The sequence below is a fragment of the Arachis ipaensis genome, chromosome B6 (genome assembly GCF_059453495.1).
Source record: "Arachis ipaensis isolate K30076 ecotype BB chromosome B6, ASM5945349v1, whole genome shotgun sequence".
NCBI lineage: Eukaryota > Viridiplantae > Streptophyta > Magnoliopsida > Fabales > Fabaceae > Arachis > Arachis ipaensis.
Window position 1 is genome coordinate 146,554,199 of NC_142441.1, and position 72,089 is coordinate 146,626,287.

General features: G+C 32.0%; 5 protein-coding genes and 3 pseudogenes across 6 annotated transcripts in view; 4 read left to right on the forward strand and 4 right to left on the reverse strand.

The window, feature by feature from the left end:
* Positions 1 to 5,650: 5,650 nt before the first annotated feature.
* LOC107647651 (subtilisin-like protease SBT4.4 pseudogene) lies at positions 5,651 to 7,718 on the forward strand (annotated as a pseudogene).
* A 2,312-nt stretch (positions 7,719 to 10,030) lies between these two features.
* LOC148563074 (protein FAR1-RELATED SEQUENCE 5-like) lies at positions 10,031 to 11,949 on the forward strand (annotated as a pseudogene).
* Positions 11,950 to 18,339: 6,390 nt separating this feature from the next.
* On the forward strand, positions 18,340 to 20,762 carry LOC107648510 (uncharacterized). The gene is made up of 4 exons (XM_088489910.1): positions 18,340 to 18,537; positions 20,434 to 20,494; positions 20,586 to 20,649; positions 20,744 to 20,762. Exons 1-4 carry the CDS (start codon positions 18,340 to 18,342, stop codon positions 20,760 to 20,762), a joined length of 342 nt encoding a protein of 113 aa, XP_088346036.1.
* A 1,479-nt stretch (positions 20,763 to 22,241) lies between these two features.
* On the reverse strand, positions 22,242 to 22,907 carry LOC148563075 (uncharacterized). The gene is made up of 2 exons (XM_088491147.1): positions 22,794 to 22,907; positions 22,242 to 22,703 (listed from the first exon to the last, which is right to left on the reverse strand). The coding sequence occupies exons 1-2, from the start codon at positions 22,905 to 22,907 to the stop codon at positions 22,242 to 22,244; spliced, it is 576 nt and encodes a 191-aa protein (XP_088347273.1).
* Positions 22,908 to 39,028: 16,121 nt separating this feature from the next.
* Positions 39,029 to 40,009, reverse strand: LOC148563076 (uncharacterized). Its single transcript, XM_088489978.1, has 2 exons — positions 39,788 to 40,009; positions 39,029 to 39,301 (listed from the first exon to the last, which is right to left on the reverse strand). The coding sequence occupies exons 1-2, from the start codon at positions 40,007 to 40,009 to the stop codon at positions 39,029 to 39,031; spliced, it is 495 nt and encodes a 164-aa protein (XP_088346104.1).
* Positions 40,010 to 49,995: 9,986 nt separating this feature from the next.
* LOC107605380 (subtilisin-like protease SBT4.8 pseudogene) lies at positions 49,996 to 52,182 on the forward strand (annotated as a pseudogene).
* An 11,480-nt stretch (positions 52,183 to 63,662) lies between these two features.
* LOC107648511 (uncharacterized) lies at positions 63,663 to 66,128 on the reverse strand. Of its 2 annotated transcripts, XR_015886187.1 has the most exons (4): positions 65,452 to 66,128; positions 64,264 to 65,279; positions 63,924 to 64,174; positions 63,663 to 63,710 (listed from the first exon to the last, which is right to left on the reverse strand). XR_015886187.1 is itself a non-coding variant. In XM_021105186.2 (3 exons), exons 1-3 carry the CDS (start codon positions 66,103 to 66,105, stop codon positions 64,126 to 64,128), a joined length of 1,719 nt encoding a protein of 572 aa, XP_020960845.2. In that variant the 5' UTR covers positions 66,106 to 66,128; the 3' UTR covers positions 63,663 to 64,125. The 2 variants fall into 2 exon arrangements, 1 of the variants encoding a protein (XP_020960845.2); XM_021105186.2 differs by having other exon boundaries at positions 63,663 to 64,174.
* Positions 66,129 to 66,668: 540 nt separating this feature from the next.
* Positions 66,669 to 72,089, reverse strand: part of LOC110263608 (uncharacterized) — a 9,847-nt gene continuing 4,426 nt past the window's right edge. Inside the window, exon 4 of the mRNA XM_021105185.2 lies at positions 66,669 to 66,980. The gene's annotated coding sequence lies outside the window, so the exon portion shown is untranslated. The remainder of the gene's footprint in view (positions 66,981 to 72,089) is intronic.

Here is a 72,089-nt window from a genome sequence, read left to right on the forward strand (position 1 = left end):
TTGGCACCACATTGTGGCCTTTACCCACTTTTTCCTTGCCTTTTCTACTAACTGTAACCCATTCACCCTCTTTTGCACGAGTATCCCTTTCCATACGTGAGTCTTGCAAATTATCATGCACAAGATCTGCTGCACCATGCTTCTCCTTAATTGGAATTGATTTGGCATTAATTCCAAATTCAAAAGATAAATTTTGATTTTTTACTGGGATTTGACTACCTTCCACTATTTTCTCGTTGTTATCTACAGAAAAAAGTGACGGCAAATTTCTCCTTCACCGTGCTTTCCTTCCCAATGCCATTGTTGTTCTCTTTCACACATTCTCTTGTGACATGCCCAAAGCAGCTACATTTTTCACAAATTAAATTCAATTGCTCATATTCATTGAATTTTTTTATAACTGAAAGTCCCAAGTTAATTTGCACACATGCTCTTGCATACTTTCTCCTCTCTGCAGACTTGGTGGCTAAATCGATGCGGATCGGTTTGCCAACAGCTGACGCAATCATTTTCATGGCTCTCTCTTGATAATAGTTAATGTTTAAACCTGTGATTCTTATCCAAACCATGGTAGACCCAAAAGTGTTTTCAGAAGGTCTGAATGAAGAACTCCAAGGTTTAACCGCAACATAGCTTCCAGTAATCATCCACGGTCCTCAAAGGAGAACTTTCTCTCTATCCTCTAAGAGATCAAATTTGACTAAGAAATAGCCAAAACCGACATCTAGTACCTCATATCCTCCTTTGGTTCTCCAGACGCCTTTAAGCCTGTGCGTGATCGCTGTATAGCTAAAATTTTTTCCAAGAACTTTAATCACGATGGCATCTTTGTAGGGCTCTGCCAATATCTCTTTTGCTTCCTCAGTGAACGTCACAGTTGGTATCTCCGAATCACCTTACTTACCAACTACGGTAGCCATCTTATCCCCATCAAGAGAATCAGCAACCTCCAAAGCTCTCCTTGCTGAGGCACCAACAACTTTATCTCTGAACGATATCCGCTGACTTTGAGTCTTGTTATCATCTCCTTTAATCCCCTCCTTTTGATGCATGCCCCCTCCGCTCTCCCCCTTATTGCTTCCGCCGACATGGCCGGCTGCCTCGCTATGTGCCACCCTCGAAGACTCTCCCCCGCTCTCCCCACTTTCCATTTCACGTTTTTCATATATATATATATATATATATATAATATTTTATTTGTTAAAAAAGTAACTTGTATTTATAGAAGAATAATATTGTTAGCGGATAATTCCAACGGTAACGCTTTGCGAATGACTAAAGCACAATATTCTACTAATTCGAATTATCAGTGGATAAATTTGTTGATAAATTCGACGGTAATAATTGCGCCAATTTTTTTTTCCAATTATTACTGGCAAATTTATTGTCGGAAAATCAAATTCGACGGTAATTTTTTTTTAAATCCACTGCTAATATTCGACGGTATTCAACATTTTTTTTAATGATTGACAAGGCCAAAAGTAAAGGCGAAGGAGTTGAGGGCACGTGTGAGGTTGAGGCGGTTGAAGATCTTGTTGAAGAGCTTGCGGTGGCAAAATAGAACTCAACTATTCTCACTAACCCTACCACCAAACACTCTTCTTTCATCTTCATTTTTTTTTGTCTTCTTCAGACACACTGCTCTCCCTCTCAGAATTGTAATGGAGCTCCATTCACAAGGCACCTCCTTATCTATTATCGTAGAACTTCTTCACTTTTTTTTTTCTTCCAATTCGTTGGGAATGATCTCCGAGTCTCTACTAAGCAACAAGAACAAGAAGAAAATTAAAAGAAGAAGAGAAGATGAACCAACACTTGAGAACTTCTAATACGTTAACCAAATTAAAAGCATACATTTCTCTGGTTTGGGGATATGGTCGAATGAAGGGAGTAATCTGTTGGGGAAGGAATTCGAATGCTAATGGATTTTTTTTTAATAAATACAAAACAACGTCGTTTTAGTAGAAATTGGTTTATCTGAATTTTCTGATAATAGAAAGTGTCTTAGAGACTACTATAAATTTTGGAGTGTAAATTTGAATAATTATTAACTTCAAGAACCACTTTAAAATTCGAGTATAACTTCATAAACTACTTTAAAATTTAATTCTTTCTAAATATGTCACCCTTGATATGAGGAGATTATTTACTATTTAAAGACATTATTTAATGGGGACTAATATTTTTCATTTTTTTTAAAAATGAGTTATAGTAATGTCTATATCTTAGCCATTCAAATTTTCTGTTGCGAAGTGGTTAAATGCAATTTAATATAACAAAATTCATTTATGATGGAAGGATAAAAAAGTTAAAATAAGATTTTATTTGATCACATATTAATAGGAGTGGCAAAATAGGTCGAATTCGTCGGACCAGCCTGCTAAACTCGCTAAAAAAGATGGGTCGCACTAAGATTTGGAACCCGCCAAATAAAAAATCCACCAAATTCGCACCGCCTGTCAGGCCAAAAATTTTTATTTTATTTTTTTATTAAATAAAAAAGTGATTAGTGTTACAAAATTAATAATTATATAATTTTTAAATATTTTTTTTATTTTTTATTTTTATTTTTTTTAGTTATTAATTTTATTTATTTTATTTTACAATTTCGTATATATATTCAAATTATGTGACTTAAATTTTAAAATAAATATAGTTCTATTGATAAATATTATTTTAAATAATTTTATTAAAATTAAAAATAAAAAAATATTATAAAAAATTATATTATAATTTAATTATTTTTTATTTATATTTAATTTTTTAATTATTATTTTTTTTTAATTTTAATAAATTTTATTTTTTTTAATCCACCATAAAATGAGATCGGCTAACATTTTAAACCCACTTTTAATTGGTAAAACGGATCAACCCGTCTTATTTTATGGCGCTGGCCTAAATAGAGTGGGCATATTAGAACAGGCAAAACCACTTTGTCACCCCAATATATCAATATAATAATTCTGTATTGACCACTCTTAAAAAAACGTGATTAATAATATATATATATATATATATATATCTTCTCGAATGAAATTTTTAGTTTCTCTAGTGTATGAGGAGAATGTTTAGGCACACCATTTAACAGGGATTAATATTTTCCCTTTTTTTTCTTTTCTGAAAAAAAAAAGGTTATAGTAATGACTATATCTTAGCGATTCAAATTGTGTCGAATAATAATTTAATAATCAAATGCAACTTAATGTAAATGGAGAAAAGAGTCAAAATTAGATTTTATCTCATCACATTTCAATAAAAATACTATTTATATATTAAAATCAAACACTAATTATTATATATTTGTATTTAAATATATATTATTTAATTTATTTTTAATGTATATTTTATAATCTGATATATATTTCATACTAATAACTAATTTAGTGACTGATTTTGATATATATGTAGTATGATTGTTATATTATATATTTCTTCAACGTCATGCATACAAACAAGAATGTTCATGGATCATATCCGATCCGTATATCCATGATATTTATCCGAATTTGATCCGAAGATTGCTTATTAATCTGATCCACAAAGATATCGCATCCGATTCACACACTAATAGCATCAAATTGCAGATTTCAGATAGGTATCCGCACATTTGCGGATCCGTAAAAAATAAATAAATAAATAAATAAATAAATATTTTTTTATGTTTTATTTCAACTAATAATTATCATATATGTTGTATTTTTTTTATTATTTAAGAAAAGTATGTTTAATAATATTTTAGGATTAAACATGTTTAAAAAAGTGAAAAAAGGATTTTATTAATATTTTTAATAAAAATATACTTTTTAAAATATTTTTATATTTTGTGCTGATATATTTGATATCTAATTGCAGATCAGATCCAAGCTAAAAAGTGTGGATATTGAATTCGATCCAGATGATTTTAGTGTAGATCTGATTAAGATTTTGATCATATTCGATCGGCGTCAACTCTTACTCACAAATGAGGAAAATATTTAGACACAATTTTATATTCACACATTTTTTTTTTATAATTTGTATGATATTTTTTAATTTAATTGATCAAAGACTAATTTATTGTTAATCGAAGTTCTATTTAAAAATTTATTATATGTATAAAACAAAAATTAAACTCGTAGTATTTATTTAAGTGAAGTAATAAATTAACCAATAATAAACTAACCCAACTTAGTTTATATATTCACACCATTTAATAGGGTCTGATATTTTTCCGGAAAAAAATAGCACAGCAACGACAATTAATGAGTATATGTTAGCAACTTAATTTTCTATCCTCCTATGCTGCTACGTTTATATTCTTTATAATAAATAATATTTTGATATTAGTATTTTTTCAATAATCAATCACATGTATTATCTTTTTTTTATTAATTAAAAATAATTAAAATATATAATTAATTAATAACAACTGTATTTTTATACATGTATTAAGAGTATTTAGTGAATGAATAATATTTTTCTTTAATTTTTATGTTGTATAATAATAAAAAATAATTATATATAAAAAAAGTTCATTTATGAAAGAAAGAGAAAAAGGGTCAAAATCTCATTTTATTTTGATCTTATCAATAAATTTGGGGTAACTCTTAAGACTTATATTATATTGAGAAAATTACAATCCCTTCTCCTGCGAGATGCTAAAATGACACTCTCCTCCCCTCTATTTTATAAATGTACATTCCCCTCCCTTCTAACTTTTAAAAAACCTCCTCTTTAATCCATTTTAAATTTTTTGTATTAACTAATGTTAATTTTATCTATTTTTTAAAAAAAAATATTTTTTTAAAAAATACCTATTAAAAAAATTTTATTTTTTATCATTAAATTTTGCTTACTAAAATATCTTTTAAATTGTATTTTTTTAAAAATTTAATAATTACATAATTCTTTTTTAAAATACCCTTCAATAATTTTTAATTATTAAATTATAATTTTACCAAATTTTTCGTTAACAATTTTTTTATATTTTACTATTAGTTTTTCAATATCTATATATATTATTTTAACATTAAATAAAAATTTTAGTAAGATTATTTTTCAATATCAATATATATTAATTGTTATATATATTAACAGTGGTAAAATTTTTTTATTTAATGTTAAAATAATATATATTAATATCAAAAAATTAATAGTAAAATATAAAAATAATTGTTAACAAAAATTTTGGTAAAATCACAATTTAATAATTAAAAAATTATTGAAGGGTATGTATCTTAGAAAAATAATTTAATTATTAATTTTTTAAAAAATATTTTAATAAAAATATAATTTAATCAATAAAAAATAATTTATTAAAAGGGTATTTTGGTAAGCAAAATTTTATGATAAAAAATAAAATTTTTGTTAATAGATATTTTTTCAAAAAATAATTTATTTTTTCTTAAAAAATAGATAAAGTTAATATTATTTAACACAAAAAATTTTAAATGGATTAAAGAGGAGATTTTTTAAAAGTTAGAAGGGAGGAGAATGTACATTTATAAAATAGAGGGGAGGAGAGTGTCATTTTAACACCTCATAGGAAAGGGGAGTGAAATTTTCTCTATTATATTATATAATGTAATCAAGCCATTTGATACATCATACATGTATCTAACATACTTGAATAATAGTCAACTATGATTTTCTTCTTTTCTTATATGCCTATTTCATCATGAAATTTTTAGTAACTAGTGCTAATGATGCTAATAGAAATCTTCACATTGTATACATGGGATCACTCCCAAAGGCCAAAGCATAATTATTCTCAATATTCCACCATCTTAGTATGCTGCAACAAACTACTAATCATAATGATGCAACAATTCACATGGTTAGAAGTTATTATAAGAGTTTTAATGGTTTTGCTGCAATGATTACTAACCAAAAAAGAGAAAAGCTACAAAAAATGGAAGGAGTGGTTTCTGTTTTTTCAAGTAGAACACTGAAACTTCACACTACAAGGTCTTGGGACTTCATGGGGTTCAAAGAATCGATACATAGAAACAAAACTGGTGAGAGTGATGTTATAATCGGAGTTATAGACACCGGAATCTGGCCGGAGTCAGAGAACTTCAACGATCATGGTTTCGGTCCAATTCCCAAAAAGTGGGAAGGTGCATGACACTATCTAAAAGATCAACCTTCAGCAAGAGACATTGTTGGGCATGGAAGCCACACAGCATCAATTGCAGCATGGAATAAAGTAGTGGGAGCAAGCTTCTATGGAATCGTCGAAGGAGTTGCAAGAGGAGGTGTCCCATCAGCAAGAATTGCTGCTTATAGTGTGTATAGTGAACGAGAGTGCAAAGATGATGCCATATTGGCTGCTTTTGATGATGCCATTTCCGATGGTGTGGATCTGATCACAATTTCAATTAGGGCAGATGAGCAAATGACCTTTGATAAAGACATCATAGCAATTGGATCTTTTCATGCAATGGAAAAAGGGATCCTCACTATAAACTCTGTAGATAACAATGGTCCTAACATTGTAACATTTAGTGTATCACCTTGGTTGTTCACTGTCGCAGCTACTACTATGGATCGTAGAATCATTGATAAGGTTTTGTTAGGCAATGGATTAATGCTTTCGGGGAAGTCAATAAATGGGTTTGCATCAAATGGGACAGAGCTTCCATTGATCCGTGGAAAGTTTGCTTCAAATCTAACATGTTCAGACAAAGATGCTGAATCTTGTTATTGTTTGGACCCCAAACGCATAAAAGGAAAAATCGTCTTGTGTCAAACTTCATTTGGTTATTCAAAGGCCCTTGAATCAGGTGCATTTGGCTCAATTTTTGTCTCTTACGAATATGAAGCTCAAGATGTTTCTTATCTTTCATTAAGCATAGATCCAAAGGCTTATGATGTTGCTTTGTCTTATGCAAATTCCACTACCAGTCCTTATGCTGAAATATTGAGCAGTGCAAGCTTCATAAGCAAAAGTGCTCCAACTATTGCTGAATTCTCTTCTGTAGGACCCAATAAGCAAATCATAGAAATTATGAAGCTAAACATAAGTGCTCCTGGTATTGAAGACGATACAAAAGATAAAAGATCTGTAAAGTACAACATACTCTCTGGAACCTCGATGGCATGTCCCCATGTTGCTGGAATAGTTGCATATGTTAAGACATTTCATCCTGATTGGTCTCCAGCAGCTATAAAGTCTTCTATTATGATGACTGCAAAACCAATGAATGGAAGTGAACTCGCAGAATTCTCCTATGGATAAGGATTTGTGGACCCAGTTAGAGCCATAAATCCTGGTATATTTTTTGATGTTTCCAAAGATGACTATGTGAATTTGCTTTGCAGAATTGGGTTTGATACAATGAAAGTTCGACAAATCTCCAGGAGACAAAAGTGTTTGTCCTTCATCATCGTCTCATCATCATCTGCCAATGGCAAAAGATTTTAATTATCCTGCAATTGCAGCTGAGATTGAACCAATGAAACCATTTAAGATTAATTTCACAAGAATAGTTACAAATGTTGGATTTGCTAACTCTACCTATAAGGCTTGCTTCCAACAACATTCTGGCATCAACATCACTATCGTGCCTAACATACATAAGTTTAAATGTCTGAAGGAGAAACAAGCTTTTGTTGTTAATGTTGTTGGAGGGAAATTTAGTGAGTACAGTGTAGTTTCATGGTCACTATTGTGGAGCGATGGAACACATAGTGTGAGATGTCCAATTATTGTACGTTTTCTAAAAGATGGAGCATGATTATCTTTTTCATAAAGTTAAATAAAAAATGAAAATTTGAACTAGCATCTAACCTTTGTTTATTGATTTTCTTATACTCTCATCCTTGGAGACTTGAGTTTTGACCATGCCTCGTGCTGCTGTTGCCTCAATCAAATGCAACTTAATATAACAAAATTCATTTATGACAGAAGGATAAAAGAGTCAAAATGAAAGGAAAAGGGGTGAAATGGTGTTTTAAGAGTGAAGATGAGAGTGATGACTGTACTGTTGTTGAAGGAGATGAGAAGATGAAGGAAGAAGAAGGAGATGAAAGTAGATGGTCTTTAAATGCTGTGTTTTGTCCTTGAGAGAAACGATCTCATTTTTCTTTTCTAACACATGGATTGATTTGTCCTGCTGCCTTCTCCCAACACGTGAACAAGTAACGGGTAAGTGTGTCCGTTAACATTTTATATCTGCATTTTTTGTTAGTAACTAATAGAATAATTTAGTTAGCAACTAATTTGACCGACAGAATTAAATTTTGAATTTTTTTTGTATATTTTAAAATTTTAAAAAATTAATGTGTCTGATTTTAAAAATCTTAAGAACTGTTTCAGGTTATTCTTTAAAATAAATTATATTTTGTTTTTATTTTATCTTTTCCAATGAAATTTCTAGTTTTACTGGTATGTGAGGATGATTTTTAGATGAACTATTTAACAGGAATTAATATTTTTCTAATTTTTTCCTTTTTTGAGAAAAAAGGGTTATAATAATGACTATACCTTAGCGATTCAAATTTATTTTGTGTTGAATAATAATCAAATGCATCTTAATATAATAAAATTCATTTATGATGGAAGGATAAAAAAAAAGTTAAAATTAGACTTTATCTAATAACATATCAAAAAATTTGGGTGATTTCTTTCAAATCCATGTCAATTTTGTGGGTAAATTATCTTGCATATGTGTCAGCATCTCAGTCATTGATCAAAAAAATTTTCAACCTTTCATTAATTCATTCATTGGTTATAGCAAAAGCCTTTAATGAACATATACCATAGCAGATACTACATTAATTAGTGTATATACATACTGTATAGTGTATTGGGGAACATTTGCAATTATAATTTATAATCTCTAACTTGTTTTTCATTTTAAAAAATACCCTCCATCTCTTTCTGAAATTCAACATGCATCTCTCAGAACTTGGAAAACACATAGCCTCTAGCACTGAAATTTGTTGTCCTAGTACCCACTACCCAACCCTGTTTGGTTTTTTCGCCTTCGTTCTATACCCAGCGTCCATTTAGCAAGAATGATCTCCTTCGAGTAACAGGTTCCGGAACTGGTGCTCTGGTTCCGTCGGCTAGGCATCGACGTCAACTGAGGAGAGGGCAAATGCTAAACTGATGTGGCTCCGGTAGAGAAATTTGTAGCTGAACTTCTGCTTGATCCGAAACTGTGGCTGGTGGAAGCTGGTTTACCAACATTCATTTTTCAGCTGCCTTCGAATTAGGTGCGTCGGATTAGGTAAGGTCACCTCCCTCCGGGAGTGCATTTTTTATCCGTTCAAGCTCAACCTTTGGTTGTCATCAAGGTATGTCCGATTAAGTTTTTTTGTTAATCAGATTAGTTTAATTTGGATGATAGTCTATGCCTTTTAAACGGTTCTCTGTTTAGGGTGTTGGGTTGCTATTCTGGAATTTGGAAATTAAGTAACATTATCCAGTTCTATGCTGTGGCTAGGTTTAGGGAATTGAAATTAAAACCTTATACTGGGGTCGAAAATAATTGGGTTAGTTTAATTGATTTTGGTTCATTTAATTTTACATGCAGCTTAGTTTAGCTTCCTGTAGTTGCTTCCATTGGCTCTTTTTATTGACATTTTTGGGTAAAATTATGTCCATAAACGAGGATGATGTGAAGAATGATTCTGATAATGATTTGGGTAATAATTTCGATTATCAACCGAATGCAGAAGATGATGCTGAAGACGACGATGTGGATTCGCTGGATTCTACTAGCAAGAGTGAAGAAGTTTGTGGTGTAAAAAGAATAGCGGATTTAATGGTGGAGGATATTTGGAACCTGGAGTTTAGGACAGAGGACGAGGCTTGCCAATTTTATAACGCTTATTCTTGTTGGCATGGATTTGTAATGAGGAAGGACGACGTGGTTAGGAATAATCAAGGTAGAATCATTAGCAGGCAACTTGTTTGCAATAAAGAGGGCTGGAGGAATATGAGGTATCTTAATCTGGATGATTGATCAAGGGAGGCAAGGTCACTAACGCGAACCAAGTGTCCAGCTCGGCTTAGGGTAAAGCTTGACTACGGTTGCGGTAGATGGAAGGTATCATGTTTTATAGAATCTCACAACCACGATCTGACACCACCCCAATTTGCGCATCTGGTTCCGGCCAATCGTCGTCTCACTGTCACTGATAAAGTCCAAGTGAAAAATCTTCATAATTTTGGTGTCAAAGACCTGCCATATTATAGGGTATATTGCATTCCAGAAGGATGGATATCGTCATGCTGGCTTCATACGCAAAGATTTGTACAACCACATTGATCGTTATCGTCAGTCAAAAGTTAAAAACAGGGATGCCAATGCGGCAATAAACTATTTGATTGACAAGTCAAATAACGATCCGCTGTTCTTTGGGAAGTATACGTTCACTAGTGACGAAAGGCTCGAGCATATTTTTTGGGCAGATGGGCAGTCAATTATCGACTATCACTGCTTTGGATATATTGTTGCCTTTGATTCAACCTACAAGAAGAATAAATACAACAAGCCTTTGGTCATTTTCTCCGGATGCAATCATCACGGGCAGACTGTTATCTTCGGCTCCGGCCTACTATCCGACAAAACCACAGAGACGTATAAGTGGTTGTTGGGAACCTTTGTTGAAGCGATGGGTGGGAAAAGTCCTAAAGCAGTAATAACTGATGGAGACCTTGCCATGTGAGATGCAATCAAGAATGTTCTTCCTGATGCTACCCATTGGTTATGCGGATGGCATCTTCAGAGAAATTCATGTGAAAATATAAAGAATCCTAATTTCCTGCACAATTTTAAGTGTCTTATATACGACAACAACGACCACAGAGACTTTGATCGGAGATGGGCAGCCATTTTGGATAAGTACAACCTTGTTGGGAGTACCTGGATGGAAAAGACGTACGAAACTCGTGCGATGTGGTCCCATTGTTTCCTCCGGGATAAGTTTTTTGGTTACATAAGGACGACATCACAGTGTGAAAGTATAAATTCTCTCATCAGATTTTATGTTAATCGCAAGAACACCCTCATTGACTTCATGCATAACCTGGATAGGGCCTTAAAGGAGTATAGAAACAACGAATTAATAGCTGACTTTAAGTCTCGGTGCTCAGAACCAGTGATGATTACCTCGTTGGAGGTATATGAAAGATCTGCATCATGTTATTTAACTCGAAACATTTTTAAGGAAATTTGTAATGAGATTCAGAGGGCAGGGGCTTTGAATATCAAGGTACTAAGCACAACCTTGGGCAAGGTTGAGTTCAATGTGACTGCTCTCGGAGACCCGGCCAAAGATCGACGGGTGGAAGTCGATAGAAGTAAGAATCTGTTCTCGTGCTCGTGCAAGCTGTTTGAATCACGTGGTATTCCCTGTAGTCATGTTTTATGTGCCATGAAGTTCGAAAACATACTTGAGTTTTCAGATTCGTTGATCTATAAAAGGTGGACAAAGAATGCAAAGAACGAATTTTTTAGCATAGAAATGCCTGTGCATGATGACGTCGAAAGGGTCTTAAAGTTTCGAGTTGGTGCATTGGCATCGAATTGCAACAAGCTGTGTGATATTGCTTGCAAGGATCTTGCAGACTTTGATGAAGTCCAGTTTGAACTTCTCAATTTAGTTATCCGCCTGCAGTCACGCAAACAAGGCAAGTCAACTCCTAATGTTAACGTGGAAGGCATCAACGATCCCTTTGTTGTCAAAAGCAAAGGAGCCCCTTCCAAGAGGTCTTCTTGGAGGAAGAAGAGAGCATGCTTTAATTGCCACAAGTACGGTCATTACTACAAGCGCTGTCCAGATCTGATGCAGCATAGTGTGCAAGGTAACCCTCGCAATCGATCAGACGGCAATGCATCAGCCAAGGACTCAGGTTTTAGTCCAGAAAGGTTTGCTAATTCTTCAAGGTCGTTCTCAGTTAAGTCTGAACACCACTCGGGCCCTAAGACCAAGGTACGATTTGTGTATTCTAACTAAGCTCATGCTGTGAAAATCTTCTTGGGTAGGTGTCCTTTTAAAAACCATTAAACTATGTGAATGTAATGTATTCCTCTGTTTGCGCAGCCTTTTAAAAAGGGTGGAACAAGGAAGTTTACGGCGAAGGGTATGAGGAACCAGAAGGGTAAAGACAACACGTTTGATGAGGTAATTTTTGTGAATATAAACCTCTAATTTCCGTCACATGAACTGGGTAAATTAATGAAGATCTCCTTCTTCTTGTTTAAAAAAAAATTATAAAATAGCGGAGCCTCCATGAAAGCAGTGAATCCATTGACATCGCGTCCATGAATGGATTTTTCAACAAAAATCTCTACTCGTTAACACAGGTGCGATGTGTAAAACTCCTCTTAACCACTTTGCGATGAATGACCATTATGCTTTTATGCATGATTATGGTTTCTGATTGGCGATTATCATGTCATAACTAGGTGAAGGAGTCACAGTAAGACAAGGGACATTCATTCACAAACTATGAGTGCTTTAATGATGTCATGGATGAAAAATGTGACACACCACATGTGCAGAATGATGTCCAAGATTCATTACCATCGTCAATTCCTTGTGGCAACAAACAAGGATCGTACATGGCATTGTTCGCGTCGATGCATAGGACACTTTGACTAATTGGAAGAATTAGTCTTCTGAATTTAGTGCAATGCAAATATTTGGTTCTATAAGCATGGTTTATCCTGATTTACTGACCGCAATGTATTTGCCATTGCTTGGTATTGAGGAGTTTTAATTTGTAGTTATTTATGTTAACTGTGAATATGTCCATTAGGATGATAATTATGTTCAATAATATGTATGTGTTTTGCTTACATTGTTGTGTTCTAGTTGCAGTTAATTGTGGTTGCATTTGGGGTAAGGAGTTCCTACCATTGTGATTTTGCAATACAGTTGATCAATTAGAGTTGTGTTAATGGATTTTTTCCCTACTTAGTGCATTAGGATGATAATTATGTTCAATAATATGTATGTGTTTTGCTTACATTGCTGTATTTTAGTTGCAGTTAATTGTGGTTGCATTTGGGGTAAGGAGTTCCTACCATTGTGATTTTGCAATACAGTTGATCAATTAGAGTTGTGTTAATGAATTTTTTTCCCTACTTAGTGCATTTGATTTACCAACCAAATTATTAGATTGAATGGGTCGTAGTCTCCAGGGTTGAATTGTTCCTCGATGGTTGTAAATCTCTTTTGTTACTTTCAGGTTGTGAATCTCTTTTGTTATTATGAATTTCCTATCTTCATCGGAAATTTTTTTAGGAGAAATGGCCCCCTGTGTATGAAAGTAGTTTCAAATATAGCGAGTGTTCCTTGTACCATTTTAGGAGATTTGTTATGTGTCATGAATCTGTTATATATAAAGCGAAAAACGTAAACATAAACACATTTATATTTGAGCATATCATACTTTTGATTATTAGGAACAATAACATTTTGAAGATGTTGATCTTAGAAACTGACAGAATTTAACATTAGGAACAATAACAGTTTGAAACCCAACGGACATTTCCTTTAACATTAGCGAATCTTTCTCTGTTTTCAGCTATTTGACTACAGCATGACTTTGATAGGCAGGATTTTGCTTCCTGGGATTTCTGCCTGAACATTTCCAAAATGTGTTCATCTGGCATCCGTAACATTGTAGAGTATTATTACCTGATATTAAAAATTAATAAACAATCACTGTAACAAAAGTATATGTGAAGACAGTTCAAGAAAGCAAAGACTGCAAGATTATAATTACTTGATTCATCCAGCCATTTGAACATGAAACTCCACCATGTAGTCACCCAAAATCCACAGTCGCCTCTTGCAAAAAAATATTAAAGTTGTGATCAATTTATATTAAGCATACGAATCTCATTAAGCAGTTATAGAAGCATCAGATATAGTGAATTAACAAGGACAGTACAACAACAACTAAGTGTTATAATTTATATTAAGCATATGAAGCTCATTAAGGAATTATAGAAGCAATATATATAGTTAATTCACAGGGACACTACAACAACAAGCTAGTGTTATTAATTGTTTCAGGTCGGTTTTGCCCACTTCAATTTTTTTTATTGTATTGTCTTAAATAGAAACTGGAAAGGGCTATCAAAACTGATGGGCTTGGAAGTTCCAGCGGGGATAGAATGAATGTATGGGATGGAAGGAATGTAAAATGTAGCAAGAAAGAAGATGATAGTATCTGGTTGAATGCACTCCGAAACGGACTTGTAGAGTTATTCGAATAAAAGCATGTGTACTTTGTGATTCTTTAATACAAAGGAGGAGCTAGATTTAAGTTCGTGGTGATCCGTTTGAGTGCCTCGGAGATTGAATACTCAAGTTTGAGAAGTTTCCATAATGGTCACCCTCATATGAATCAGAAAATTATTTTCCACATGGTAATGATCGTCACCATGGAAATTGGTCAAACTCGAATATTCAATCTCCGATTCACTCGAACGCCTCACTAGGATCCTAAACCTAGATTCTCCTTCATATTCAAAAACCACGAAATACCCAAGCTTTAATTCCAATAACTACACAACTCTGTACCAGCATTCACAAAACCAATCACTACCATCTCCCTCCTTCCCCCATGTTACGTTTATCCCATACAATACGATTGAAAATTCATTTTTCTAACAAGTTTTTTTTATCGATTTTGAAAACCCAAAAATTATTCATTTGGATATGAACTATATACATAAAATTTATCTATTCCGATACTAACCGATTTGTGAGACGGCATCGCCGAATCAATTTGACATACAGAACGCATACCTCCACTCCGGCTCCTCCTCATGAATGTAGTTGAGAATTTGTTAGAATAATTTCCAATAAGACATTTTGTGTTAATTAATATTAAGCTACTAGCAGTATAACAAAATCAGTTGGTAGTTTGTAATTCATAACAAAGGTCAAAGACAACCGTTAAATCTGATATCGTTGAAACTACCAACCGAATATGAAATAAAAGGAAAATGGAGCATGAAAGAAGATATCAATGTTTGGCTGAATGAAGGTTGGCATAGAATTGATGAGTTGCTAGGATTAAAGCATGGATATTTTGTTGTTTTTAAGCGTAACAGTTAATCCAAATTCAAATTCATGGTGATTCGTTCGAGTACCTCATAGATTGATTATTCAAGTTTGAGAAATTTTCATAACGATCGCTACCGTCCAAATCGGAAAATCATTTCCCACATAGCAGTGATCGTCATGAAAAGTTCTCAAACTCGAATAATCAACCTCCGAGTCACCCTAATGGATCACAGCGAATTTAAACTAGGATTTACCGTAACACGTACATACCACAAAATACACAGACTTTAATCCCTGTAACTCGAGAACTCTATACCAAACCTTCATTCAACCAAATGCTAACCTCTTCTTTCTTACTCTCTTTTGCATTTATTTCATTTTCGGTTGGTAATTCCAACGAATTCGAATTTAAGAGTATGCTCCACTATCTAGATAATGCTTATTGTTATAGAGGACAACACCCAATACATTAATCTTCGAAATGACCCACAAGAAAATAAAACAAAACCCCTTTTATTCGGTTTTCTCCGGACAAAATTTGAACAACTTATTTTCTAACGGCATACACAAAGCTAAGTACAATAGTACGTACCAATTCATCAGGAGTGGGCAGAAGGAAAATGGCTCCGGGCACTGTTTACAGATAGCTAATTCATCCAATTCAAAGCAAGGAAGATGGTCATTTAGCATCATTTTTTACTGCTCCAGTGATCCCGTACAATCGAACATCAGCCTGTACCAACAGAACATACGTAGAAACGCGATTATAGTCAGAATTCGACCCTTCAACAAACAAGTTCATCAACAAAGTTAATACATCACACTGTAGAATAACTGGATGTTAAGCTTACATGTGTTCCAGTATGGGTATATGGCGCCTTCATACATCCTTCGTGCAGCAGCAAAGGTTATTCACCATCATCGTCACTATTGTTCGTATGCACCTCATTCGTTAGTGTTTCCAGATAGACGGTGGTCTGATATTTGACCTAAGTACCAACCTGGTTGCACAAACAACGAAGTGAAAAATGACATCGACAGAAATTCACAATCAATGAAGCAAATAAATCATATATTCACATACCCGAAAAAAAGGGATCCACCAAACTGCTACTAATCCTGTTGCGTTTGGGTATTAGGATTTTCATCAATTTCCTTTCCAGGTGGCCGCAACCTACTCCGTGGTGTTACCCATGTTTCAACCACTGTCCATCTGATTTCAATTCGAAAAAAAAAACAAGTGAGAAACACACATTTCCTTATAATCAATAATGTAAAAAGTCAGTCATCTTAATCCAAGAGAAAACGAATGAGTACTTACGATGAAGAGATGCATTTGAACGCCCGAAAGGTACTCACCACCACTAACATGATAGGGCAGACGACTAAGGAAGATTATATAAGAGTATGAGGCGACCGACTTTGTTGATGAATATGGATCTGCCTCTGATGACATATGCTTAAGGTTTCCTTCGAATATAGCTGGTGTCTGCCTCTGATGACATATGGCTTCCTTCAAATATTGCTGGTGTGTGCATCCTTCTTGAGTCACCATTTTTTCTTTAGCATTTCATGGGCTAAGAAAACCAAAAAAAAAAAAAAAAACCCACACCACACCGGACTAGGGGTGAGCACGGGTAGCGGGTACCCGATTACCCGTCCAAACCCGAACCGAACCAATTAAATTGGTTCTGGAACCAACGGGTAATCGGGTCCAACCCGATCCAAACCGATTGTATTTGTAAGTGATTGGTTCGGGTATCGGTTTTGGTGGTGCGGAACCCGAACCAACCCGCGAACCCGAACATATATTAATTAAATAAAAAAAATAAAAATATATATATAGCTTTTAGACTTTTAGTGAGTTTTGAAACCTGTAACCCTAACACTATGTCATCAGCGGCGCCCTCCCTCTTACACTCTCAATGACTCAGTCTCTCACCTCAAACAAACCCAAAAATCCCACAAGCTGCAGAGGCAGGCGCATCGTCTTCCTGGTAGCAGGACGCAGCAACCACCAACCAACTTCGTCTGCGGTTCCCTCTCTAGCAGCCAACTACTTCTTCGGTTAGCCGTTCCCTCTCTAGCAGCCAACTTCTTCCAGGCTCCAGCGTCGTCTTCTCGGGTTAGTCAGTCAGGTTAGTCTAATTTTTGGGGAATGTTATATGTTAGTGTTAATAGTTTTATTGAGTGTTCAATTTTTGAATTTATACATTCTTAGTTCTTTGTGTGCGTGCATTTTCAAGCAATGTTAGGGTTTCGTACTTTGCTTTTGGTAATTCATTTGCTTTGGTTTTAGTTTGTGATTGTCACTGTTAAAAGTGCTTCTGAATTTGAGTGGTTGGTAATTTTTTGAACTCTGTCATTTGTTCAGAGAAACGAGATTGGGTTGGTTGGAGGCAAATATAGTGAATCTACACCAGTCTATCAGCTACTTCACAGATTCGTAAGTGTTCAGATCTGAATCACAATACATTATTCCTAATATATATATATATATATAAACTTATTCTTCTCCCTAAGTTCCTTGCTTCTAAATTTGATTGGTGAATTTTGAGTTGAAATACCTTTTTTTCTGATTTTTTAGAACAGTAGATACTATATTTCTTTACCTTGTGTATTCAGTATCATAATGTTTCTGATTTTTTCATTTTTTTGGTTCACAGCACTTACTTTAAGTGCCACAAACATACAATGTAGAACTTTCAATTTATTATATTGATTATGTTTATATTGATTATATTGATTATGTTTATATTGTGAAACCAATGAACTAAATTTGTAAGTGGTGTCACTGTCACATTCAATTCCCACATATAATATAACACAAATTAAATCACTTATCACGTTTATAATAGTTGCACACTTGCACTAATGGTTCCTTGCTTCTAAATTTGGTTGGTGAATTTTGAGTTGAAATACCTTTTTTTCTGATTTTTTAGAACAGTAGATACTATATTTCTTTACCTTGTGTATTCAGTATCATAATGTTTCTGATTTTTTCATTTTTTTGGTTCACAGCACTTACTTTAAGTGCCACAAACATACAATGTAGAACTTTCAATTTATTATATTGATTATGTTTATATTGATTATATTGATTATGTTTATATTGTGAAACCAATGAACTAAATTTGTAAGTGGTGTCACTGTCACATTCAATTCCCACATATAATATAACACAAATTAAATCACTTATCACGTTCATAATAGTTGTACACTTGCACTAATATACAGTATACTGGATTTTGACTTTTTTTTCCTTTTATTCAAATCAAGTACTAATTAATGAATTAATTTATGTATTTTGCAGATTTAAAAATGGGAAAAACTGACCCAAAAAGTGATACGGTTGTTGGAAGTACTTCTTCTCCAAGTGCAGCCATTCCCGCTGCTATTGACGATGGTCTTTCTGGTGGAACATCACAAAGTCCAGCTCCTCCACCGTTGCCTGCCTCAAATCCTTCATCGGAAACACAGACCGAAGCTGCTGGAACTACTGGCGAGCCTCCAAAAGAGGTAAAACGTAAACCCAGTAGGGCACCTAGTAGTGTTTGGGCTCACTTTTCTAAAACTTCTCCTAATGAAGCCTGCTGTAACTATTGTAAAAAAAAATATGCATGCAATAGTTCTAGTCATGGTACAACAAACTTGCATAAACATTTAAGGATTTGTACTAAAAATCCTCAAAAGCAAGTTGAAAAGGGGCAGAAAACTATTGCACTTGGGAGCCAATTTGAGGATGACCCTAATGCAGTTACTATGAAGCTTGTTGATTTTAATCAAGAGGAAACTCGTCTTGCTCTTGCAAATATGATAATTGTTGATGAACTTCCTTTTAAATTTGTTGAGGCTCAAGGCTTTAGACACTTTATGAGTAAAGCACAACCTAGGTTTAAGGTTCCCTCCCGTTGGACAATTGCTAGAGACTGTATGGCTTTGTTTAGATATGAGAAAGAGAAGTTGAGAAATTTGTTATCTGAAAATCGCCAAATGATTTCCCTAACTACTGATACTTGGACCTCAATTCAGAATTTGAATTATATGTGTGTGACTGCGCATTATATTGATGAGTCTTGGACATTGCACAAAAAAATTTTGAATTTTGGTCTTATTACTGATCATAAGGGTGAGACTATAGGGAGAGCCTTAGAACAGTGCTTGCAAGAGTGGGGTATTAGAAGAATATGTTGTGTAACTGTTGACAATGCTAGTGCTAATGGTGTTGCAATTTCATATTTACTTAGAGGCATGGGAGATTGGAATGGGTCAACATTGTTAAATGGGGAGTTCATGCATATGAGATGTTGTGCTCACATTTTAAATCTAATTGTCGGTGATGGTATGAAAGAGATTGATAGCTCAATAACTAAAATCAGAATTGCATGCAAGTTTGTTAGGTCATCTCCTGCTAGGATGCAAGCTTTTAAAAGGTGTGTTCAAGAGGCTAATATAACTTGTAAGGCTAGTGTAGTGTTAGATGTGCCTACTAGGTGGAACTCTACCTATTTGATGCTAGAGGCTGCTGAGAAATTTGAATCGGCTTTTAGTCGGCTTAGTTATCAAGACTCATTTTATTTGTTGGCGCTTGAGTCTGAAGGCGGACCACCTGATGCTAATGATTGGAAAAGGGCACGTGTGTTTGTGAAATTCTTGAAAATATTTTATGATGCAACTCTTACTTTTTCTGGTTCTTTGAATGTTACATGTAATAATTTTTTCAATAAGCTGTGTGACATTCAAAAAACTTTGAATAAGTGGAGAAAGAGTAATGATGTTGGTTTGCAAAAGATGGCGACACAAATGAAAGTGAAACTAGACAAATATTGGGAGGGTGATGGCATAAATTACTTTCTCTTTGTGGCTGTTTTTCTTGATCCTCGTTACAAGTATGAGTATGTTGAATTTTGTCTTAATCGGGTGTATGGGTTGAATCAAGCCAAAGATATGTTGAAAAAATTGAAGGATATCATTCATAAGTTGTTTGAGTATTACTCCATGATGTATCCCCTTCCGGATGGTAGTTCTTCTGGTAGTTTTAATTCTAGCATTGCCTCTCATGATCATGGGGTTGGTGGTGAAAATGCAAATGAGGAGGAAGATGGCTTTGAAGATGAGTTTAGATTGAGGGTTAAAAAAAAGCAAGGTGAGGTCAAAAGGAATGAATTGGAAAGATACATGGAAGATGATGTGGAGGATAACATTCCCGGTTTTGATATTTTGCGTTGGTGGAAATTGAAATCAATGAAGTATTATGCTCTTGCTCACATGGCTAGGGATTTGTTGGCTATTCCCGTCTCTACTGTGTCTTCTGAGTCGGCATTTAGTACAAGTGGTCGTGTGCTTGACCAATTTAGAAGCTCATTAAGTCCTTCTACTGTTGAGTCTCTAATTTGCTCACAAAATTGGTTGAAGACTCAAGAGAAGATGTACGACTTAAAGCAAGAACTTGAGGACCAAGAAAAACTTGAATTAGGTAACTATTTTTAAATTGTATTTCTTTAAATTATTATGTAATTGTTGTTATTGTTGAGTCTCTAATAATAATTTAATTACTATTAATGTAGAGCTCTCAGCTTTAACAATATCTAATCAAGCCATTGGAGTTGATGTTGTTTACAACAATTTGAGGTTAACATTTTTATTTACTGTTATTTGTTGAATTTCTTTTAATTAATCAATTTTATATGTTGACATTAGCTAATTATATGCTGATTTTTTGAAGGTCACAACTTCTCTCTTGAATATGCTTGGTTGATGGAGTGAAGAATTATGGAGTGAAGACTTTGAAAAACAAATATTTCTATTGCACTTTTGTATTGAGCTTCTAATGTTTAGATTTTATTGTGTTTCGGTTTTAGCTTTTTTTAAAGATTATTCACTAGACTTTTGTATTTAACTTCTAATATTTTTATTGCACTTTTATATTTTCATTAGACAAGATTATTCACTATTAATATGTTTGGATTTTGATGAGTTTAGTTTTTAATGTCTTTGGTGTTTAATATGTTTGCATTATTTTTGTTGATGTTACATGTTTATTGTATTTGTTGAATTTTTAATTTTTAACATAAAAATTTGCCAATTTTTTTTTAATTTCAAAGTTATCGGGTACCCGCTACCCGAACCGAACCAACCCACTCTTAATCGGTTTGGTTTGGTTCGGGTACAAGCATTAAAAAACGCAAATTCGAACCAAACCGAACCAATTACTTTTTGATCGGTTCGGTTCTAATTTTACCTTGAACCCGAACCAAACCGACCCGTGCTCACCCCTACACCGGACATTCAACCCAGAGTAGATCTAAGCCTAATTACAATAAATTACCCAACATTGAGTCATTAATAAAAAAGATACATTAACAAAAACATGCGGTTCTGTTGTCTTTCTCATTGATTGGGCCAGATTTTTTTTAAAAGTATGTGCAATTACCAAAAAGAAAATTCTCATGTAACCAAATTCCAAAAAAAAAAAAAAAACAATTAGTTCTCCAACGAAGAATGGTTTATCAATTTTAGAAAAAAAAATATGGTTGATTGGATATTAAAGGCCAACAAAAAAAAATTTTCTTCCCCAAAGGAATAAATCCATTCTGGCATTTTTTCCAAAAAAAAGGCTATTCTGCCATTTGATCTTAATAACAAAAAAATTCCCTGCTAGTTAAAATGACAACGCCAATTATAACATTACGAAAACCTACATCATTGGCGAATGCGAATCTGATTGAGTTAATATCCAAATTTGTTTTCAAATACATGACATACCAAAAAGCAAATATAATTCTTCAACAACCAACTAACAGATAATTGAGTTTCATAATTCCTAAAACTATGGGAAAAGTTTTATCATCATAGATGGACAAACATGTCAAACACAGGCGCATAACGCCTTCTGTTCCTCATCCTAAGGCATCCTATCTGCATTGAACCTGGATGATCGTGATTGGCTCAGTGGATATCACCTCGAAGATCCCCACACCACCTGGCTTGAAGTTGCACAATGAAGCAAAATTTTCCTATCCTCCAGAAATAACGCCGAAGCTATCGTCCCTTTTTCCACTGTACCTTGTGTATGTAGCTTCGACCTCTATGTGGCCGTGTGTAAGGATGATAGGGTGCCTCTGAGCAGTGAAGTGACTAAGATGAGGGACATTGGGTTGATTTTAACACAAGATATTTCAGTAAGTATCAGCTAATTTAATGCTTCTTCAGTAAAAAATATTTTAAACAACAGGTTGCAACAAGTAGACACTTACCAACAATCGAGACGACATGATGCGAGCAGTTAGGTCCATCACAAAAAAGGGCCACTTGGTAGATACCTTTGCGGCAACGGCTTTAGCCCTGGTTGAAGGAGAGATGTTGATACACTTTGCAGTTTGAAAGTTACCAGTCCTTACATATGGTGGTTCTTCCGGATCACGGAGTTGGTATGAATTCTCAATGCCACCAAAATCAAATATCTGAACTTGGAAATTAGAGTTTCCTTTGTGTTTGAAATAGAGCATGGAGTCCAAATTGATTTTGTATGTCTGGTAGAACTCCTGCCAGCCACGCGTCAAGGCAATTTTGCCATTTTGAACTGGCGACCAAAAGCACCAAAAGGGGTTGTTCCTTCCGTCAGGCACAACCAGGTCCAGGAAAGGGATACGGTTTAGGAGCTCATCTGGAGTTATCGGTAATGACTGTTACACAGAAGTCAAGTTTAGTTAAAACATCGATATAGCTGGATAATGTTTGAATTCAAAGGTTTGTAGTCAAGGGAGCTGATTTACCAGTTTAAACATTGATGACCTTATTACTGGCTTCAGAAACCTCAACTTGTAGTTCTTCGTACTATCCTGATCGATATGTAGCTTTCTCTTACCCTTGTCCCTGGAAGACGTCATCTATGGCAACTGCAAAACAGAGTTCATGGCCACAATCGAATCAAATCAGAGTTCATGAGAAAAACCTCATACAAGTGAAACTTACGGTTCAAAATCTACAGACATGCATATTTTTGTTATTGGAAAGAAAGTGGTTCAATTTTTCCACAAACAGTGCAACTTTCGTTGCATGAAACAGATGAATGTCATGAACTTTTGAATCGTTAACAGAACAATCTTAAGCAAACCTAAATACAAAAAATTCTTCCTCGGATGAACAAATGCGAAATCCAAATCTTTCACTGATTCCTTTCAAAAATCTTAAGTTGTTTTTATTGATTTTACTACCATTAAATTTTTATTAAATGGACATTGCGTGAAGATGGTGATAATTACTGATTGCTATCAGGAGAAGAGTTAGTATAGAGGTTTACCTTGGTCGGCATTTTCACGGGGTTGAAGATCTTGGAGTCGAAAGCTTCAGCAGCAATGTGTGTTCCTTGGGGTTACAAGGAGGAGTGTTATATGAAAGAACATGGATACTGAAAAGGGTACTTAAGTTGCACGCTTTTGAGATATAAAAAAAATTTAAATTTTAAATTAAGTATTAAAACGTTGCCTTTTTAATACTCTTGAACACATATTCCCTTATATCCCAATCCTAACTCCCCGTAAATCCTCCTTCATCAATGCCTGCAGTTTATAAAAACGTTAAAGAATTTAATTTTCGTTCAAAAACATTTAATTTTCTTGGAAAATTAAATTCTTCAATGTTTGTTATTAACCAAATTAATGCTAGAAAAAAATATTACTTGTTGAAACACAGTTTATGACTTAAATTAAAATTTTGAATTCCTTTGATTACTGGGTTTATAGATAACTACTAGTATTTCCTTGGAAAATTAAATTCTTCAATGTTTGTTATTAACGAAATTAATGCTAGAAGAAAATATTACTGGTTGAAACACACTATATGAGTTAAATTAAAATTTTGAATTCACTGGATTACTGGGTATCATTTTTTTTTTGTGACTATTACTGGGTATCTTGATAACTAATAGTGTTACCTTGGAAAATTAAATTCCTCAATGTTTGTTATTAACCAAATTAATAATAGAACAAAAAATTACTGGTTGAAACAAACTTTATTAGTTAAATTAAAATTTTGAATTCATTGGATTACTTGGTTTCTTGATAACTGATAGTATATAACAAATAAATTAGTTTGCGATCTAATTTAGTTTTAAAAATAAATAATTTATAAAATTTATTTCATAAACAACGTGTATTAGAATGGGATAACAATTCTCAAAACATTTGTGATTCAATTAAAGGGGAGGTATGCAAATTATTTTTCCTTCTATAAACGAGACATTCCCGACACATTTTGATAATCAATTAAAGGGGACTAATTTACGTTTTCCAAACATTAGGATAATCAAAGAATTGCCTAATAATAACTCCTCTACTTCCACTACCACTGATTCGATGTTTAGATTTAACTCTCATTTAAAAGTTGCATTAATTCCCAACTAACATAGCAAAAAAAAAAGTAACACCCATTAATCCACTTTACACCTTCCTCTGCTTCACTCCCGTGGCCTATCCCTTCACTAACAACCACATCCAGCTTCGCCGTGTTCAAACAACAAGGGAACCTGCATTTCGGTAAGCATCTCCTTCTTGTATCACCTTTGATCACGATTCACGACGATGTTGTATCTGTAAAGAATTAAACGGAGCATATTTACAAATTTTCATGTAGAAAGAGTTCAAGTTTGTGTGCTACAGTAAATAAAGATTCATGTAAACATAGGCTATAAATCAACTCTTTTTTAGCTTTCATTCCCCTGTTTTTCATTTGTCATTATTTCTTCCTGTTGGTTAGGTATGTTAATGCATTGAGGAACATACAACAATCGTACAACCAATTTTATGTCTTTGGGCCCTTTGCAACAGATGTACGTTAATGCACAACTCTTCCTTTGTGTTAATTGATATGCTTCTGCTCAAAAAAATTTCGAACATTAACGTATCATGGTTTTGTCTTGTTTCACCACAAGATGATATCAAATTCCCACCTAATATCGTGCATCTATTCAAGTGGTACACTACGACGGATCTTTATTTAATAGACACTCAAGACAATTGCCTCCATATGACACCCAGGAGAGACAGTGACAGGTTCTGGATTAAGGCAGCTGACGTAGGGAGGATACGACACATGTATAGACGATCTTCTTTGCTGAGTGTGGAGCTGAGGTACATTGGTTGGGGTGTATTCTACATGATTGTCAGGGACATTAATCGGAAAGAGGAACCTCCATGTGTCGTTAACGAACTCTATGCCTCCAAAGTGTTGTCCGAACATATTATACACAGCCTATTGTTGCGATGCGGTGCATACTTCAACAAAGAAGCCCAACTAAGAGTCTACCACACCGAAATGTTCCTAAGGTCGCACCGTCAAAGCCAACAACAACAACATGAGGATACTCAGCAATCAAAGTGAGCATCATCTTTGCATTGTTATCTGCACTAAATTGTTATGTATTTAATTGTTATGCCTAAATTTTTGAACTTTACTACAGTGTCAACAAGAGGCAACAAGGTGGGGGGCTGACGCAGGTCCTAGTAAGTGGCAGCGACCCACAACCTCCCCTGACTCGTCCGTCAACCATGGATCAAACTAGCAGATACCTGCAGATCTTTAAAAGTTCCTGTGTAGTGTAATTATGTTTAAATGTTTTTGTGAATGTGTTATTTTGTCTGTGATGTGCTTTGTTTGATATTTGGTGAATGTTTGTTATATTTTGAACAACATGAACGCCATAATTTTGTAACCCTCATGTAACATGGGTTTATTTTATCTCTTCGTCTTCTAATTTGTTAATTGGGATGCCCTGCCTATTTTGGGTTAAAAAAAACAATTATTGAGACTAGTATGTTGACAAAATATTGAATTCCTAATAGGTACATTGTCACTGGCCCGTTTATCTTTAAATTGAATTTTTTGGGCATAGTGTGTAAGGCTAAAAATTGACAAAACTTTTTTTTGTATTAACAACAGCTTTAGGGCCCTTGAAACAAATAAAAAAATGATACACAACCACATACACCAAGCCAATTTCTTAATGTCAAACTAAGAAGGTGCTATTCAACGTGTATAGTTCCAAAAAAAAAAAATACCTGGTATGTCCACTACGTTTCTCCCAACAACTTCAACTACATCATAATATCTTTGTAAAAGACTCCAAACTACATGAACTTAATTACTAGTCACTATATTCGAATTTAATCTTCATGACCACAGCAAAAAAAGGAACCAAATTGATCAATATTTTATGACAAAAACAAGTAAGATATAATGGACGGCATGTTTAAATTAGAGACCATTTGTGCTTTTGTGGTATATCGCATGGGGTTCCGTTTAATCCCACATAAGGTCATTATCAGCTCTACTAACAATAAGACATTCTGGTGTAACTAAATTAACAAAATAAAACTAACCTTCACCGTGTATTGTAGACTAATCCACACAGCGATAATGTGTTCCTGTCCACCATCTGATCCAACTTTTCATCCCTTGTATGGAATGATGAACAACATTTTTGTCCCCCATGATAATATGCGGGATTGAGGCGTCGTTGAAAAGAACGAAAGCAAAGTCACTGGAGTCTTTGTCCCTCTGAGGCATCACTGTCACCTTATGAACCACTTGACCAAACAAGTTGGAGAAAAACTCAGCAATGGCTTCCGCAGTGGGCATAGACTCTTGACCAAAGCAGATGGTCAGTGTCTTTGGACGCTCCTCGTCGTCCAGCTCCTTGCAGACATACTTTTGCTTTCCCTTTTCTTGTTGAGTTTGTCTTCCTCCTTGTTGCATATGCATTCGTTGGGCAGTGTAATGTCCACTCAATACCTCTGGTGCAACAGATCTGCCCTCGTCCTGTGTTGCAACCCAATATTCTTGCAGGATTCCTGTGATAGTCCAACCACACGGCATCCATGGTGACGTCGCCTAGAATTCTAGAGCAAACATTTGAGAGGGTATCGGGAATTATCGTTTGGAGAACGGATCTCATCCCATGAACCTGGGATACGGTGACCTCAGTTCTCAATGTGTGTCCGAAGGTTTCAAGTTTTTTGGATTTCTCCACAACCCCTGATAACACGGGAGATAGTAGGCATTTCAGATATATGACATAATCCTCAGCAAGACTGTTCATAAACCAGCTACCTTTTTTTGTGGCATTTTGCATAATACCGCTTAGTCCCATGCTCTTCAATGACAGCAGAAATGTATTGACCATCAAGGACTGTGTAACTTCACGGTGAAGGACTTGTGTCAGCATCTTGAATGCAGTTCGATCGATTCCATGAAACATGTCCAAACATTCAGTTGCCATGCTTGATGGCTTCCTTCTGGTATCCATGTTGTTTGGGGCAAAATATGGAACGATATAGTTTGTAGTTTTTGTGCGTAGTCCACTCACTTGAAGCCTCTTTCTTGTACGCATGCATCATGGTCGCCACTTTATTGCACCATGTTATTGCTCGTAGTCCTAGACTAACCATCACCTACCTTGGAATATTAATTAATGTCCTTAATTATGTGGTATATGGTATTATGGATACCACTAGGTGCGGTTTAGAGTTTCTTCTTCTAATAGAACATGCATTACATTTACCTAATACAGAGAAATTGAAGTTAAATTGAGTAAACCTCCCCATATTTTATGAATCATGCCAAATTATTTAGCTTAAGCAACTTTATACCAAAACTGAGTTTTAGCGTTATCGGTTTAGGGTTATTGGTTTATGCTTTAGTGCTTAGGGTATATGTTTTATTAATTTTGGGGTCGGGTTGATGGTTTATGGTTTACGATTTAGCCTTTAGGGTTTACGGCTTATGCTTTAGTGTTCGCGGTCCAGCGTTTAGGTTCAAGGTTATACGTGATAGGGTTTACGTCCTACGGTATAGTGTTCAGGGTTCAGTGATTGGGTTTTAGAGTGTATGGTTTAGTACATATGGTTTAGTGGCTTGGCGATTTACAGTTTAGGGATTACGGTTTACGGTGTACGGTCTAGTATTTAAGGGTCCAGTGTGTATGGTTTACGATTTAAAGTGTAATGTTTAGGTTTTACGGTTCTATGGTTTAGGGTTAATGCTTTCCGGTTTAGGATTCACAGTTTACGGTTTAGGTTAAGCGGTTTAAGGTATGCGGTTTCCGGTTCAATGTGTACGGTTTACGGATTTGTGTTTACAGTTTTAGGGTTTACGATTCTCAGTTTACTTTTTAGCGTTTATGACTCCAAAATTATGGTTTCGGGTTTACGGCTTACGGTTTAGTTTCACGGTACAGTATTTAGGTTTAAGGTTTTACGCAATACGATTTACGTTTTATGGTTTAGTGTTCACGGTTTAGGGACTATGTTTTAGAGTGTATGGTTTCATACCTATGGTTTATGGTTTAGCAATTTACGGTTTAGGGTTTAGGGTTTACGGTGTACGGTCTATTATTAAACGGTCCAGTGTGTATAGTTTACGATTTATAGGCCATAGTTTACATTTAACGGTTCTATGGTTTAGGGTTAATGCTTTTCGGTTTAGGGTTCACGATTTACGTTTTCGGTTAAGCGGTTTAAGGTATGCGGTTTCTGGTTAAATATGTACGGTTTACAGTTATCTGTTTACGGTTTAGATTTTAGGGTTTACGGTTCCCGGTTTACTCTTTTGGCGTTCATGGTTTATAATTTATGGTTTCGTGTTTACTGCTTATGATTTAGTGTTCGCGGTCCAGTGTTTAGGTTTAAGGTTATACGTGATAGGGTTTACGTCCTACAGTATGGTGTTCAGGGTTCATTGATTGGGTTTTAGAGTGTATGGTTTAATACATATGGTTTAGTGGCTTAGCGGTTTACGGTTTAGGTATTACAGTTTACGGTGTACGGTCTAGTATTTAAGGGTCCAGTGTGTATGGTTTACGATTTAAAGTGTAGTGTTTAGGTTTTACGGTTCTATAGTTTAGGGTTAATGCTTTCCAATTTAGGGTTCACGGTTTACGATTTGGGTTAAGCAGTTTAAGGTATGCGGTTTCCAGTTCAATGTGTACGGTTTACGGATTTGTGTTTACGGTTTTAGGGTTTACGGTTCCCAGTTTACTTTTTAGCATTTATGACTCCAAAATTATGGTTTCGGGTTTACGACTTACGGTTTAGTTTCACGGTACAGTATTTAGGTTTAACATTTTATGCGATACGGTTTATGTTTTACGGTTTAGTGTTCACGATTTAGTGACTATGTTTTAGAGTGCATGGTTTCGTACCTATGGTTTATGGTTTAGCGGTTTACGGTTTAGGGTTTTAGAGTGTACGGTTTCCTCCTTCATGTTTTTTTTCCAGGTATTTTTATTTACATTTTTTTTCCTTTAACAATTAAATTTGTAAAATCAATTTTACACATAATTTTCTTTGCAAAAAAGAAATCCAAACACACGACTAATAGTCTTTTTTTTTAATTTCGTTATTTTTGTTCGGGGAAGGAAGTGCTTTACGATGAGGGATGGGAAGTTCAGTCTCCTATAACTTAACTTTATGGGCGACGGCCAAAAAGCGAAAAGCAAAAAAGTCATTAGGCAATAAATTAGATGATGAGTGTCCATGACAAAGGAAAAATCAAAGAAGTGTGTCGGAGACAGGTAATGTAATACACATAATTAATGAAAAGGAATATAACTCATACGAAATGGAAAAAAATATACCCTTTTCTCGAGTTATTGACCTAATACGTGTATGATTTTCAAACTAACCTTTTCGAGTGTTTAGCCGTCTCATTAAACTTTGTTGTGGACTAAATCTTTGACTGGGTGTGTGATAATGAGAGATAGCAACACACACAATTCTGTTATATGAGTATCGTACATAATGAGAATTAATTGATTAAAATTCATGGAGACAAGCATTCATTACGAAAATTAAAATAAATCTTTAAGTAACCTATTGGTTTATGAAAATAATAGACAGTTACTGGAAAATTTTTACTAGCTTTGACTACAACAATGTAAATTAACTAATGTATTGATCTGAATAACTTCAATTAGTTCCAAAAGATGGAGCCTTCTCTTTTACCAATCAGAAAATAGAGTTTTAAATAAATTAATTTTTGGCAAAACGTTAGGAATATAAACTGGATACGTAAATTGCTTCATATATTAGAGGTCTACTACCAAATATCAATCAGCTGTCAGAACTCCTTTGAATAGTAGGGACAACCTACCATGTTTGTTATTCTTTTAAGAAATTGTGGTTGGTAGTGGAGTGAAACTCATTAACTGTACATGTTGCAATATTTTTCATGTTTTCTTTTTTAAAATTTAAACAACTAAAAAACCCAATGGCTGCCAGAGGGAAACGACGCTCAACACAAAAAATGGAAAAGGGAGACGACAAAGACAAAGAGGAACAAACTAGAAAAATCTCAAGAAAAGTTATCGATAAGGAAGTGATAGAACTGTCATCCAGGTGAGAAATAAAATGTATTTTCACAAATTGTAAGTGTCCTATTAAATCAATTCCGAATACAAAGTGTAAATATTTTATGTTTTGTTTATCACAGTCTCCGCGGAAGCACCATGAATGACCAGTGACTACATGTAAATTTTAATGGTGGAGCCGGTAAAGAAATTGGCGAGGACTTCGATAAAACTACCATCCTAGAAGGGTCCCTAAAAGATGTGGTATCGCAAATGTCGACGATGATGAATACACTTTCAAACCTTATTGCTTTCCAGACCAAGACGTGTTATCCTTTGTTCGGAACAATGCCACAAACGATTAATCTTCGGAATGGTCCGGCCGATAACTTCAACCCTATAGTGATGCCTGTGATAATGAGCAGATTCAGTATGCCATCTGGTACTGTTGAGAGGAATCTAGATTCATACAAAAAGAATAGATCCAACATGTCCAGCATTCATCAAGCCGCGGATTCAATTTCGCATAAATATTCAAAGTATTGTTCAATGTCTCCGAAGTGTGAACAAACAACGCCAGCTGATTATGTTATTCACCGCAATTTATTCTGTGATGATGGTACTAGAAAGAAGACAGATACAGAACCAGTTATACCGAATAGCTTAGACAAAGCTGTATATGTTACCTACTTCAACCCGGCTGAATGAAAGTTGCCACTAAGGAAAGAGTCCGCAAAGATACCTGCGGTGGGTTATTTCCTTTTATGGAATCGTTAAAGATTTGTTGTTCTAATTAAGTATTAATAACTAACGGGTAAGTGATCATTTTATCAGTGGACACCTGTTCTGTTCCGTCCCCCAGCTGATATGGAATTGTGCAAGGACGAACTTTCAGTCGTCACCTACGTCTTTGGTTCAGATCTAGAAGATGAAGAATTGAATTCGGAGATAATCTCACAGACAAACTTGTGGCACGCTAATAGGAGGGTCATGTATACTCTACTACCAAACAAACCATTGGTGGATGAGGTATGAATTTTTCGTCATTAGCGTTTGTTAATTTGCATAAATGAAATTGCGACTGTATAAAGTAGTTGTATTAAGGTCATAACTGTTTATATTTGTTCTTTTTGGCCGTCAAACAACGAATAATTTACCAGATAATAAACTTGACATCAAGCGTGTTCATGTCTGATGCACGCAACAATACCAGGTTTTCCAGCATGTGGTTTTTACCCACTACATTTTCGGTGAGTGCAAACCATACACATTGTCCATGGCATGGTTTCCAGTGATCTTATACATGTTCCTATAAACTCAAATTTCAGCAATTTGCCCTTAATTGGACTCACTCACCAAAGACTTTGAAACGTTATTACGCGGAGAAATATATGGGAGAGTTTGAAACCTTATGCAAGGTAAGTTTCTAATTTACGGATCACAGTATATGTTACGGTCAGCACAAAATGCTTATTCCAATATAACTTATGTGTGTATTTATGTTAGATTTTTATTCCAATGAATGAGGATAACATGCACTAGTACCTGCTTGTAATTGACGTTGAAAAAAGACACCTGATATTACTAGATTCTAAGCCATGCATCTCGAGTAGAACCAGGTGCCGTCGTTGTGCCAAGCTAATGGTAGTGTTTTAAAATTTCTAACGAGCAGAAATAACGATTCTAAATTACTTGAACACGCAGTGGACTTGACACATGAAATAAATTTTACTATGATTACAGGCACTGTTTATTGAGGAGATGCTTGATGACTCGACCTTCTATGCTCACCAGACAACACAAACCAGTAATTTCAGATTATCCTATAATACACCCTGCAGAGATTGGCGAGCAAAAGGATGGCTCGTAAGAAACCGTAGAATTTTTTATTGCTAGTTGATTTCTAAATTACTGAGAGACATCAGTGATTGTGCTAATTTGTGATGAAAATTTTTTCTTTGGCACAACTTAAGGTGACCGCCTAGATATTGATGTTGTTATCGTGCTATACACTGCTTTTCCTTCCAGTCTTGGTTAAGGATGATAATATTTTTTACAGTCCCATTCCATCTGCTATCATCCTGTACCCTAAGAAATTAAGGCGGTTATAGATTATAACAAACTATTTTTTAATATGCAAGGAATGATTGTGGAGTTTGGGTGACAACCTGGATGAGGGAGTGCCAATGGAGGGATAACTACAATATAAAGGTAATTATAAAATAAAATTTCTTTCATGGTTTCGTATACTCTCTTAAAATGTTAATCTAACGTATGCTGACATCTGACTTTTTGGCACTTAGGTAAATGATAGCACAAGATTGCGCCTGGCTATTGATCTGGTCATGAATCCGTTCAATTTGAAATCTCAGAAAGCCCTTGAGGGCTGAGGCGTCAAAGACATACTATAATGAAATATCTAAAAAGGAAGAGCGATTGGTTAACGGGAAAGGAAATATGCTCTGAGTTATTTATACCTAAGCCCTTCAAATAATTGTGTTAATCTCAGTTAGACTTTTAATACTTTAATGTTTGCAACAAGTTATTAGGATTATGTTATTTGCAGTACTTTACGTTACTTTTCGATTTAGGTTTTGTATTGCGCTTATTGATTGAGAAAAACTACTGGGTCATAACAAAATCGAACTAGTTGGCCCGAACCCGTTATAAAAAAACCAAAAATTTTTTTAGCTGAGATTCTGATAATTATATTTAATTAATAGGATTTTTTGTGCGTTTATAAAATGGAATACCGCGTTTTGTTTTGTTAATGATAAAATCGTTTGAATTATTTCCCATATTTTGTAAAGCAATTAACTAAAAATGATTTGAATAATTTACCTAATGACAAACACAAGATTACACTTATTATAATGTTTTAATTTTATTTTGTGTGACCTTCGTTATGTTTATGTTTATTCATTTAGTGATACGCATACCAACGAAGGGTTATTAAACTTTATTTACCTTTTCCAAACAAATTTTAATACCATTTAGAGAGATTTTATTCTATGTATTTATTATTCAGTTTATATTTTCGAAAAGGTTTAATTACTAATGGGGTTTGAATCCTTATGGATGGCTTCCAGATATCCCTTCAACTTCCTATCCAACAAGTGCGACGTTTGGTTAAACCCTCTTTAAAAGTTAAACATGACTTCCTCCCAACATCACTTGATACCAACAATTTAAACCCTCTTCTAATTCACTCACCGCGCCTATCAACTACAGCAACTACTCACTACTTTTAGCAAACAAATATGGAGCCAGAATTCCGGTAAGCATCTAACTGTTATATGCTTTTTGATCAACTATTTTTCCACACACATTACTGTCTCTCTTTGCATGGTTTGTTCTTTTTAACATTGATGACTTTTTAATTTTTGGTTCCAGTTGGCTAGTTACGTGAATGCATTTAGGAACGTAAGAAGATGCCCTGACCAGACTTTTGTGTTAAACCTATTCACAACTGATGTAAGTTTATGGGCTACGCCACAAACGTTTCTACTTTTTCTTTTCTGTATCTAATGTTTTCAACATCTGTGTAACATGTAATTTTGTTTTTGTTACTATAGGAAGATGTACAATTTTCACCGCACATTGTATGAAACTTCTCTTTCTTCACAACCACTGATCTCTACTTTATAGACAAACAAGACAACTGTCTCCATATCCACCCAAAGAGAGAGGGTGATAAGTACTGGATCAAAGCATCAGACATAGGGAAGATTAGATCTCTCTATCGACCAACTCCGATGCTTATTGTGGAACTGAGTTACGTTGGTTGGGGTATCTTCTACATGCTTGCATGGGACAATACTCATACTGAGGAAAAGCCCAGATCGGTTGACGAGATATATGCGTTGAACGTGTTGTCTGACCAAATTATACAGTGGCTGGCGGACCGATGCAAGGCACACTTCAACAAGGAAGCACAGTTGGCTGCGTTCGAGACCGAAAGGTTATTACGCCTGGAGCGTCGGAGGCAACAAGGTTCACCACCGCATTCTCAGGAGTCAAGGTAACAATAATTTGTTTACTAAGGGGATTAAATTTACAGTATTTTTATATTCATTCATGTAGAATAATTTTGCCAAAATTATTACAGGATCAACCTCCATCAACAGGGGGAGGGGCAGTGGCAGTGGCAGGACCTAGTAGGAGATACCGAAGAACTTCCTCGTCTGACTCTTTTGAGTCGTCTATGAACCAAAGGACACCATCATCATAGGACAGAACAACACAAATTTATTTGTTTTTGGTATTTTGGTGCACTTATGTTTTGTAATAATGTTTCGGTAGCCATGTTATGTGTACATATTTAGTTTTGTGGACATGTTAGTATTCTGTTTCATAAATTTGGTTTTGTTATTGTGAATTATGTGTTTCAAATTGTTATTTTGTGAATGTATATATGGATCATATATACCGCATTCTAGTGGTTTTGGTTTTATTAACTGTCACACAATTCTACCATCAGAAGAATTTTATACTTCCAGTCATTATTTGTTAAAAAATTAAATGACAAAAGCTTTTTCATTTGAAAGATTTGATTCTGGTATTTGTATGGCCACATGGGTGACGGCCTAGAAGTGGTAACATCCTATTTAAGAATTGAAAAATTTTTTAATACTTTATGCAGAAACTGCAGAAATAATTAAATCGGGAGTGAAATGATTAAATTGGGAGTGATGGGATGAGGGGTTCTAATGGTATGATAAGGGAAAAATATTGGAAATCAAGTTGATATAACTGGATAAGTTAGGTAAATACACATTCAGGATGCCAGACTAAGTTAGCAAGATAAGGTAAATACACATTCAGGACACATGGATTTGGTTAGCACGTTTTTCCATTGTACAAGCAAAAATTGGAGGCAGCTGCTAATTTCAAATTAAGTAAACAAAAAATCAGAGATAATTTAAGCTAGAATGTTGGAACTCCCACATAATTTATTTGCTATCATAGCCAAAAACTTTGGTAGACGAGACAATTTTAATGGTACACAAAAGCTCATTCAAACTGGTGACAATAACACCGGTAACATTATTCTGCCATATCAATTCTCATTGGATGTAACATCTCACACAATTAATAAGTTAGAGAAATTTAAGTTCATTACTTATAAGCCAACCAGAGACTTCAACCTAACAAAAATTATAGCAAACATTAACCCACCCAAAACCAAGACTACCAAACGAGCCTCTACAAAAATGACTAAATTCCAACTAACTTACCTTCCGTTGCCGGTTATTCTGGATGAACTGCTGCAAGAAATCTTCTTGTGAAGCAGTGCTAAAGTTGTAGGGAGATGTATGTGCTTGAATAAATTCTGGCTCCGACGCCTACGACAGCCAGAGACATGCATACAACACATGCGAAGGTAGAAAGTGTTAAATCAACATGTCTTGTTTCATGTTGGATACTCACTACTGTTAATGGGTTCAGATTCACTATTTATAGTGAATGTTGCTTCCAGAGAAGAAGTGCATGTTCAGTAACCTTTCAGAGTTGGAATCTATGGGTGGTTTCGTATTGTGGGAGTGTCAAATGGGAACATATGTTTCAAGTTCTCCCGTGACCAAGACGACACAAGACTTTTGGTATGAAATCCAACAACACAACGCGCTAGAGAAATTTCCGACCCCACAGGGACCACGGTAGATCATATTTCCCAGTATTTGATTTCGGTCATGTCCCAAACATAGATGCATATAGCATCATACATATGTGCAAAAGGGACATAGCTGATGCCTACGTTTTTGTTCTACATGGTTTCACTGTGTTAATTGTCTCCCTGGTGTAGAAAAAATTAACCCTAACTCTGTTTTTCATAATGGTCATGCATATTGGATTACTGATACAGGAGATAGTTATGCTACACCCAAGTCTATTTTATGTTACAGTGTCCAAGATGAATCTTTTAGCGAGGTGTCTATTCCAGTAGGTGCAATATATACCGTTCACAATTTACTAACCCACAAGGACAAAGTTGCACTCCTCGCTCATACACACAATGAATTTGGTTATGTCGCATCAATTTGGCATTTGAATGAGGACGCCGGGGGAAACAAAATATTAGAGCCATACTACAGGTTTGGAAATCGAAGCATCAGAGAAAATCCAATACTATTCGTAGATGATAACGTAATTCTGTTGGTGAACAATTCAAAGGAAAGAGAGTTACTCGTCAATTCCAGGTACAGAGAGCTTGTGTTGACAGAATATGACATTGAACATGGCACAAGAAATCTACTAGTGAGGAGAGCATGGTGAGACCCAGGAATCCCACACCCGATAACAGTTAGGTCTACACTCAAGTATTTTGAAGGGTTGTTTTCGGTTTAGAAATAATTCACATTTAAATCTACTCTGACTAAATGTATTGTGGAACTTTGTTTAACATCTATGTTTAGTATTCCGGTTTCGGTTCTTTATGGTTTTTTTTGGGTAATGGAATCGCCTGTTAATTGTTATAGCATTGGTTACTTCTAAGTTTGTTTGATTTCAGTTTAACTTACTTGTGTATGTTTTACATTGGTTTGAAAGGCCCAAAGTTGAGAGAAATGGTTAATTAACAGCTTCACTCTTTCTAATTCTATCTAATTGTGTATGTGACAAATATCAGCTAACCAACTAACATTTTACGCGAGTATTCAAGGAAAACATGCTATTCAAACAAAGATTGAGCAGAGTAAGTGAAGGCAATTAGTAGACAGACACATGAATGGAGTAAATAGTTACCTGGAGAAACTTGGTTTGACTTATAATTCCGGAAAAAGTTGGGCTTAACCGGTTTCAAGCCAATTGCTGCATTAATCCTCAGCTGAACATTTTACTGATGTATTATTTTTGTAGCTGGCCTAATTTCATAGATAGCCCACTTTACTTTTAGAGAGACTTGAGCTACCAAAAAATAAATGTTTTTCCAGGTTAGTTCACCTAGCCCAATCCCAAGTCTGTCAGAAAAACTAAATATTCACTTAATTAAACTAACACTGGGAAAAACAAAATATTGATCACCTTTGATCATCTACTATGTTACACCTTAATACCTAACCAGAACTCAACCGGGATGATTATGAATCCACACATGCATACAAAATTCGACCTATAATTCGACCAATTTTTTCCTATGTAACACGATTCCACCAAAAAAGATGACATATAAACAGGCATTCAAGAAACTACTTGAAATAAGTTAGAAGACAAACTTACATGATGGCCACAGGTTTCAGGACCACAATTGTAGACACCACTACTGTCTTCGACGATGGCACAACCTAACCCAGTACATGGTAAGACCTGCAATAAGCCATACGCTGATTGAATATTAGTATATAAGAAGAAAAACAGATCAACCCAGTACATGGTAAGACCTGCAATAAGCCATTAGCAGTCTATAACAAGCTATAACAAACTCCAGGTTGCACTCTACCTACACGGCCACGTCTCTGAAATGATCAACCCATTAGCACTATTTCTTTGACTTTGACTTAGAAAGTAAGAGGAATTAAATAAAGTGCATGAAGGGGGCAATAAAGTCAAACAAATTTACAAATAAAGGATTCAGCAATAATGGCAAGCTCCGGTTTTTGAAAAAATCAGATGTTTCATTTGGAGCATTAAACATCATCTGCAAGGGGATAAAGATGATGATCTACAACTTCAATACCTGATGAGCTAAAGCCTTTGAAATCCATGATGGTAACAGACAGGATAGCTTATTTAAAGCATCATAGCTGGTCTCCTTTGCTTTACCACATTCTATGACATACACAACATCATCTATGGTGATGCTACTCTCGGCGATATTTATTGCTAGGACAATTTTTCTACAATGGAAAAATAACAATCATCAAAATTACAAAACCTGAGAGTTAATAAAAAATAGCAATCCACTTTTTGCTAAACAAAGTATGTATATTAGAACAAAGCAGTGGCCAATCATCATGGTCAGATAAACTAGAAGTGTTAAGATTTATTTAGGTTCAAAGGATTAGGAATTTGAAAACCTATGCAGGAAAATTTCTGAAAGGAAAGCAATTAAACTTGACTAACACGTTGCAATTCACCAATTTCCCCAAGCCTAACATAACATTCTAGTTGAGTTTCAGCTTCTTCATTCTCTTATTTGTTCATATTTATGCTGCACACTAGTATATAAGAAGAAAAACAGATCATGTCAATTATCTATTGTGGTTGCTGCATGATTTGTCATGGAAGTCACCAAATCATCAGTCTATATTGTCATGCCCTTCTTCTTCCTACTCTTACAGAATTGTCAAACATTGAGTTATAACATGACTGCAATATTAAGCATTCATGTCACTAAAAAAAGGTTGTTATTTTCTGGTATTCAGATTGACTTACTACAACATATTAGCCTTCATATGCTATTGAAATTAGTAGGGAACTTCGATAACTAACTCACGAAAATATATACCATAAAACATATACGTATGTATAGGTAAAACAAGAACACGTAACTAGAAACATAATCAAATTCCAACCATGTTGCCCATATCAAATAAACGTCATCGACAATTTTTACTTTAAAAGCTTCAAGAAATTGTGTGTCTACATTCTAGTAGAAAAATTCAGAAAGAAGGAAATTATTCTTAAGTTTCTGAACCTAATAGAGGTGCTTCAGGTTCTGGTTTTGATCTAATCATTAGACTTTGTTGATGAAGCCTCCTTCTCTCTTGCAGCTGCTTCTCTAGTCTTCTTCCTCAACTCTGCTTCTCTACTTTTCTTGTTCAGCAGCTTCTCTAGGTTTACTATTCTTTCCTCTACATGTGCTATGTAGTTATCCATTCCCACATGTTCTTCGTCATGATTCTGCTTTCCATCACTCGATCCCCTTGTAGCCTCCCCCGCTCTGACCCTTACAATGTGGTCATCAACCCAGAGAAAGAAATTGCAATGTGCTTCTATCACCTAAATCAAATAGAACACAATGAATGTATGGTGGTACAAAACACTCCAATTCAATCTAATCCACATATGTCACTGTAATTAATCCCTAAAGGCTAAATCTAAAAAATCCTTTCAAATTTTTAAGCCATTTTTTATATCAGATCAGGTTCCATGTCAATTCATGTCACAATCAACATTTTTAATCTAGGTAGATCTATTTTCAATAAATCAACTTTTTTTTAGTTCTCTATTATTCTTCAAAATTAACCAGGACCAATATCAAATCATATACAATATCAACCCAATTTAACAGCAAATCGCTTACAAATCAAATCATTTTCATAACCAATAGGCATGCCATTCCAAACAATTCAAAATCACATCCACAACAACTTGAGCTAGAGAAAATAACCAAAATCTATATTCTAAACCTCAATTCCAAATATTCAAAATTTACCCAATTTTAGCATGAACTTAGTGATCATACATGAAGAATTGCGTGCTTACCTTTAACAATGGGCATCCAAAAAATAGCCTATTCGGGTTGGTGTCTGTCTTCGACATGTAACAGATGGCATATTTTTCGCAGAAGCATTTTGGGGCCACACCATCTTTTACATCCCCAGGTTGCAGCGAACTTGAACTTGCATATCCAGCTATCAGTTCCTGTTGTCCGCCGGCTTCGCCTCTGTCTCGTCTCGTGTTTGAGGAGCATGCATTACTGGCCATCAATCTGATTAACATTTAACACCATCATGAACAACTATTATCAACTATTGCATTCAAAATTGAAATAATCTGCTTCGATCAACGGTGATTAAAGAAAGTGAATAATAGAACAAATCACGCAAATTTAGTTGTGAAAATCGACAACAAAAACAAATGAATTAGCTAGAAGAAGCAGTAGGCCTTACAATGGTTTTTCGAGAGGGTTTTGCACGTGGGTCACCGGAACCATTTTCGGCAAGGAGATGAGTTACATTCTTCGACGATTTCAGAAATACTTCACTCTGCCTGTGAGTCATAGAAAAGAACACCCGCGTAACCCTAGACGAAGAAGCAGTAGGCAGGGTCTTCGACGGAGTTTGGAAAAATCTGTCACTAACGATGAGTCACTGAAGAAATCAGAGGAATGAGGTAGAAGAAGAGGCTGTGGACATTACAGCAGTATTTGGAGGAAGGTTTTGCGAGTAAGTCACCGAAAAAATCAAATGCATCACCTATAGGAACGGTTGGAGGAGCAGTGAGGTAGAAGAGGAAGCTATGGACATTACAGGGGTATTTGGGGAAGGTTTTACGACTGGGTCGCCAGAAAAATCAAACCCATCACCTATAGGAAGGGTAGAAGAAGCAGTGGACATTACAAGGGTATTTGGGGAAGGTTTTGTGAGTGGGTCGCCGGAAAAATCACACCCATCACCAACAGGAAGGGTAGAGAAGAAGGGGCAGTGGACAGAAGGGTAGAAGAAGCAGTGAGGTTGAAGAAGAAGCAGTTCCTTCGAAGTGTATTTTGAGAGGTAGAAGAAGAAGAAGCTATAGACATTCAAATGGTATTTGGAGAGGGATTTGTAAAATCAATTATTTGCACATTGCACCCATTTATATTACAGTATAAATACTTTATGTGGTATAATGTAAATAATATAAAATACAATGTAGTGTGAACATATTTATTGAATGAATTAATGAAAGGTTGAAAATTTTTTTGATCAATGGCTGAGATGATGACACATAAGTAAGGGTAACTTACCCACAAAATTGGCATGAGTTTGGAAGAAATCACCAAAAATTTGTATTGATCTTAAAAATTAATTATATTATGAACTATATTACACATTAAAATTTTTTTGGCAATTAAATTTAATTAAATTAGTTCAACTTCAGTAAAAATCAGTTTTATTAGTGAGAACTTAAATGCATAATCCATTGTTGCTGCATTTTTTTTCTCATTTTCTTCTTAGTGATTTTACAACATTATACATTTCTTCTTTTTTTTCTTTATTTGATTGTTTTTTATTCTTAATAAGAAAATAAAACCAAAAGAATAATGAGAAAATAAAATAAGAAAAAGATGATGAACAAGAAAAGAAAAAGAAGATAATGATGATGAAGAAGAAGAAGGAGGAGGAGTTGTTTTGAGTTCAGTGCATTTCTGAATTTAAATTTTGGTACATTCTGGATTTAATTTCAGTACATTCTGGTCTTAACTTGTTTTAAATTGAGTTTATTTGTATTTTGTCATCATTAAAAAATTTCGGTGCATTCTAAATTTGAACTATTATACATATAAAAAAATAATGATAATAACAATAACAATAACAATGATGATAATAATGACAATGGAGGAGGAGGAGGATGAGAAAAATAAAGAAGGAGATCGAAAATATTCAAATGAGAAAAGGAGGAGGATGAGGAGATGGTGGTGGTGGTGACGACAATGATAACGAAGGAGAAAGATAAGAAAAAATGGAGGAGGAAGAGAAGAAAAAGATGACGATGATAATGAAAGAGGAGGGAGAGGAGGAGTATTGAGTTATCATTTAGTAATTTCGGTGCATTTTAGATTTATTTTCGGTACATTCTGGTCTGAACTTATTTTAAACTGTTATACATATAAGAAGACGACAACGATAATGACAATAATGATAACGATAACGATAACGATGATGATGATAATAATAATGATGATGGAGGAGGAGGAAGAAAATGAAGGAGGAGATCGAAGAAATTAATGATAAAAAAAGAAGAGGAGGAGGAGGAGATAGAGATGGTGGTGTGGTAATGGTGACAACGATAAAATGAAAGAGAAAGATGAGGAAAAAAAAGGAGAAGAAGAAGAAGAAGCAACAACAACACCAGCATCAAGGGTGAGAACAAGAAAAAGAAGACGGAATTTGAAAAAAAAATGAAGTCCGTAGAAAAAGAAGCCGTAAAAAAACAATTACATATAGTGGCATGTTTAATGGCACGTGGATGTCAATTAAATTATACCAATTATTAGTTGAACTTAGTTGGATAATTAATGTAGTTGTAGAGTATTATTTTTATGGTGTTTACTATGGTCTTTAAAAGATATTATCTAATTGCTAAAAGATGTTAAATAATTAATTTTAAATTTAAAAGTATAAAGTTAAAAAATTTTAAATATTTAAAAATTACTATAAAAAATAATTTAAGCAAAAGTTAGGTACTAAACAAAAGGCACAATAGAATTGGCCTATTTTTATATTATATACTATCTCAACATGATGCACACAAATGAGAAAAGTGTTTAGACAAAATTTTTAACTATGCTAGATGTATATTAAAATTAATTACTAAAATTAGTTATTAGTATAAAATATATATTAAAATATAAAATATACTCTAAAAATAAATTAAATAATATATTATTTATACATAAATATATAATACTTAATTTGAGATAGCTGATTTTAGTATATAAATAAGTGTAATAATCCGTGTCATACACGTGATAAAGTTGAAACTATAATTTTAAGTTATTTTATTAAAATTAATTTGAATTATAATAATTTGATTAATAAAAAAAAGTTACCTATTATGTGTTTAAAATATTTTTTTAATTTAATGTAAGTATATCAACTCTAATATAATTATTAATCATTTTATTAATTTATTTTTTTAATAAACTAGACATATATACTCACCAATAAATATTTATATGTTGTTTTACTGTGAAGTAAAAACATATAAAATTTAACTCAAAATGAACAACAATAAATTAGTAGAGAATTTGTATACACATTTTTTTTAATAAGTAGTAAATAATTTAAAATTACTAAAAAAATAACTTAACACTCTTCTTTGATGCCTGCCAAATATGTACTTGAAATAACATTATGATAATTTTAATATCTTCAAGATGTAAATGTGGAATATAAGAATGTATTACTAATTAGTACCTAAAATTTTTTAATTGATAGTAATAAATTTTAATAAATTTGACTAATAGATTTAGAAATTATATTTTCATTATAAGCTCTCAAAAATTTCTCTATATACCATAGTCATTGTACAATTATTTTCCAAGTATCTGCGATCTTGCAACAGCATTCGCAGACCATCTTTACTCTTGATAATGCAACACACAATTGACCACTTATTTGATTTAAAGTTGTTTGTGGGCTTGATTGTAACAGGTAGCAATTATTAAATTGATAGTTGAAGTGGACTCAAAAGCTCTTCTATAAATAATTACTAAGGGTCTCAAAATAAAAAAGCACTCAGATAATTTAGTTAAGTGCATAGCATAGTAGAATATATAGAATTATTTTTTGTAATATTTATTTAGTCTATTTTTATTTTTATCGTAGGTTATAGTTATTTTTAAAATATTTATTTAAAATATCATGTGTTAATACTGAGAGTATTTTTTAAAAAAATATATATTTGTAAAAATAGATATAATATAATTACAAATATAACATAAATAAATTAAATAAATAAAAGGTTAAACTAATATGCTTATCAATGCCTTTGTTAAAATTTTTTAAATTGGAGAATAATGATGTATTCAATTGCTTGGTGATCACGTAGATGATTGAGTAACTGGGTTGCAAATTGATCTCACAATCTTATTTTTTTCTCATTTTTAAACGAAAGCAAAAATTAAGAGATATAAGTAGTAATATGTAATGAAAAAGATAAAAGATTTTGCATAAAATAATAATTGTTACAAAAAAAATCTCATTGTGAAATATTAAAATTTTATATATTGCAAATTATGAAGATCAACCACAATGTATTGGCCACTTCTCCCTATTTTTAACCATGACATAAGTTCTTTTTCTTTAATAACATCTCTTTGAAAAAAATTGAATTAAATATATCAAATTAAGGATAAATAAATGAATAATATAAGAAATTGCAGCCTTCTACGTATATAAGTTAAAGAGAATTTACTAATTTAATTTATATCAAACGATAAAAATAACAGTATATTAATACAAGAATATACATTTAGAAAAAGCTACAATACAATTTTAAACGTTTTAATAAATAAATTAGTAAAATTTTTGCTATCGATAAAATGATGCTATTATACAATTTTTTGGCAAAAATTAAAATAAAAAAAAAACAGTTTTATGTGGGTTAATATTAACTACATACCAAATAAATGAGATCATTCATTTATTTGTTTCAATATAGAAGTATGAGTAAGAAAATTAAAATGATTATCAAGAATTTTACGATCATCAACCATATTTATTATACATGACTTCTTCTTAAAAGTTATTCTGCATACGTATGCAGTCAAAAGATATATTCCACTTGATTCCTCAATCGCAAAATTTGGAAAGACATAGACATTTTTCTCAATCAATTCATTTTCAAATATCTTTGCCAAAAAATTTCTTGATTGAACAATGAATTTTATCATACTGCAAAACAAATTAAATATAAAAGCTATTAGCACTTATAAAGCTATTAAATCGCACTATTTTTTACTCATGTAATTAAGGATTTATTTATTAAATAAACTTAAAATACGAACAAAAAATATTTATAAACTGAACCTAGTATCACTTGAAAGAATTATGAAAATAATCAACTAATCTTATCATCCATTAAAATAATTTCTATGTAAGTCATCTTAATTTTAGCAAATTTAGATGTGATTTTTCATAACCTTATAATTTTTGCCTTCATTTTTCATACTTTCTCATCATATAATCTACCATAGATGATACACTATTGATAAAATTGTAGCTAATAATTATTAGATATGAAAAACAAAAAAATAATAAAAACTATATCTGAATTATGAATTATCTAAATGATAAACATGAAAAAAAATTATTATTATTCATTATATACATATACACACGCGCTAATTATATACTTCAATAATTTTTTATAAAGATACTTGCTACAATTACGTTAAAATTATGCCACTATATTTTATTATTAATCTTTATGATTAATTTAATATAGATATTTGCTCAATATATATATTATATACATTAATTATATGATTATTATTCATTATTTGCTTCTCCATTTTGCCAATTTTTTCCATTTAGATCTTTCAAAAGAATATATTACTATTAATTGTAGATACTTCCTATAATTATAACAAATTTAATTATTACTCTAAATAAATAAAATAGATAATAATTAAAATTATTTTTTAGTCTTTTATATTCAATATTTACTATAAATATAAAGAGTACAATAACTAATGAATAGAAATATGAGTAGAAAATAAAGCATATCAATTAAAATTACACTTATTAAATGATTGAAAGTGAATAATATTTGACCATTATTTTAACATTTAATTAAAATTTATTCCTTTGTAATGAGATTGACCAATGAATTTTTAATTATTTTTATCGTATATTGCGTAATAAATTTTAATAAATAATATTTAAAATAAGTAAATAAAAAATAACAATAATTGAAAAGATATTTTTAACAAATTAAATGTGAGAAATAGAAATAAAAAAATTTGATAAAGAATAATAATTATAGGTAAAAATAGTGTTTTCATCGAGGGAAAAAGAATATACGAAGAATTGTTTAATATTCCGTGCCATACACGTGATAATAAATTGTTCAATAATTTGTACTACGCACGTGATAAGTTTGAAATTATAATTTTAAATTATTTTATTAAAATTAATTTAAATTGTAATAATTTGATTAATAAAAAAATAACATATTATTATACATTTATTTTTTTTAATCTGGTGTTAAGTGTATCAATTCTAATATAGTTATTAATCGTTTTTGTTAATTTACTTTCTTTTTCTAAATTTATGATTGAAATAACAATTATAAATATTAATAATTAAACAAATCATTATATTATAATTATTTACGTTTTATTCCCAAGTACTATTTATTTTTTATTTAATGGTTTCTTTATTTATGCTACTTATATATATTCATCGTTTAGTCAATAGTTTTTTTATTCGTAGGATATATTCATTTATTTTATTTAAATAATTTTAAATCTTCCCTTATTTAAGTATGCATATTATTAAGTTATATATGTTAATTATTTTTTAATTTTTTTTATTATGAATATTTTCTTTTGAGCTTACAATCATTCAATAATTTTGTTATTCCATTAATATCATCATACATCATACGCGTAATAATTTTCATAAATCATAGTAATTATATATATATATATATATATATTAATTATTTAGTTAATAATTTTCTTATTCTTAGAATATATTTATTTTGTTAAATAATTTTAAATATTTTTTTATTTAGTTTATACATATATATTAATTGTATGCAAATATATTGAAGCCGTATATATTAATTACTTTCTAATTATGATTATTTCTTTTTGAGTCTACAATCATTCAATAATTTTTTTATTCTTTATTATTAATGTCATCGTATGTGTAATCTTCATAAATTATAATAATTTATTTATATATGTATACGTATATATTAGTTTTGTTAAATAATTCTAAATATTTTTTTATTTATGCATACATATATATTAATTATACATAAAAATATTTAAATCACATATATTAATTATTTTTTATTCTATAATTGTACAATAATTTTTTATTTTTTATATCCATGTATATTTTCGGCCCCAATCTCATTCATACGCATGATTAACAATTTTTTTTTTAAATAGTGATGTTTTAATTTTTTTTTTTTTTACATATCTTCATATGTTAGCAAAATTACGTATTGTAATTCTTTTTCTTTTACCACGCCTTAATCTTAATTAATCAATCTTGTGTCCACACAATATAATTAAACTTTTAATCACTCTAATCTATTAATGAATTACACTTCTCTTAATAATTGCATTATTAATCTGAAATACAAAAAAAAAGGTGATGATACATATATCCAAGAAAGAAAATAAACATAAAAATTAGAAAAAAAATTTATATTCAAAAATTTAAAAATAATATATCCAAACAAAATAGTCGTAATATATAAATTGAGGCAATAATTTAAATTTCTCTAAAACTAATTTAATCAAATACCAATATTAGAACTAAATTACTTAAATAATATTTAATATATTCTAGTCCTTAGACACGTATAGATTAGAGTCATTATCGTAACGACAACCAACTAAAACAATATCATAAGTTCGAACATTTAGAATTCGTGCAAATTCAGGACATCCCCTTGTTAAATAAACTTCATCATCCACTATCCATACAATGCGGCAAGGATATAGAATTGCCACACTGAGAAACTAAATTGACATTTATTTCCCTCAATGGCATTGCATCGATGCAAAAGAAGGTCGGTAATTTCTGAAAAAAAGTCACAATATGTTATAATGTTATTTTAATTACGAAAAACTTAAAATAAGAAAATTTGAATATATTATCAATAGTTAAAATTGCATCTTTGGGTCTAACACAAATTTACCAAAAACTACACTTAAATTGAGGAAACTCAATCTCATTATATATGCTCCATTTCAAAAATTTTCGGGCAGACATAGAAAGCATGGAGGGGGTGGAACTTGAACTTGGCCTACAAAATTTCGTGAAAAACAATTCTTTAATAAAAAATCGAGCTTTTTCCAAGAAAATTTTTACCACATTCCATTAAGTTGGTCATAATATATTATAGTTTTACTGTCCCTTCGTTAGACGCTTACATTCATATAATTAGAACCCAAATTAGTGAATACAACTTGAGATGGTATTTGATGGATGTGGTGCATTGTAAACGATTGCGGTAAAAGATAATCGCACTAGAACATTAGACGAAAAGAATAAGTTGGAATAAGAACAATCATTAAATTATCAAAAGAATAATATAATAGAATGAGTATATAAAAAATACTATAAAAAATTATAAATTGTGCCTTAAAGGGATCAACTTCGATGAAAAATAAATAATACATTCTTATTCTATGAAGTAATCAAAGAAGAATAATAAATTAAAAAAATGAGTTGACTTTCAGATCTAGGCTCACAAACCATAAAAAAATACTATATGTAGCCTTTATTAGAACAAAAAAAATAATTATATAAATTAGTTATTATTAAATAATTTTTTATTATTTACGTTATACATCGTATATTTGCCGTGATTGAATAAATCATTATCATTTTATATACATTTTTTATCATGATTATTAGAATCATAGATTTTTGTTTTAATTTTTTAAAGTAGATATCAATATCAACATGCCAGAAATTACGATTAATTTAAAATTATATATTACAATGACTGAAAATTAAAATTATTGACAATTAACATAATTATATAGAAAATAAAATATAGCAACTAAAATTAAATTTATTAACCAATTGAAACTAGGTAGACAATGTTTGACAATTATTTTAGCATTTAATTATTGATATCTATTATTATTATTATTATTATTATTATTATTATTATTATTATTATTATTATTATTATTATTATTATTATTATAAATGGGTCACCATTAATGTAATAACTTGCCACTAATAAAATTATTGCATAACGAATGAGAATTAGAATTTTATCAATATAATTAAAATAATTAAAAATATTTTTGATTAATAATTAGTTTAATAATGTATTAAATATTAATTTTATATAATTATAATAAAGATATTTTTTAAGAATAAATTTAGAAGAGAGAATAATGCTTTCATTTTGGAGAAAAAATGAATTTATGAAAAATTGACACCTCACCTTCATTAGTTGATAATGTAAAATATTAATTTTATATAATTATAATGATGCATGCTACGGTGCCTATATATAGTTATCTAATTTACTAAAAAGAGATAAAAGTTAATAGTAAAATAAAAAAATATAAAAGTAAATAATTTTTTAATATTTAAAACTTACCATAAAGGCAAGTTTGGCACCAAAGAATTTGTCAATTATAATAAAGATATTTTTTTAAATTAGTATAATCATGCGATTAAATGCTAATTGTAATATAATTGTAATATAATTATAATAAAAATATTTTTTTCTAAAATAAATTTAAAAGAGCGAATAGTATTTTTATTTTAGAAGAAAAATAAATTCATAAAAAATTGATACCTCACTTTTATTAGTTGAAGAAAAATTTAATTTTAATACATTAAGTAGATAGTATTTTTAAAAATTTTATATCCACATCATTTAATAGGGTCAGATATTTTTCCAAAAACAAAAATAGTGATGACAATTAAGTGAATTAACTACTATATGTTAGCAATTCAATTTTCAATCTTGCTATGTCTATCCCTTCATAATAAATACGATTTTGATATCAATATTTTTTTTAAAAAATCAATCGTACATTGTATTTGTTTTGTTAATTAAAAATAGTTAAAATATATAAATAATTAATAACAACCGTATTTTGTTAAGAGTATTAAGAGTGTTTGATGAATGGCTAATAATTTTTTTTTTTATGTTGCATAATAATTAAAAACAATTATATATAAGAAAAGAAAAAGTTTAGGAGCTAACACTTTTATTAAAATTTGACTAGTATTTAACTAATAAAAAAAATAAATAATTCTATACCATTAAAAATATTAATAATAATTAATTAATAACTATAAATCACAAAATCTACTAGCCCTAATATTTCTAATAAGAAAATTCATTTATGACAGAAGGAGAAAAAGGTTGAAAATCTCATTTTAATTATTTTGATCTTATCAATAAACATACATTATCTCTTAAGACATCAATTATATTTTATATATGTAATCAAGTCATTGGATACATGTATCTAACATACTTGAACAATGGCCAACTATAATTTTCTTCTTTTCTTATATGTCTATTTCATCATAAAATTCTTAGTAAGTAGTGCTAATGATGCTAATAGAAATCTTCACATTGTATACATGGGATCACTCCCAAACCATAATTATTCTCTAACATCCCACCATCTTAGTATGCTGCAACAAACTACTAATTATAATGATGCAACAATTCACATGGTTAAAAGTTATCATAAGAGCTTTAATGGTTTTGCTGCAATGATCACCAACCAAGAAAGAGAAAAGCTCAAAAACATGGAAGGAGTGGTTTCTGTTTTCCCAAGCAAATCACTCAAACTTCACACTACAAGGTCTTGGGACTTCATGGGGTTCAAAGAATCGATACAGAGAAACAAAACCGGTGAGAGTGATGTTATAATCGGAGTTATAGACACCGGAATCTGGCCGGAGTCAGAGAGCTTCAACGATCATGGTTTCGGTCCAATTCCCAAAAAGTGGAAAGGTGCATGCAAAGGTGGTAAAAACTTCAGATGTAACAATAAAATAATCAGTGCAAGATACTATGTAAAAGATCAACCTTCAGCAAGAGACATTGTTGGGCATGGAAGCCACACAGCATCAATTGCAGCAGGGAATAAAGTAGTGGGAGCAAGCTTCTATGGAATTGCCGAAGGAGTTGCAAGAGGAGGTGTTCCATCGGCAAGAATTGCTGCTTATAGTGTGTGTAGTGAACAAGGATGCACAGATGATGCCATATTGGCTGCTTTTGATGATGCCATTGCCGATGGTGTGGATCTGATCACAATTTCAATTGGGGGAGATGAGCAAATGACCTTTGATGAAGACATCATAGCAATTGGATCTTTTCATGCAATGGAAAAAGGGATCCTCACTATACACTCTGCAGGTAACAATGGCCCTAACATTGTAACATTTAGTGTATCACCTTGGTTATTCACTGTTGCAGCTACTACTATGGATCGTAGAATCATTGATAACGTTTTGCTTGGCAATGGATTAATGATTTCGGGGAAGTCAATAAATGGGTTTGCATCAAATGGGACAAAGATTCCATTGATCCATGGAAAGTTTGCTTCAAGTCCAGCATGTCCATCAGAGAAAGATGCCGAATTTTGTTTTTGTTTGGACCCCAATCGCATAAAGGGAAAAGTCGTCTTGTGTAGAACTTCATTTGGTTATGCAGCGGGTCTTGAATTAGGTGCATTTGGCTCAATTGCAATTTCTTATGAATATGATGCTCAAGTAGTTTCTTATCCTGCAGTAGGCATAGATCCAAAGGTTTATGATGTTGCTTTGTCTTATGCAAATTCCACTACCACCCCTAGTGCTGAAATATTGAGTAGTGCAGGCTTTATAAACAATACTGCTCCAATTGTTGCTGAATTCTCTTCTGTAGGACCCAATATGCTAATCAAAGAAATTATGAAGCCAGACATAAGTGCTCCTGGTATAGAAATTTTGGCTGCTTATTCACCTCTTGCACCACCTTCTCAGGATAAAAGAGATAAAAGATCTGTGAAATACAATATACTCTCTGGAACCTCAATGTCATGCCCCCATGTTGCTGGTGCAGTCGCATATGTTAAGACTTTTCATCCTAATTGGTCTCCGGCAGCTATTAAGTCTTCTCTTATGACCACTGCAAAACCAATGAATGGAAGTGAACTCGCAGAATTCTCCTATGGATCAGGATTTTTGGACCCAGTTAGAGCCATAAATCCTGGTCTAGTTTTTGATGTTTCCAAAGATGACTATGTGAATTTGCTTTGCAGAATTGGGTATGATACATCGAAAGTTCAAAAAATCTCAGGAGACAAAAGTGTTTGCCCTTCATCATCGTCTCATCATCATCTGCCAATGGCAAAAGATTTTAATTATCCTGCAATTGCGGCTGAGATTGAACCAATAAAACCATTTAGGATTAATTTCACAAGAACAGTTACAAATGTTGGATTTGCTAACTCTACCTATAAGGCTTTCTTCCAACAACATTCTGGCATCAACATCACTGTTGTGCCTAACATACTCAAGTTTAAATGTCTCAAGGAGAAACAATCTTTTGTTGTTCATGTTGTTGGAGGGAAATTTAGTGACAAAAGTGTAGTTTCATCGTCACTGTCGTGGACCGATGGAACACATAGTGTAAGGTGTCCAATTATTTTACGTGTTATAAAAGTAGGAGCATGATGATCTTTTTGGTACAGTTGAATAAAAAATAAAAATTTGAACCAACATCTAACTTTGTTTATTATTTTCTTATATTTTTATAAATCTTATCTCGTGTATGTAACAATTAATTAATCAATGATAAATTTTTAAATGAAATTTAGATCCATAACAAATTAGTCCTTCGTATGCCAGATTAAGGGATACCATGAAAAGAAAATTAGAACTTGATTGACTATCTGAATTAAAAATTATAATATAGATCTTTTAATATGAACTATATAATAAAATTAAAATAAATTTATATAATTCTAATTCCATACTCTAATTATTTATAAATTATAATCAAGTATAGTGGATATTAGAATTAGAATTGAATTTGAAATTCTGAACTTCATATACGCAAATGAACCCTTGGATTTTTTTTATGATCAATTCGATTAGCTGGATAAATTCATTAATTTTTCTATAGAATTAGGATACAATTAACAAAAGGAGAACTCATGTTACCGAAGAAAGCTTTTAAATGCACAATTATTTTCAACAAAACAAAATGAAATTTTGAAGTAACTGTGCAAAAATAAAATGTTCCAAATATTTTAAAGTAAGCTTAATAAGGAGGGAATTTCTTAGCAAAATCCATAAGATTCTTAATATAAATATTAATAAATTATTTTATACACTTATTTAAGTGTTACTTTTTGACAAAACAAGGAAAAAGATATAAGTTTAAAAGTTTTTTTTGGTGACTATAAGTTTAAAAGTTTGAATATATTAACTAACTTTTTTAAAATTTTTACATGCACAATTAAAAATAAACAAAAAGAATTTTGTGAACAAAAAGAAAAAGCAAAAATAAAGAAATTAGGATTTAGGACTGACAGTCAATAAAATCCAGCTTGGTAAATCTTTTGAGAGTACTACGCCTTGTGTTTGATAGTAAAAAGGATATGAGATTGACCCAAAAAAAAAAAAACAACGATATGAGATTGTACTTTTAGCCTTGAAAGGCTGGTGGTGCTTTTGAAATTAACTATAAAAATACTTCCCCAAACTAGCGTGTGTTTTTTGCGATTTTGAATTAATGTTCAAGTACAAGTCTTTTTACTATACAAGTTCTGGATATTCATTATCTCTAAAATGTGCTTTTTATGGCAGGTATGTTTCACACGCTTTTTTAACAGATTTTTCAATCAATCAACAAAGACTAAGATGGACACTGAATCCAGTTTTGTTTTGAAGCCTTACCGAGAGGATCAGATTTTTCGACAATGTGTATTGGCCGACTTATAGAAATGGATTTCTCCCCAAGCTGACTTATAGTTATGTTCCTGAGTCGATGCTCGCTGGCGTCGCTAGGCGCTGCTGCTGGGAAGAACGCTGCTGCCTGCTGGGTCAGTGCTCGCTGGGAACTGGGAAGAAGTCTTTGGTGCTGGTGGCTGGTGGGAACTGAGAAGTGTAAAAGGCTTCGAGAAGAGCCTGAGAGCAGCAAATTGCATAAGCTTCAACTGACATCAAACTGCATAAACAAATAAATTGAACAACAAAATAAATTTAGCACCAATTTACAAAATCAAGCAATTTACCAAATCATTAAACAACCAGCAATAATATCAACAATAACTTAATTCAACAAAACTAATTCAACAATATCCTGTTTCTCGTAACATATACTAAATCATTCAACAATATCCTGTTTCAACAGAATAGCAAAACAAAACACAACAGAGACAGTTTCAGTAATTCAACAGAATAAAACAAACCAGAAGCAGTTGAAGCAATTGGAGATGAAGTAATGAACAACAGCAATTTCAATCAAGTTACATACTTGACTCGGTGGCTGCGACGTGGTGGGAGGAACGGTCTCTCGCCGGCGCTGGTAGGTGCAGAGAGCGAGGCTTTGAGAGCTAGGGAGAGGCGACTAGGTTTCGTTCTTCCTTGGGGGTGGGGCTTGGGGGTTACTGGGATTAGGGTAGGCTAGATTAACGTTCATTGTTTTGTTGGGGGGGGGGGGGGCGCTTGGTTTTTTTAGGGTTTTTTTATTTGGTTGGAGTTTTCATTGCCTGAATCGAAAATCGAACCGAACTGTAATAAAAATAGCAAAATATTTCTTTTTGGTTTTTTTAATTATCGGTTTTCGATTTTTTAATTCGATTGATCGGTTTAGTTCGATCCAGATCGGTTTTGAACACCCCTAATTAAGATGGGAGAATGTTGGTGGGTAATTATGAAAATGGAAAGAGAGATATAGTCAAAGGGTAATTTAGTAATTTTATGTTATTATTTTTTGAAAATCATTTTTGTTAAAATTTGAATCTTTTAGGTGTCAAAATAATTATTTACTCTTAATTTTATTATGAAGGAATAAAGATGATTAGTTTGGTTTCATGAGTTTTCAGTCGAAGAATAATTTGTATAGCTCAGTTACAAACAGGGACAAAAAATTTCTTGTCTTTGTGGTCTACCTTTAGAAAAGTTCTAAAGACAAAATCCAAAAATGAATTAACACCATGTTGATAATTCTCAATATGTCTTGGTAAACTAGTCCACTTTTTGTCCATTACTTTGTCAACCAAAATAAAAGATACGATGTTTTAGACTAACTATAAGTGATTTTTTCAATCAAGAGCTTATTACTTCTAAAGAATTTTTAGAAGTCAACCACAAATGTTCAAAAGAGAACATCTCAACCAATCATAAAACTAACAATTTGTATATAACAAATTATGCAAAGAGGCTTAAGCAATCAATCAATCACTAAATATTCTTAACAATTAAATCTGCAAACAAATTTAAAAAGATAATATATTAAATGATTTACCTGTAGTGCAGTTAAATGTCTAAAATAGTGGCAGCTACAGAGAGACGCACTATTTGATTCCCTTTTTCTGGTTTTAAAGAGACAAACTACAACAGCAACAAAGAATAAAAATATAAGCAAACATAACCATAACTGTAATACTAATGTTACTATCACTTCCATGACTACACACTAGCATTAGCACCTATAAATCAAACAAAACCCACCAAAAGACACTAGTTACCACGTAAAAAAAGCACCTTCAACCTATCTACCGGCACAAATAGACAAATTCACTATACTTAGTGAACCAAAACACTTTTCTGATTTATGACATCCAAAAATTAACAACAAAATCAAACTTATTTGCATTGAACTGTTCAAAGAGACTCAAAATAATAGCACATGAGTAGAAGCCACCAAACCAATCAACCATATACAAATCTTCATAATTGTGGTAATATTTTTCTATTTTAAATCAATGACCAAAACAAAGCAATGACCAAAATCAATATTAAAAACAACACAAAATCAGAACAGCATTTTCAAATAACCAATTACCAAATCAAAACCAGAATAGCACTACACCAAATCAATATTAAAATCAAAATAAAATCAAAATAGCATTTTCAGAGAACCAATTTCCAAATCAAAACCACACAGCATTATACTAAATCAATATAAAATTAATATTAAAATCAAAACAAAACCAGAACAACATTTTCAGAGAATTAATCATAGTTGTTAAAATCGAACCGGTCAGACTACTGAGTCATTGGGTTACTGATTCAACCGATAAATTGCTGGTTGAACCGATCTCACATAAGTAAAACATATAAAATAGCTAAAAACTTAAAAATTAACAGTTAAAAAACATATCTCCAATAACATTTTAATAAACATTAAGTCTCAAATCCTAAATATAAGTAATACGAAAATAAACATACAATTTGTTAGTATTATTACATAAACAACTCAATTTAACACAATGAAAATAACAATTCATGGATTATATTCAAGGAGTAATTTCAAAGTCTGGATATCTTTCTTCATCTGACAAATCTGGAGCTACATCCTTATTGGTTTCAGTCTGATTTGCATTTTCCACAGATCTTCAATGTTTTGATTGAATTGGTGTCTCACCACACCTGGCACCTTTCGACATGCCTCAATATCTCCGCCTTTTCCAGCCAAATGATGCTTAACCCAGTTAATTCCTCCACCCCTAATAAGCTTCTCGCAATAAATACATAACAGAACAGTTTTTCCTTTATCCACAATTTGTTTACAATAGTCCCATGCAGGATCAGTTTTTTCTCTATTTCTATTTTTTTGGGTTCCAATTATTGGATCAGGAGTTGATCCTTGTTCCTAAGAAGTTGGTATTTCTGATGGCGTATTTAACGAAGCCATCATAAATTCCTAATCAACCAAGACTAAATGACTAATCTCCAAGAATAATGTACAACAATAATCCACTAACAACTAAGAATAATATACAACAGCAACCAACATATATAACAGATAATCAACAATCAACAATCTAACAACAATGGATAATCAACAAACTGAATAGAAATCAAACATAAATCAACAATCAAGAGAAATCAAACAGAAATCAACATATATAACAAATTAACAACAATATGTTACAAAAAATTGAACAATCAACAATCTAAATTCTAACATAAATCAAACAGAAATCAACATACATAATGAATATCATTAATCAATTAATTCTAACTAAAGTACTAAATTATTGAAAATTTGTAATCCTGAATAACTTAAAATAAAAATTAAAAATACATACCTGGAGGCTGGAGGGACGAGCAGAGAAGACGGAGATCGGAAGTGACGAGCAGTAGCAATAGCAGTAGGCCAGTAGCAGTAGGCGACGAGCAGTAGCAGTAGCAGTAGCAGTAGCAGGAGGCGACTTGAATCTTCGATGGAGGTGCTTCTTGGCTGTGGTGGGTGGCGCACTGGTGTGGTTGCCTCCTGCGAGCACGGTGAGCCGGGCGAGGTGGCGCTGCCGCGCTGGCTGAACGGGTCTCCCTCACAGCCTCACACTCTCTGTCTCAGGCTCTCAGCTCTCAGGTGGTCTCTCATGGCCAAAAGGTTTGGGAAAGGAAACAGGGAAAGGGGATGGACTGATGGAGGCGTTAGGGTTTCAGGTTTAGCAGCTCAGTTTACTGAGTTTTTTTTTTTTTAAATTTTAATCGAAACAACATCCTTTCAGGGAAGGAGAAAAAAAGAAAAAAAAAAGAGTTCGAACCGGTCCGGATTAAATGAAACTCGCCGGTTCACCGAGTTTGGCCAAACTCAACCGATTTAAATCGGGTCTTTCTGGTTTGATTTCTTATTCGGTCAAAAAGCTCATCCGGACCAGTTTTGTCACCGGTTCACTGATTTTCCGTTGTCTAAACCTATCTAAGAGAATGGTTTTAAGGCGTTGCAAAATTTGGCGTTGCTAAAGGCCATATTTGTTGTAGTAGTAATACTTGAAACTAAGGTGGATTTGGGCCTAGACGTAAGGTCTAGACTCCTTTGGATGAAGAATCTGACTTGTTCTCTGGGATGGTGGATGTTCCAGCATCCTCGCTTGGACGGTGGTAGGAGTACTTGTAAAGAATTTCGATGCTTAAGTTAGCACAGGTTTAAAACAGGTTTAAGTGAATTGAGATTAATACCTTATTTTGATGAGGTTATTTATACAAATAGGTGATGGCTTGGCTGTCACTCCTAATCTTTTCACTCATAATAGTGGGCAGTTTCTTCCTCAATATATGGGGATTTATCCCACGTTGAGGTAGTGGTTCAGCGGTGAATAATATCTGAAGTAGTGTTTGACATGGTCTTACCTGCCATGCAAATTGGGTGGGATTCGGATTATGGCGCTCATGTCCAAGTAGATCGGGTAGGTGGACCCGTACGTCTAACTGGACTAGTATGGTTAAATCTGTTTGGCTTCTATAGATCCTTTGTGGAATTGGATTTGTAAAATTGGGCCATGACTTTTTTTTTGGGTCATGGTATGAATAGTGCCCCTACTCATGAATGAGTTTATTGAAGTTGGATCTCGTGCAAAGAAGTTTGTCGAGCTATTACTTTAAGGGCTTGTTTGGATGAGCTTTTAAGAAAAGATCTTTTTTCGAGTTATCTTTTTTTAAAAGATCTTATAGAGAAGTAAAAGTAATTTTATGTTTGGATATCTCATGTAAAAAGGTCTTTTTATCAATCAATTATGTTTGGGTATAACAATATAAAAGTACTTTTTTGTTTATTTATTACATGAAAAACATCTTTTTTTAAGGAAAAAAGATCTTTTAAAAAAAGATGTAAATTACAGCTTCTCAAAAAAGATCTTTTTTTTATTTTACTAGTGCTTTTACTTTTACTACTAGAAATTTGCCAAACACGTTAAAAAATAAAAAAAAGATCTTTTTTCATTGAAAAAAGATCTTTTTTTAACAAAATAATGGCGCCCAAACATGCACTAAGTCTGTTGAGAAGCCGTACAGGAGCAACACGTCTTACTTGAGTAGGTCGATATTCTCGACGTGATTTGAAACAACGTAGATAGACAACTCGATGTTATTTAATTAGACTGGCGTTTTATCTTTCCATAATTGTTTGCGCGTCTTTTCAATTTTTTTTATAACCATGCACAACATTTAGAAAGGGTAGAGTTACCTTTTACCCCTACTAATAGTTATATATACATAGCCTCCTTCTTCTTCTTTCTTTTTCTTTCATTTCACTTTTTTTTTCTGTAAAAACTCCATATTTTTCTTTGATTTCTCATTCTACCAAAGTTTCTAGAAGCACTCATCCTTTTTATTCTCTTCTTCGTATTTCAGGTTGGCGTTTTTTCTTAGAACATCTTCTTTATCTTGGGGCATTACTTTCAATGTAGTTTGCTTTATGTACCAGTTTGGTGAATAAAATATAGATCATACTTTATGATTTGTTGATTATAGAATGCCATTAGTTATATAATGATTATTATCAAAATCATCTTGCTTCTGACTTCTTTTGTATAGTATCACTTTTATTTCTCAATATTTTTATAATGGTCAATTAGTGATGTTTTGTTTGGTAATGTAATCGTAATAGTAGATCTTGCAATAATGATCAGAATATTCAGGAGTGGGCTTTATCAATCTGGCTTTAATTTTGATGATAGATCGACTAACTTTGATAAAGTTGATATATAACTAAAGCTGCACTAATAAAACTGATATGTAGTTGATTAACTACTGTATATTATCTGGTTCAAAATAATCTTTTATTTGGATAAATTGATATCTATTAAACTGAAAAACTCTGAGCTAAATCTTAGAATTGTGAGTTTTTTTTTTTTAGATTGATGATGAAAATGGTGTCCATATTTTTATAAGTTTTTATAATTTTGTCGATAGATCCAGACTAAAAGTTAAGTTACTATGTGTTAGGATAATGTTTAGGTTTAGGAATTAAATTTTATGTAATGTAAAAAACCGAAGTTTTATTACTTTTGCTATAATTTTTAAAGAGTTTTGTATTTTGACTTTTGAGCTTTTGTTTTGTGTTGGTTATTTATAAAAAAAAATTATTTTATTTCATTGAGGATATAAAATATAAAGTACAGTACATAAATTAAAATAAAAAAAATAAATAAAAAATTTAAAAAAGTAAGATGTTTAAAAGAAATTCATCTTTTTAGAGAATGTTGATATTTATTTTTAATAAAAAAAATTTTTTATTAAAATAAAAATTGATAGTCATCTTAGATTAATGTCTTAAATTTAAATTATGCACATCAAGTATAAATTATAGTTGTTAGATAACGAGTATTACACTGTTATATGTTTGAGCTTTTTCTATTACTATATCGATAATTTTTATATTATTGTAATTTTTTTATTTTTTTAATCATATTTCTTTGCTAAACATCGTATTCTAAATTATATATATAATTTTTATTTTTTTTGGTGACTTTATATAATTTTTATTTGATATTATTTAATATAAGTCAGATTTTTTCCAAAATTAATCTTAAACAATAAGATATGCTGCCCGGCATTCGCACAGGCTACTCTACTATTAATATGGATTTGAATGTAGAATTTGGACTATGAAAAGTGAGATTGAGTCAAATTTCTAGGGAGCATGTGACATAGAACAAGGAAAATATTTTAATCGCAAACGCGTTCCCGTAAGTCCATAACATCCTCTGTTTTAATTAACCAACAACTTTTGATTGTTTACGAAGGAAAACTTTGTTGCAATTTGTATCTAGTAGGTAAAAATTTATGGACAATTATCTTTATATAAAATTAATATTTAAAAATTATTAAATGAGTTGATAAATTTAATTAAATTATCATTTAATAATTTTTAATTATAAATTTTATATAAAAATAATTATATGTAAGTATTCACTTGCATAATATCTACTATGTTATCACTTTTAATTAGACTTTGATAAATATAAAAAAACCTAATACATATATTTTTAGTTGCTAATTATCAACAAAAATTTTATATATATTAAAAGTTAATTATTAAATTAGTTATCATGTATTTATATATAAACTAATATTTTTACTCGTAATTATATTATAGGAATATAAATTTTTTAAAATTATATCGATTTTATCCAGACATTATAGATTATAGCACAAAAGATTTATAGAATCAAACTACTTTTACAAAAAGATCGTAAGGGACAAAAGTTCCCATCGGCTAAGAAGACCAGGATCTCCGTAGATAAAAATTCAAATAATAAGATTTTTAGTTTTTATTTTCATGTGAAAGAGTTTGATTTATTACTAATAGTTAATTTTAATATTCATTATCTAAAATTTAAAAAGATTTAATTTGTATACTTTTGATTAGGTGTTAAGTTTGTTGCACAAATAGAAATAATTATTTTTTATGCTTGCTATTTAAAAATATTTTTTTTCTTTATGTATATAAAAATATAATTAAATATTAGCATAAAAAATTATATTGATAGTTATAAAATTAACTCAAAATCAATTTTTTTTAAACAATTGAATCTTGATTTTAACTTTTAATCATAACATTAGTATTATCTCTAAATTATATTTAATAAATATTTAAAAGAAGAGAAATAAAAATAAAAATAAAAATTAGAAAGATAAGCAGTAAAAAATTAAAACTAAATAAAAAAACTAAAAAAATATGTTTATAATAATAATAATATGTTTTATTTGAATAATATTATTTTGTTAATTTTATTTTGTATAGAACAAAAAGATAGAAAAAATAGAGAATGAGAAAAAAAAGAGAGAAAGATAAAAATAAAGATTGAGAGAGAGAATTTGTTAATGTTAAAAGAAAAATTTTATTTTAATTATAATAAAAAATATCAGGTGACACATTTTGATTTGTCTAATCACTAATATAAAATATAAATTATAAATTATATATATAGTGGAAAGGGAAGAGAAAAATAGAAAAAAGAAAAGAGATAGATGAGAGAATTTAGGAATGGAGTTTACTAATTTTGCAGGAAAATATTTTCTCTCAATTTTAATAAGAGAATATCATGTGACACATTTGGTTATTAAATTAGATAATAATATATAATAAATTATGTATCGAGTGAGAAGGGTAGAGAGAAATAGAAAAGAGAGAGAGGTAGATGAGAGAATTTAAGAAGGTGGTTTATTAATTTTGGAGGAAAATATTTTCTCTCAAATTTAATAAGAGTGTCATGTGAATATTAGGAATTATAGAGGCATGCTACACATACAAGCATTTTTGGCTTACAAGTTGGCACAAGCCCAACAAAACATACGCTCCCACATTCAAGAGTAAATACTAAATACACACGTTATTCAACTACTTCCTGTTTCCAAAGCGCGCTACTCACCATACATTATGAACGATTCTTCTTCTTCTTCTTCTTCCTCCATGAAAACGAGTTTCTTGCCAAATTTGTTCGATCTCCTTCGATTTTCATGGTTTCTGAATCAAGCTTTGAAATCGTTTTGAAGATAATGGAACTTAAAAAATACACTCAAACGATTATAGAAATACACCCAAACGATTACAGAAATACACCCAAAAGATTATAGAAATACACCCAAACGGTTACAGGAATTCACCCAAACGATTATAGAAATACACCCAAAGGATTACAGAAATACACTCAAAGGATTACAAAAATACACCCAAAGGATTTAAGAAATACACCCAAAATTCGTTGAAGTACACCTTATGCATAATTCAGAACTCTTCCTCTTTCTCTTCCTCGTCTTCTGCTGCTTCTTCTTCATTTTCTTATTTCATATTCTCATAATTCTTTTTGGAGGAAAAAATTAAACAAAGAAGAAAAAAATACATAATGTTGCAAAATCAAAAGAAGAATGAGGAGAAACACGACGATGAAGATGAAACACTTCAAAAACGATTTCAGAGTTTGATGTCAAAAAACAATGGAAATCGAGAATAACGAAGAAAGAGAACAGAGAGAAAAGCATGTAAATGAAAAAGGAGAAAGAGAAGACAGAAATTCGAAAAAGGAAACGAAATCCTTTCAAAAATTAAAAATCTGTTAGAAGCACGTTTGATTAGAGAACTTGTAAGACTTGTATAACAAAATCACTTATATGTAGAGATTAATTCAATAATATATAAAAGAGATAGAGTGAATGAAGAAATAAGAAGGATAGATAAATAAAAAAAAAAGAGGAGACAACTCTTTAAATAAATTTTAATTAATAACTACAAATACTACAATAATTTATCTTGTATGTTTTGTTAATAGGCACTTATTTTGAGGAAGTCACAAAAATACCAAAAATATGATTTATTTATATCTTTATATTTTAAATAAAGATAATATTTTTATAATATACTAAAATTTAATTTTATAATTTATTATTTAATAATAAAAAAAATATTTATATATAAAAATAATTATAATATTTTTATTAGAGTATTTGTCTTGCTATTAAAGCGTAAATTACTTTTCAATGGTACATAGGTCTTACCATGTCAAAAAGAAGATAGGCCTAGCGTGATGTTTGTAAATTATTATACAATCTCGCTACGTTACCAACATCATTTTTGTCAACTCTTATTTATAAATATGTTTAATAGAAGTGTTTTTGTGGATGTGTCTAATAAAAATATTTTTTTTATGGCTGTATCTGATAGAAGTGTTTTTATAGATGTATTTCTTGGATGTGTCTCTTTATACATATATTTAAAATATAATACATACTTATTGTTAGTAATAAATTGACAGATAATATATTGGTACCCTATACTTTTCCATTATTATATTAAAATTAAAGAGAAATTTGTATTTAAAGAAAAAAAAATTGTTTTAAGGGTATCTTGTATTTGCTTATTAAAATTTGTATGCTTTTGCCAAAAAAATGTATATTATAGAAACTAAACATTTTGTTACTTATCACTTATCATCTACCATTCAGTTACAAAGAATTAATGATCCTCACAAAATTGGGATATAAAAAATTGCTTCCAAATTCCATAAAAATCAGAATTTCAGATATTACTATTTTTTTTTTAAAAAAGACCGAATATAGTAGAGGTACAAAATTAAAATTTCAGATATTACTAAACAATTTAAAAAAAAAAAGAGAAAAATGAATAGTAACGATGTAAAGTAAAGAAGTGGATTAACACTATTAAAAGTATCTAATATCTATACCAAAAAAAGAAAGAAGAAAACATTATTTTTTTTCCTCTTCATTATAAACAAAATTTATTCCTGGATCAAATACATGATATGCAGCTCTTTTTCTATATACCCATTAATTTGTTTTTACAAATTTTTCTAATATTACATTTATCCTTCAATGACAAACTCATGAGCCAAACTAGTCGTCTTCATTCCTTCATTCATCCCTCCTTTCCTTTGTGAGAATGAGTTTTTCAAATTTGTCTAAATGCATCAACAAAAACATTTTTAGTTTCTAATTACTCTTAGTATTGCCAGTCATCTTTAGTTTCTAAACCACCTACTACCTTCCAATTTTTTTTATTTGGAAATTGGAAAAGTTGTTGAATAACCTCAATCCTCATCATAAGAGAGACAAAAAAGTAACTCGGTCTTAAAACTATGTGATAAGAATAATACAACCTAACCTACTCTGTTCAAGATAACATATTCCTAACAGCAACATCTATGCTACAGTAGTCTTCCCTTTAATGTCTTGGTCTTCAGCAGCAAACCTGTCCACAATGGATAGGGTCATGAATTATTAAGTTTGAGACATTATAATAATAGAAAGAACAGTGAGAAGAGAAAGGTGCATGCTTACACATAGTACTTCATATGGGGACCAACTTTAAGATTACCCTTGGATTCAACCTTAGCAGAAAAATTACCATCGGTTTGGAGCTTGACTCTGACATAAGGAACAAAGTTAATATAATCATTTGGACCCTCAATATCCATTTTAATATCCATATAATCTGTATTAATGAAGACATAGATCAGACTTTCTTTGCTTGTGTGGTGACAACAAAAAACGTCAGACACCATCCCTATCTCATCCAAATCATTCACATGCACAACTGCCGCGGGTTTCTTCTTAGACAAGTCATAGATCCACCAAATAGATACAAAATCAATAATAAGAAGAAAATCACTGCAACCCAAACGAACGAATTTCCTATAAGCTCGGTAATCACGAACCGGCGGAAAATTGCACTCAAAGGGGCTCCAAATGTTGGCATTCAAATCATATGACATGAGCCATTGATTCACATCATCAGAATAATACAACACAATGAGGGTTTCCCACAAAAAGTAAGAGTGAGGATCCATGCGCACGCTAGCGGGCACTTCCCTCTTTTCCCAAAATTCTGATTTTAGGTTGTAGATATCAACCCATAAATCATCACCAATGAAGCACAATTTGCCATCGTATGGAATTATTATGGGGCGCAATTGGTCAGGGAAGAAGATGGTTCTGCATAAACTCCAAATCCAAGTATGACCATCATACTTGAGGCACCACATTTTTTCAGCGTAATCAAAAACCCGTTCTGTTGCAATATTCTCATCCAGGTAACCAATAAAGAACAAGCTGAGACCAACGGAACAAAATTCTTTAAATGGTAATCTAGAATAGGTTGCTTCACCATTTGGAAGAGGCCATTGGACAGTTACAGGACCTCCGTCTTCAAGATCAACAGTTCCACTCTTCATGAAGTTGGCCTCACTGATAGTTAACATCCGGCGCCTGTAGGGTGTACTTCTATCTCCATCATCCACATTTTCCACCAACATATATATGCATTTTGGATCACAACAACCAGCATCATCTTGTAACTAAGAAAACAATCATAATATTTAGGACAAAATTAGATCACCAGTTTAAAACAATTATCTATCAAATAGAAAGCATTTCAGTATTTAAGTATTGATAATAAATCGAATCCTGGCGAGAGATGGGATATGAAACCAAAAATTATATAAAGGATAAGAGCATGCAGAAATCTACCTCAGCTTCAGACTCCCTGCACATGCCATTAGCAACTTCTCCCGAAACCGCCGCAACAACACTTCCCCACCACTCTTCAAAATCAGAATCGTATTGAACATGATCCAAATCCCTAATATGATTGACGGCCTTAGCCATCAAATTCTTACCATCCCTTTTGCCCACCACAAATGCAGTGAAACTGCAAGCCTTCACAACAACCGCTCCGATCCCAAAGCTTTCCGCGTTATCCACGAGCCAACTGGCGAAGTCCTTTGCCCCTTTGCTGTTGTCGGCGAACGGTAGGGGAGGTTGGTTATGCGAAGTTGAATGAAGGAGGAGGATGAGGTTCTCCTTGGGTAGGTCTTCGGGATCGTAAGTTCGAGCATCTACGACCTCCAAAACGAGGCCTTTCGACTCTAACAAATCGCAGAGGCGCTTCGCTAGGGCTTCTGCAGTTGAAAATCCGATTCGCGAAACGAACAGGATCTTGCCACGAGGATTGCGTTTGGGTTGCTCTTGATGGAGTGTTATGAGATTCTCTTTGTGGGGGCGGAGGTGAGACTTGTAGATTAAGAAGGATGCGGCAGCGGCCGCCGCCGCCGCCGCCGCCACGCTGGACAGGATAGCGGATACCGATACATCCCTCGGTAACGAAGGCAACCAAAGGGGCATTATTGGCTATAAGCTCAATTTTTTAATAAGGATCCCGCCAGTAATTATAATACTCCCTAAACTTCCATTATACACATTGTATAAATATTTCATTAGCTCCTTGTACATTTTCTTTTAATAAACATAATAAAGATAATTATAATAGTTAAAATATGGCATTAGTAGACTTAAAATGCAAATACTTTCTTATATTAGAGTAAATGTTAAAATATAAAATAAATACATATTAAAAATAAATTAATTTATATATATTTATATATAATAATTAATTTAGTAAATAATTTTTAATTTGCAAAAAAATTAAATATGTTTGCTGATATTCATATGTCATATGAAAATATTAGCTTAGTAATATGCTTAATATGACTATAATATAATCCCGACATACTTTTCTTTTTGTAATTTTTTCTATTATAAAAAGAACAATCTTTATTCTTTATGAAAAGATAGAATGCATTGGACCATTATCCTCTTAATTTATTCGAATTATTTAACCATAATAACTATCACATACAGATATTATTATTATTATATAAAGACGATAACTAAGATATGTTAGATAATTTTACATAAAAACGTGTTCATATGAATAGTTATACGTTTAGCCATGCGAAACATCTTAATCTTACAACTCACCGTCAGAATTGAAATTACAACAGGTATGGCCTTAGGCAACTTCTATTCTTAGACATCTTACAAGATGACTCAATGTCCTTCATTCATCCCTCCTTTTCTTTGTGAGAATGAGTTTTTCAAATTTGTCTAAATGCATCAACAAAAACGATCATCAACTTTCTTTCTCCCCTGCATAATTGGACACATTGCTCTGTCCCACTAAAATCTTAGCAGAGCCAACTTTTGTAATTTGTACATATCTAATTTCACAGGTCCATCTAGTGTACAGATGCATTTTGGTACAGATTTTTGTTTTTATTTGGTTTAAAAGCGTGTCACTAAAAGTGTGGCTTAAAAAGAAAGTGTTACCCTTAATCGTTAACTTGGCTCTGATACCAATTTTACTCTTCGTATTTTACTTCGAATAAGTTTATAATTTGCAAAAAATATTGACAATTTCTACTAGTATTTATAATTCTGATTTCATTTGTATATTTTTTTTTTAATTTTGTTTTAGTTTATAATATTTTTTTTTGCAAGGATTATTGTATATAAAATCTTTTATCTGTTTGTCTTTTCTTTAATATAATTTCTCAAATCTTCAAAAACTTCTTTTATTTCTACACTTTCTGTTGTTTCTAAATATCTTTTTAATTTTTCAACCTCATTCTCCATTTTTTCTTTCAACAGCTTTAATTCTTTTAAGTCATAATATGGTCTTTCAGGCATTTATAAATTTTTTAAGTTTAACTCCAACTTGTTTATATTTATTCTTATTTCTATCCTTTTTATTATAAGGTCATCAATTTCGATCTGAATATTAATTCCCTTTTATACTCTTTTATTTTACTTTTTAATTTTTTCGCTCTTTTTCTTTTTATTTTATTTTCTGGTCTTTCAATCTTTGTATGCTTCATTATTTATTTTAGAATTTCTGCAAATTCTATCATCGCTTCATCACTATTTTCTAGAGATTCTATTAATTTTTCTAGCTCTTCAACTTCTCTTTTTAACTTGTCATAGATTATTTTTAGAGCTTCAAATGCTCTTTGATTTATTTCAGAAAACTGCAAATAATTCAAACGATTTTCTCTTTCAAAGAGCTCTTGTTTCTTATCTTGATAAGTTACATATATTTCTTCTTTATTTATTGTCATAATTTAGTATTTAGGGTTTCATTTAATTTTTCGACCTTTTTTGTTAATTCTTTTATTTCAGAATTTTCTTCTTTAATCTTTAACTTAGATAAACTTAAAGGGCTATTAATTTTAGATTCTCTTATTTGAAAATTTGATGAAACCAATTTTTCTGATGGTTCTTTTAATAATAGAACTGAGTTTTCAATAGCTTTATATTTTGGTATTTCTGTTTTTACAATTTTCTGAAATAGTTCATCGACATAAATTCTTTCTCTGTTTTTAAATATTATACTATGATGGCTATTTGTTAAAGCATAATTTATTGCATATGTTATTGAAAATGGTTCATCATCTTGTTCCATTAGATTCTTTCTATGAAATTTATAAGCCAAACTTATAGATCTTCCAAGATTTTCAGTTGATAAAGGTATAGCATATCCAAGATGGACATTAAATTTAACATTTACGTTTGCCAAATTTCCATGAACAATTCCAATTATTTGATCTATCGGGTCATCAGTAATTCTTTTGTCACAGATTGCTAAACTTATTGGTGAATTAATTCCTTTCATATATGTAGATTTGAGTAAGACTTGTATAGTACTAATATGAATCCATCCAATTTTAGATCTTTTTTGTTGATCCTTAATTTTCTCAATCTGTTTACTTAATTCTTCATTATTTATCAAAGCTATTTCAAGTTCTCCATTGGCAGATTTTATCTTTATAGGAGCTTCAAGTTGAATTTTTCCATAGTATATTATATTTTTTCTATTAAAAACTTCTTTTAAAAGATTTTGTTTATTAAAATTTTTATTTGATTTGAGATTTAATTCTGTTTTTAGAACAGCCTGCTTTTCATTATCTAATAAAGCAGTTAATCTATAATAATCAGATTCTTCTGTTAATTCTAAACTTTATAAATAATTCATAATTGAAAGACTAGAATGAAGATGTACCTTTCTGGAGAAAAACTTCCTTTATTCAGTATATTTTACATAAGGAGTTTTTATCTCCAGAGGGGAGATTGTAGATATTAACTCCAGAAGGGAGTTTAGAACTATTTTTCCCTAAGGGGATTCTTCCTCAGACTATAGAATCGCCTCGGCAGCTTCCTCCTTGCTCTCCTAGCATATGAGTACTCTTAGCCTCCTGCTTTCTATTGTCTGATGCCTTTACAATTGCCTAAGCAACCTATTTATAATAGTTGGGTTTGATGGACAATTCCCATCCTTACCCTTCTTATGACGTCATTGCTTACGTCATTGTTTGTTCTCTTTCACCAGCTATATTGTTGGTGCTCTATGACCTAAGTGCTTACGTCACTATGCAATAATGTTGAGAGATGCTTCAGATGCGCTGTCCTCTTCTTTTATCATGTGACCGTCAGATACATTGTCTTCTTCCTTCATCATGTGAGTTGATTCCGTTTCATTATTGCTTTCTTCAGATATCTCTGAGGCACATAGCTGGCACTTGTGGTCTTCTCTGTCTTTTATCAAATAGCAGAGATTCCTCTTTATCCTTTCAGGGAGCTTTTCTAAAAGTCTAGATAAGTTGTAGAATGCTGATTCAAATTCCACCAAGAGTCTCATCTCTCTTTCTTCAATTTCATTTCTTTTACTGGACACAAGCAGAGTATTTCTACTTTTATAATTAATCCTTGTGTGAGATTCCTTCGTTATTTTTTGAGTTCTTTCAAAGACCCTTACTAATGTGCTGGCTAGCCTTCCTTCATGACTGTAAATTGTTAAATCTTGAATCTGATCAATTGGTTGAAAATTTCCTGGGAAGACGGACATGAATATTACTTGGTGTACTGGAACTAAGCATTCTTCTTCTTCATTAAAAATAGGTTGACTGTTTGTAAATTTTAGGGATATATCCCTTGGATTTACATTGTCAATCATATTTTTAAATCTCTTTACTGCATCAACGAATCCTGCAGGAAACTCACTAATAATTTTTAGATCATTAAAAATTAAGATTGTATCAATTAATCCATACTGAAAAAACTGATAGGTGTCAGATGGGGAAGCATCTGGAAATATAACCAGCTTTGTTAGCTGTTCTTTGGCAATAGGATAATATCCCAAAATTGCCCTTTTTTCTTCAGTCCAATTCAGGACTATGTTAAGGGTTTCTCTGAGATTTGATCTACAGACCCTTTTCTTTTCCTTGATTTCAGCCCTTGTAGGAATGTTTCTGATTATCCCTGTTCTCTGGGTTTGAATTGAAGCTTTATCTGCTCTTTTTAGGGTTTGCTCTGGATGGAGAGCTTCATATTCCCTGAAGGATTCCTTTGCTTCTTCCAGTGTTAGAAACCCTCCTTTATGAATTATCCTTGATTGGTGTGTGAATGGTGCTACTTTTTCCCAGGCATCATATACTCCTTTCATGGGGCCATTATAAATTACATAATATTTTTTATCTTGGGTGGATTTTTTAATGATTTCAGCAATTGTTTTATTTTCTGAAATTTTTTCTTCACCTGATTTGTCCACCACGCTTAGCTGGCTGAACTCTGATGGTTTTGCTTGTTGTGTTGATTTCATTGCTTCGATGGCCTTCTTGAGAGATTGGATCTGTGTCCTTATTTGCTGACAATGCTTGCATTTTTCGAGTTCTTGCTCATATTTTTGAATTTCTTGATCTAATGCGTTGTAGACGAACTCCATTCTCTTGTTAATGTATCTGCAATAACATTTTTGTCACCCTTAATATATTCAATTTTTATTGGATATTGTAACAAAAATAATTGCCATCTTACCAATCATCCATGATTATAATCAACTTTTAAATTATATCGTATGAAACCTGTTAGGTAACTTGAATCTGTCCTTAATGTAAATTCTTTGGGTAGTAAATCAATTTTCCATTTCTTAAGAGATTTAATTGCTGCTAGAGTTTCCTTTTCATTAGTGGTATATCTCTGTTCTGTTGGAGTAAAAGTCCTTGAAATATACCTGCAAAGTAATTCCTTTGGGGAATCTTTAGAATCTAGTGATTCTTTTTCTTGTTCCAAACTTTTTATAGCTTTCTTAGCTTTTAGACATCCTGACCAGGTTATGTCTGAAGCATCTGTTTCTACTATTAAATAGTCATTTTCTTCTGGAATATAAAGTTCTGGAAGTTTTTCACATAATTCTTTAATCTTTTGAATTTGCATACTATCTTTTTCATCCCATTTCTATTCTTTTTTAGTACTTATTTTTGGAAATAAGCTTTTAGTGTATTCTGTTATATTCTTTAAAAATCCTTGATCAGAAATATAATTTATACACCCTAAAAATCTTTGTAATTATTTTCTATCTTCTATTTTACTAGGAAATAAATTTACCTTTTCTAGGACATTTGGCTGAAGTTTTAGCTTTCCTTGAGTGGATAGAATTAATCCAAGAAACTCTATTTCTTGTTTTGCTATTCTTGCTTTCTTTTTGCTAAGAACTAATCCTTTTTCTTTACATCTTTCTAAAACTATTAATAATTTTTGAAGATGATCTTCTCTATCCTGTTTTATAAAAATTAGTATATCATCAATGTACACTAAAACAAATTCATTTAACTCTTTTAGATTTTCTTCCATAAATCTTTGATAAATACCTGGGGCTTGTTTTAATCCGAATGGCAATACATTCCATTCATATAGCAACACACTTGTTGATTCTTTTGTTGGACAAGTAAAAGCAGTTAATTTCTTTGTTTCTTCGTCTAAACGAAGTTGCCAATATCCTGATTTTGCATCAAGAGATGAAAACCAAGTTGCTCCTTTGATTTTTTCTAAAATAGAATCTTTTCTTGGAAGTTTATGAGCATCACCAATAGTTGCTTCATTCATCTTCTTATAGTTAATAACCATTCTTTGTTTTCCCCTTTTAATTTCATTATTGTTTTCAACATAAAAAGCTGGAGCCGCATGAGGACTTTTACTTAATCTTATAATTCTTTTTTCCAAAAGATCTCTACATTCTAGTGAAAACTCTTCTCTATCTCTTGCGGAATAAGGAATTTTATTTGGAACATTTATCTCTTTTGTCGGATCTTTTAATTTAATACTTACTAATTCGTTATTTGTATTTTTAATATCTAAAGATTTTTAGCACAAATTTTATCTAAAAGTTCTTCTATCTTTATTTCAAGATTATTTTTTGGGATATTTATCTGAAAGTATAAATTTAAATAACATGTTTCTAATATAGAAAATATTTTAAATTTTAAGATCTTATCTAT

What these genes read in the sequence shown, in the direction of transcription:
- LOC107648510 (XM_088489910.1), top strand. Translation starts at nt 18,340, where the DNA reads ATGGGAAAAACTGACCCAAAAAGTGATACGGTTGTTGGAAGTACTTCT. An exon ending in CTGGCGAGCCTCCAAAAGAG is followed by an intron (nt 18,538 to 20,433) that starts GTAAAACGTAAA and finishes AATTGGTTGAAG; the next exon opens with ACTCAAGAGAAGATGTACGA. An exon ending in CCAAGAAAAACTTGAATTAG is followed by an intron (nt 20,495 to 20,585) that starts GTAACTATTTTT and finishes CTATTAATGTAG; the next exon opens with AGCTCTCAGCTTTAACAATA.
- LOC148563075 (XM_088491147.1), bottom strand. Translation starts at nt 22,907, where the DNA reads ATGACGTCTTCCAGGGACAAGGGTAAGAGAAAGCTACATATCGATCAG. An exon ending in GGTCATCAATGTTTAAACTG is followed by an intron (nt 22,704 to 22,793) that starts GTAAATCAGCTC and finishes TCTGTGTAACAG; the next exon opens with TCATTACCGATAACTCCAGA.
- LOC148563076 (XM_088489978.1), bottom strand. Translation starts at nt 40,009, where the DNA reads ATGGCCAGTAATGCATGCTCCTCAAACACGAGACGAGACAGAGGCGAA. An exon ending in TTGGATGCCCATTGTTAAAG is followed by an intron (nt 39,302 to 39,787) that starts GTAAGCACGCAA and finishes TATTTGATTTAG; the next exon opens with GTGATAGAAGCACATTGCAA.
- LOC107648511 (XM_021105186.2), bottom strand. Translation starts at nt 66,105, where the DNA reads ATGCCCCTTTGGTTGCCTTCGTTACCGAGGGATGTATCGGTATCCGCT. An exon ending in GCAGGGAGTCTGAAGCTGAG is followed by an intron (nt 65,280 to 65,451) that starts GTAGATTTCTGC and finishes TTGTTTTCTTAG; the next exon opens with TTACAAGATGATGCTGGTTG. An exon ending in CCCCATATGAAGTACTATGT is followed by an intron (nt 64,175 to 64,263) that starts GTAAGCATGCAC and finishes CATTGTGGACAG; the next exon opens with GTTTGCTGCTGAAGACCAAG.